Here is a 72,089-nt window from a genome sequence, read left to right on the forward strand (position 1 = left end):
GCAGCAATAATTCTAATGCCCTATCAGCATGGACACGCTAACATGTGAATCCATGCCTTTGTGCCCATTTGCTTAGCACCTTGCATCGCTAATGAGATGTGAGGTAGGCATTCCTGACTGAAACTCAGCGGGCATAATCGCTAACATGGCTACTCACTATTACCTAGTAAATCGCTAACATGTCTTGCGACATTAAAAGTAGCGCTAACCGGGTATTTCGCTGGTTCCTTACGCCTGATAATGACACGACTTAGCAATATTTTGAATGGGAGGTGGATCATAATGCTAGATCCACCTCTCCCTATTGACAAGGTTTCCTCTGATTGTTTGCCATATCGCTGGTATTCCTGCGATATGTTATGCTTAACGCCACATTTGCCGGGATTTCTATCGCCTCGGTGATGCGCGTTGTAAATATGGCGCTGATCGGGCGATAGAACCCGGCGTTTGGCAGCGTTAGGATTTTGCACGCTGTAGGCGGCCAATGATAATTATCGCTGCTGCTTGTAGATATGCCCCTCTGTTCCCCCAGCCATTCAGACAATACCGCAGTATTGTCAGAGAGGTGAGAGCCGGGGCCCCTGGCTGAGTTCAAAGTTCAGCGGTAATCTGAGCTGCGCGTTTCATCTACTTAGACCAGGCATTCTTCCCTACCTGGGGCTGCAGGTTTCCCATCTTATGGTGCAAACTGATTATTGCATGTGCCATCAGAGCCAAACCTACTCGAGTAAATCAATAAATGTAGTACAACCTTCACGTCTACGTTTGATGAACGCTTGTCGGCTGTTGACACATGATGAACACTATGGGGTGGGTGGACAATGATTAAGAGCCAACGCTCTAGAGGGACCATTGAACCTACTCTTTTTCCAAGGTTGGAACTATTGAATCCTCGAGGCTTGTCTCTTTCATTCCCTTCAGACACTCACCAATACATACGTGTGACCGAAGGAAGCAGAAAAAGTGAACGAAACGTGCATTCCTGACCGCTTGTGGCCAGTCTTTGTTCCCGATAACAACATGCCGAATGGTCCCCAGCTCAGCAGGTAGAGGCACTCCAGAAAAACACACGTAAAGAAAGAACAAGCCCGGGAGTGGTGCACGCGCACGCTTGTGCCCGCCGCTGCACACAAAAAACAGATGGCACACTGCGCACCGCTGCGTGTAACAGCAAGCCCTAGGCCATGGGCAGCTACAACTGCCTTCGCACTCAAAGACCAGTAGAAAGAAAGCAAAAAAATCAAGTATTGGCATAGCCAATAGGTCTCGCCTTTGGGACCTTATATGTTTTTAGCTAGAGCTATTAGCTTTGCCAATGTCTTTAAACTACAGTGTAGAGCAGTGTGGATGCTGAGCAGCATGTTGAAAAATTCTAATAAAAAAGCATTGTAAGAATTTTTGTTATTTTATATATAACTAAGAAGATGTTATGTAGAGCTGAACAACCCTATTAACAAGTACTACAGTGCATTTACATTTTCGAAGGGTATTTGTACATGCGGTTTACTTCGTTAGAAAAATGGTGATAAACATGGAAGTACCCAAATACTTCCAGCTATTAATCTCTATTTTTATCTATTTCTATGTTAGTAGACAGGATCCACATGACCCTTTAATAGTAACTTGACACAATTAATAGACAGTAATGTTAAAACCAGAATATAATTGTACCCATGAAACAGAAGAAAGACTAAAAACAAATCTCTCTTCTTACCGGCTCAGGAACTAGTCAAACTCCATCTTAAAATGTAAAAAAAAGATTTCTGCACAAAATTATCCCCCACGGTAGGAGAGAAACACAAAGATCCAGCGTGTAGAGCAGACACTAGGTGTGGTGGGAGCACAGTGCTGAGATGTCAGGCAGAGTGTGGCTGTAGCTGCAAACACAGATGAGGAGGAGGGGGACAGGAAATGGGAGGTCGCGTGCGTTTGACTGGTTCCTGTGCAGTCTTGTCTCACCCTGTACCGCAGACCCTGTTACTGGTATTTATTTATTTTTATTTATTTTTGCTATTTTTAAAGCGCGCAAATACCCATACGGGTGTCTCGGCGCTAGTGATCAGAAACTCCTTACTCTTTGAGGGTAGTTAGGCAGAGGAGAAAAGCCATGTCTTGAGGCTCTTTCGGAATTTGATGAGGGTGGGGGCAGTTTTGATATGCAGAGGGAGGGTATTCCATAGTTTGGCCGTAGCTGTAGTAAAGCACCTGTCTCCCCAAGTGGCCTTTTTTGTCCGAGGGACAGAGAGCATGCAAGTAGTAGAAGATCGAAGTGTTCTACTATGCTCCGGAGGATGAAGAGCTATTTTTAGGAACTTAGGCCCTGGGTAATTAAGGGTCTTGTAAGCTATACAAAGAGCCTTGAATTTTATTCGGTTCCTGATTGGGAGCCAGTGGAGCTCTTTGATGCGGTGGGATACCGATGTGAATTTGGGGATTGAAAGTAAAATTCTTGCAGCCGCGTTTTGAACGGTCTGGAATTTGTTAAGGACTCCTTCCTGCGCATTAAGAAGCAGAGAGTTACAATAGTCCGTTTTTGAGAATACAAGGGTACTAATGAGGGTTTTGCCAGCTGACTGAGGTAGATATGGAAGAAGTTTCTTGATTTTTTTGAGTACAAAGAATGCAGATGATGTCACGGCATTGGCGTGGTGGTGAAAGGTCAGTTTGTTATCGAAGATAACTCCCAAATTGCGCACCTTCATCACCGGTTTGGGGGGGGATCCCAGCTCCGGAGGCCACCATTGTGGGGACCATGCTGGTTTCAAGCTCCCGAATGTCATCACCTCCGTTTTATCGGTGTTAAGCTTGAGGCAGTTTGATGACATCCAGGAGCTTATTGCCTTCATACCATCCTGGAAGTTGGCTGCTACGCTAGCTCCGTTATCATGCACCGATAGCACTAGTTCCGTGTCATCGGCGTATGTGGTCAGTGCAATGCCATAGGATTTTATCACCCTCGCCAAGTCCGATACATAGATATTTAAAAGCGTCGGACTTAGCGAGGAGCCTTGTGGGACTCCACAGGGGAGAGAGAAGGTCTGGGAGGTGTAGTAACCCATTTTGACAATCTGTGGCCGGTTGGCGAGAAATGAAGCGATCAGGTCTTTGGCTGTTCCTCCTATTCCCAGGGCTGCGACACGGTCGATCAAAATGATATGATCGACCGTGTCAAATGCAGCGGAGAGATCCAGGAGTATCAAGACAGCTGATCCTCCTTTGTCCATAGTTGTTCTAATTTCGTCCGCGGCTTTTAGTAATGCCGTCTCAGTCCCGTGTCCCTGCCTAAAACCGAACTGAGTGTCGTCTAGCAAGTAGTTGTCGTTTATGTATTTTGACAACTGCAAGTTCATGGCTTTTTCAAAAATCTTTGCTGGAAATGGGAGACAAGCGATAGGTCTATAGCTTGCTGGAAGAAGAGGGTCTAGCGTGGGTTTTTTCAGCAAAGGTTTTATGATCGCTTCTTTCCAGACTGACGGATATGTTCCCGTAGTGAACATGGCATTACATATAGTGGATAGTGAAGGGGAGATTGCTTCCGGTATGCGGTTGAGAATGGAGGGGGGACAAGGGTCCAAGGGGGAGCCGGATTTGGTGCTGGCTACTAGACGTTGAATATGATCTTTGTCTACAGGGTTAAAGGATAAAAAAGTTGGTGAATTGCTAGTAGAGGGGGAAGTCACAGATTGTGGAGAGGTAGGTCGCGAAAAAGTCTGGAAGATGGAACTGACTTTTTCCTCAAAGAAACTGGCCAAGGCGTCGGTCAGTGATTGAGAAGTCTCTAAGGGCGGCGTCGGGGGGTTGGATAAGGTGGTGACTACCCTGAATAATTCTCCTGATGAATTTTTTGCCTGATTGATCTGAGGGATAAAGTAGTGACTTTTCTCGGTGGTTATCGCTCTTTTGTAGATAGCGAGGGCATTTTTGTAGTTGGATTTGTCTGCCGGCCTGTAGTTGCGACGCCATTGTCTTTCCAGGTTCCTGCAATGTTGTTTCTGCATGCGTAGGGCCTCCGTGAACCATGGGGCTGAGGGTGTAGTTCTATTTCGGCGTGTGGATTTGGGAGGGGCTAGTATGTTACAGGCCAAGTCCAGGTTGGTCAGGTAGTTTAGAGATGCTTTGGTGGGGTCTTGCTCAGTAGGGATATATGTGTCCTGTATCATCTCTGCTAATTGTGATATATCAATGTTTTTCCAGTCTCTGTATGTTGATCGAGCTGGTACATCAGTGTTTGATTTAGTGGCTGTTGTTTGTATTGTGAAGCAAATAGCTGAATGGTCTGACCAGATCAAAGGGATTATCTGGGTAATATTTACAAGAGGACTATTTGTAAATATGCCGTCTAATGTGTGACCGACCTGATGAGTCGGAGAGTTAATGAGCTGTATTAGTCCCACAGTTTCAAGATCTGAGATAAGTTGCATGGTATCTAGGTTATTTGAAATCTCAAGGTGAAAGTTAAAGTCACCTAGTAACGTAAACTGGGGGGTGCCAGCGACTGCTTCCAGTAAGGTACCTATGTTAGATAAAAACTTCGCTCTTGAACCAGGAGGGCGGTAAATCAGCATTCCCTTAAAGGATGCTTTTGCTGATAAGCCTAAAGTGAATGTAAGTGACTCGTATTCTGAACATATATGTGGTTTGGTCGCGAGTTTGAAGTGGCTTTTATAAATGATGGCAATGCCGCCACCTCTTTTTATTGGTCTATCGAGTCTACAAACGTTAAAATTGTTGGGAGTGGCTTCTGCAAAGTCGGGTCCTGAGGCCTCGTCGCCCCAAGTTTCGGTAATAAACAATAGGTCGAGTTTATACGCATCGATCAAGTCGGCTATTTCCGTTTTGTGTTTAGGGAGGGATCTGGCGTTTATTAATGCCGCTTGTATGGAAGGTATGTTATTTATTGAGGATTTACTGGAACGTTTGATGCAAGATGGACATGACACTGGGCCTAAAATATGGTTGGAGTGTCTTAAAATAGGGAGTGGGTGCGGTAGATCCGCTAGATGTCTTAGTTGTCGTAATTCGCCGGCGGAATAGGTTATTCTTACCGTATGTGAATGAAGCCGTGGGTCTGGAGTAGCAGGGGGGGTGGCCGTTGGCCCGTCCTCGGCGCGGACGAGCGCAGACGAGCTTGCCTTATGCGCGCCTTCGGCGCGTAAACGGCGCTCCCGCTGCGCTCGTCCGCTGCGCTTGCGTGGAAAGCACATTTGTAGGAGTGGGGTAGTGGGCGTGGCCTGAGGGTGGGCGTGGCCTGTCGGCCGAGAAATCTTTCCTCCAAACAGCGCTTAGATCCGCTGATTGTTGGTAGCTTGCCTAGCGAAAGTGACAGAGATTAGCTCTGTGTTAGTGCCCAGATTAAAATAAAGCTTTGAAACAATGTGAAATAATGTTTTAAAAATCGAGCGTGGACACCTCATATATAGAGTTACTGGTTTTTGAATTTATTTTTAGATAGCGCTTACTACCCCTAACGAGGCATCATGGATAATCACCAGTTGGCTTCTACCCTACTTCTCAGGTGTTATCATTAGGGGCTCAACTTTCATAGGTGCTGCATGTGTGGAGGCAACACTGCCTGGGGTGCTTGAAGCACACGATGGTGCTGCTGGAGGGGGTCGGTTTCACTAGCATGCACTAAGTGTGCTCCGAGCACCACATAGTCAGCTAGCTGCACTGTTATTTTTTTTTAGCCGTGCATGCATAAAGTACACTTGCTGTAAGCACCAGAATGACCCGCTGACCGCACAAGATACTCCGCTGCAGCTCAGAGACCAGGACGCTCCCTGCTCTGCAGGCCACTACATTTGGTCCATTGGCTCCCTGGGCAGGGCTCTGCTCGATGTGCCTCGCTGATCAGCGTGTCTTATGTTCTTGCCCTTCGCCACAGAGCCTGCTGGTGTTCCATGAGGGCACACGTCAAGCTGTTTCCTAAAGCAATAATAAAAAGCGGCTCTGGAAGACGGCAGCATATCTGGAGCGCAGCACAGTGACTTCAGCCGTTGTTCCATGTGGGTGTGGGGACAGAGGTTCACAGAGGTGGTGGGGACTGAGTTCCTTTGTACACGTGGATGCCGTCAATTACCCCAACTGGGGTGCGCTCCGTGTGCCATACGTCCATCTAGGCGATAACCTTCTGAGGCAATGAGTTATTGAAAAATAAATAAAACAATGCCGTGAAAAATGAGTGGTGAGTGCTTGCTAACAATAAAAAGGAAGAGCGGCCGCCTCTGCTAACGCAGCACCCGAGCTTCAATTAAAGTAAACAAGCCCACGCCTCGCGCAGCAGGAGGGGGAGGGGAGAAAAGAGGGGGTCTGCGCAGGTTTCCATTGTGGGAGCGAGCATCAAGGCACGATAATTGCTAACATATGGCTTCACTGCTCACTCCTGCAAGGGAATCGCCAAACATGCATGTATTGCCATTGGAAGCAATGCAATGCATTCACGTTTTTGTCTGCAAAAGTGTGGCGATGACTAAAGGTCTTTTTTCCTAAGTAGTGCATGCACGCTGCGTATGCAAGACCTAACCACACACACGAGCGTGTGAAAAGTACACATTGATTCCAAGAGGTTGTTTTCCTAGAGCACCGCATGCACGCTGCGCTAGGCTCGACCTAAAAAGGAGAGACACACATTGTACGCAGACGTGTTGTCTGCTGAGTGACACAGTCAACCTTTAGCCAACCTATTTCACTGTGTGGGAGAGAAAGAAGTGTAAATAAATTAGTATTCTGGTATTTCCTTGGAAGATAAAATTATGAATTATGGCTCATCAATATTTTGAAACTGATCTGAAAAATATGTTGTTTTCTTTCTTGGGGAAGCAGAGCATAGTATATCAATGGGATCACTTTCCATTAGCGTGTTAACGTTAGAATAGCCAGGTAATAATGCAGGGGGCTATGATGGATCCGTTGTCTTTGATCTCATAAAATCCCACATAATTTGCCTTTCATTGTCACATTATTTAGAGAACACTCAGCTTAATTTGCCCTCTACTGCCTCTTAATTCCAGGGGCCCTGTCCATACAGGGGGGGGGGTGCTCTGGGCGTCATGCACTGGAATATTTTCACCATCAGGTATGGTTCGGTTTCCTGAAGCTGGGTACCACTAGGAAGAAAGATTAGGGCCCGGGTGCACTGGGGTCCCTGGAGCTGGGTACCACTAGGGAGACAACTGAGGGGTACCTGCACCCCTAGTGTTCTGGCTGTTGGCTTGTGACGAGTGCAGACACACACTGGTCTCCTTGCACGATTTCACACTTCCACCAATAAACGGACACCCCAGCACCGAGACACTCTCTTGCACCTTTGCAGAAATAAGTGAATCAGTGAAGTTGTGGGTTGGGCTACAGTTCACCCTTCAACTGTAGGGACCCAGTAAGAGACCATCTCCTAGAATAATCTGTAGAGTCACGCGATGACTGTTTCCTTCCACTTCTCAATATTGAATACAAGAAGCAGAGATTTTTTTAAAGCAGCGCCTCTCTTTTTAAAGCAGGGCTTTTAGTGTGACTTGCAAGGCGCGGGCGAATCTAGAAAAAGTCAAAAACAATAATCAGTACCACACGTTTTGGAGCTGTCCGAAGTACATCAAAAACTCTGTGAATCCAGTCAACGTCTGGCTCGTTGGTCTAGGGGTATGATTCTCGCTTAGGGTGCGAGAGGTCCCGGGTTCAAATCCCGGACGAGCCCACTTTTATTTTGAAAACATTTACAGAATATTTATACGCCAATCAATTTAAAAGTCGACAATGAAATCGTGTAATAAAAGAATATAAGTGGCAAATAATTAAAAGAAAAATTCGCGGGGAAAAAGTGGGCTCGTCCGGGATTTGAACCCGGGACCTCTCGCACCCAAAGCGAGAATCATACCCCTAGACCAACGAGCCAGCTGGTATTCCAGTGCTTACAGCTGAATTCTAGTTTTGTGACTGGTCCATTTCTCTGCATTAGTGGGGTTGTGGGCGGGCTGCAGTTAATTTCTGGCTGGTGAGGATTAGGATGTAAACACTGCTGTTGCAGCCCTGGCCCAGCCCCTCTGAGACCTGCCAATCTCATCCGTTCCATAGTTCCACGTCGGGTTTTGTCGGATGCACTGGATATTTTGCTATTTATTTTCACTTCCGGTTGGCTTGCAAACCTCCCAAGCACAATCAACACATCGAGTTTTACACCGCTCTGGGCGAAAAATGGCCAACAACATCCTCATTATTCCCTTGTTGGGATGGTCGAGCGGGGCATAGATGCAGGAGGGTCGTCACTGACAGTGCTCCTGTCACGAGCACTGTGCAGCGCGGCAGAGGGGGCCGGTGTGCACTGCTGTAATGGGGGGTACTGTGCAGCACTGTAATGGGGGCTCTGTGCAGCGCTGTAATGGGGGGCACTGTGCAGCGCTGTAATGGGGGGCACTGTGCAGCACTGTAATGAGGGTACTGTGCAGCACTGTAATGGGGGCTCTGTGCAGCGCTGTAATGGGGGGCACTGTGCAGCGCTGTAATGAGGGTACTGTGCAGCACTGTAATGGGGGCTCTGTGCAGCGCTGTAATGGGGGGCACTGTGCAGCGCTGTAATGAGGGTACTGTGCAGCACTGTAATGGGGGCTCTGTGCAGCGCTGTAATGGGGGGCACTGTGCAGCGCTGTAATGGGGGGTACTGTGCAGCACTGTAATGGGGGCTCTGTGCAGCGCTGTAATGGGGGGCACTGTGCAGCGCTGTAATGGGGGGCACTGTGCAGCACTGTAATGAGGGTACTGTGCAGCACTGTAATGGGGGCTCTGTGCAGCGCTGTAATGGGGGGCACTGTGCAGCGCTGTAATGGGGGGCACTGTGCAGCACTGTAATGAGGGTACTGTGCAGCACTGTAATGGGGGCTCTGTGCAGCGCTGTAATGGGGGGCACTGTGCAGCGCTGTAATGAGGGTACTGTGCAGCACTGTAATGGGGGCTCTGTGCAGCGCTGTAATGGGGGGCACTGTGCAGCGCTGTAATGGGGGGTACTGTGCAGCACTGTAATGGGGGCTCTGTGCAGCGCTGTAATGGGGGGCACTGTGCAGCGCTGTAATGGGGGGCACTGTGCAGCACTGTAATGAGGGTACTGTGCAGCACTGTAATGGGGGCTCTGTGCAGCGCTGTAATGGGGGGCACTGTGCAGCGCTGTAATGGGGGGCACTGTGCAGCACTGTAATGAGGGTACTGTGCAGCACTGTAATGGGGGCTCTGTGCAGCGCTGTAATGGGGGGCACTGTGCAGCGCTGTAATGAGGGTACTGTGCAGCACTGTAATGGGGGCTCTGTGCAGCGCTGTAATGGGGGGCACTGTGCAGCGCTGTAATGAGGGTACTGTGCAGCACTGTAATGGGGGCTCTGTGCAGCGCTGTAATGGGGGGCACTGTGCAGCGCTGTAATGAGGGTACTGTGCAGCACTGTAATGGGGGCTCTGTGCAGTGCGACAGAGGGGGCCGGTGTGCACTGCTGTAAGGGGGGTACTGTGCAGCTCTGAAATGAGGGTAATTCGCGCCAGGATACTCTTGAGTAATTGTGCGCGCAATAAATATCCTTATAACATATAACATAACATACTGTGCAGCACTGTAATGGGGGCTCTGTGCAGTGCGACAGAGGGGGCCGGTGTGCGTCATTCTCGGAGAAGCTCGTTCTTCGCAGCGCTGGAACGAGTACAGGCATGACTCAAAGTCTGCATTCCTGCAGTGCTGCAGAGGAGGCCACAGTGTGCAGTGCAGAAGAGGAGGCCACAGTGTGCAGTGCTGCAGAGGAAGCCACAGTGTGTAGTGCTGCAGAGGAGGCCACAGTGTGTAGTGCTGCAGAGGAGGCCACAGTGTGTAGTGCAGCAGAGGGTGACCAGGTGTCCCGGATTTGCCAGGACGGTCCCGGTTTTTCGCCAGCTGTCCCAGCAGATTTCAGGAAATTTAGCTCATGTCCCTGTTTTTAAAGAGGGTCGACTGAAAACGGCAGGAGGCGCTTTTTTATGTTTTAAAAAGCAGGGATAGTTAGCAGTTGTTTCAAGAAAGCAATTTAATTAACAGGCAAGCTACTGGGTTTAAAAATTGCATGTTATATTTGTTGTTACTGCGTGTTCTGTTTTTCTCTGCTGAGGAGCGCTCTCATCGCTTGAAGTAAAGTTGTAGTCCTTCTTTTTTTGTGAAATATCCCGGTTTTTTACTTTAAAATTCTGATCACCCTACTCCACACTAAAATGTAATAATACGTTCTGCTCCACGTGGAGAGGGGCAGAGGTTTTACGAAGACGTCCCAAGGAAAGGACACCTGTTCCATTCCCCTCACGAGAACCTTCATAAGGTTTCTAAGCGCTAGAAGTGTGCAGCAGATGAAAGGATTTGGGTAAGACGGCGTTTTATAACCAGATGTGACGTCTTGGTGCCCTCTCAAAAAGAACACAGGCCGGAACTCTGGATGTTTGTAGATTTACTTGTAAAATGTCACTTTTTAATTACCCCTTATGCTTTGTTTTAAATGCGAAAGTAAAAAATGAACAAGAACAAGGATTGAAAAAATCATACAGAAAGTCTTTACTTTGTCTCACAACCAAAGAAGTCGTATAGATTGTCAGGAAGGTTCCATGGTGTAATGGTTAGCACTCTGGACTCTGAATCCAGCGATCCGAGTTCAAATCTCGGTGGGACCTGTACATTTTAGCCACTTTACAAACTTGCAATAATATATTTAATTATTAATATTATGGTGAATTAACATTTTTCTGTACAGAGGACTTACCCTCCTGCTGGCAATATTTCTGAACAGATAACATGTCCTATTTAAATCCGTGCACAGAGCACTAATCGCTGTCTCTAGTTCAAGTTCAAGTTCAGTAACTTGTATAGCGCACTACTCACCCAGAGGGTCTCAAGGCGCTTAGGGGAGGGAGGGTGCATTATTTGTCAAATAGCCAGGTTGTAAGCTGCTTTCTGAAGGAGAGGTGGTTCTGTGTAAGGCGGAGAAGAGTGGGGAGAGAGTTCCAGGTTATGGCCGCTAAGAAGGAGAAGGATCTTCCTACCATGGTGACTTTGTTGATGCGTGGAATTGCGGCGAGGGCTTGATTGGATGAACGTAGGTGGCGGGTGGGCGTGTAGAAGGACAGTCGTTTGTTGAGGCATTCGGGTCCTAGGTCGTAGAGGGCCTTGTGTGCGTGGGTGAGGAGACGGAACGTTATTCTCTTGTTGACGGGAAGCCAGTGGAGATCTTTCAGGTTACCGGAAATGTGAGCTTGACGGGGGATGTCCAGTATGAGTCTGGCTGAGGCGTTTTGGATGCGTTGGAGTTTTTTCTGTAGTTTGGCTGTGGTTCCGGCGTAAAGGGTGTTTCCATAATCTAGTCGGCTAGTGACTAGTGCGTTGGTGACTGTCTTTCTTGTTTCGGTGGGGATCCAGCGGAAGATTTTTTTGAGCATGCGTAGGATGTTGAAGCATGATGAGGAAACGGCATTGACTTGTTTGGTCATCGAGAGGGAGGAGTCTAGGATGACGCCCAGGTTCCGTGCGTGATCTGTAGGTATGGGTGCTGTGCCCAGTGCTGGTGGCCACCATGAGTCGTCCCATGCAGAGGGGGACGATCCTAAGATGAGGACTTCCATTTTGTCCGAGTTTAGTTTTAAACGGCTGTTCTTCATCCATTCGGATACTTCTTTCATTCCTTCGTGTAGGTTGGTTTTGGCGGTGTTGGGGTCTTTGGTGAGGGAGAGGATTAGTTGGGTGTCGTCAGCGTAGGAGATGATGTTGAGGTTTTGTTGTCGCGCGATGGTTGCGAGGGGACTCATGTACACGTTGAAGAGGGTGGGACTGAGTGATGATCCTTGTGGTACGCCGCAGATGACTTCCGTTGCCTCTGATTTGAAAGGGGGGAGTCGGACTCTCTGGGTTCTTCCTGCGAGGAACAAGATGATCCAGTCTAATGCTTTTCCTTGAATTCCGACGTTGCTGAGGCGTTGTATGAGGGTGTTATGACAGACTGTGTCGAAGGCGGCGGAGAGGTCAAGTAGGATGAGGGCAGCTGTTTCTCCGTTGTCCAGTAGCGTTCGGATGTCGTCTGTAGCTGCGATGAGGGTGGTTTTGGTGCTGTGTTTGGCTCGAAAGCCGGACTGTGAGGGGTCGAGTGAATTGTTGGATTCAAGGAAGGCGGCGAGCTGACTATTCACGGCTTTCTCGATGACTTTGGCAGGGAACGGGAGGAGTGAGATGGGGCGGTAGTTCTTTAGTTCAGAAGGGTCCGCTGTGGGTTTCTCCAGAAGGGCGCTGAGTTCGGCATGTTTCCAGCTTTCTGGGAAGGTGGCGGAGTTGAAGGAGCAGTTGATGACATCGCGGAGATGGGGTGCGATGATGGAGTTTGCTTTGTTGAAGATGTGGTGGCGGCATGGGTCAGTTGGTGAGCCTGAGTGGATGGAGTTCATCAGACGGATGGTGTCTTCAGTAGTGATTGGGTTCCAGGCGCAAAGATTGTGAGAGAGCTGTTTTGTTTCGAAGGTGGTTGGAGTGGGTTGTTCTTCGGAAAAGTTTTCAAAGCTGTTGTGAATGTCGGCGATTTTGTTGTGGAAGAAAGAGGATAAAGAGTCGCAGAGGTCTTGGGAGGGAGTGATGTCGTTGGTGCCGGCGGTGGGGTTGGTAAATTCTTTGACGATGTTGAATAGTTCCTTGCTGTTGTGGGCGTTGTTGTCGAGTCGATCCTTGAATGCTGATTTCTTGGTGGATCGGATCAATTGGTGGTGTTTGCGGATGGGGTCCTTGAAGGTGTTCAGGTTGTCAGAGGTTGGGTTTTTTCTCCAGGTTTTCTCGAGGGTACGACATAACTCCTTGGATTTCTTAAGGTCATCGTTGAACCAGGGTGCCTTTTTGCTACCTTGTTTGGTCTGGTGGTTTTTCAAGGGTGCTAATGCGTCAGGGCTGTGGGTGATCCATTGTGTGAGTTTGATGGCAGCTTGGTTTGGGTCCGATGATATTGCGGGGGGGTGTAGGTTTAGCGATATGAGGAGTTGGTCGGTGGTGATTTTGTTCCAGTTTCTTCGAGGAATAGGTTGTGGGGGGTTGTGGGTTGTGGTCTTTTTGTAGCTGAAGTGAACGTAGTTGTGGTCTGTCCAATGGAGAGCTGTGGTGTGATCGAAAGAGATGTGTTTGCTGGAGGTGAATATAGGGTCAAGCGTGTGTCCGGCAAGGTGGGTGGGGGTGTCAACAAGTTGTTTGAGTCCGAGATTGGCCAGGCTGTCCAGAAGGGTGGTGGTGTTGCTGTCGTTTTTCTTTTCCAGGTGGAAGTTGAGGTCTCCCAGTAGAATGTAGTTCTCGGAGGTGAGGGCATATGGGCTGATGAAGTCAGTGATGTCTTCGATGAATTGTGTGCGGATTCCTGGTGGTCTGTAGATGAGGGTGCCTCTAAGTGTGGTCCTGGGGTCGGTGTGGATCTGGAAGTGAAGGTGTTCGGCGGTCGCGAGGTTATCATCGGAGCTGGTCGTGATTCGGATGGTGTTCTTATGGACGATGGCGATGCCTCCTCCTGTTTGGTTGGTGCGGTCTTTTCGGATGATCTTGTAAGTGTCCGGGATGGCTATGGCGATGTCGGGTGCTGATGAGGCGTTCATCCAAGTTTCTGTAAGGAAGGCGACATCCGGCGATGTGGTGTCGAGTAGGTCCCAGAGTTCAGTGGCGTGTTTGTGGTCCGAGCGGGTGTTCAGCAGGATGCACTTCAGGTGGTTAGATTCGGAGCTGTTTTTTGAGGAGGGGGAATTGGTGTGGTTCCTGATGCAGGTGAACTTGCAGGATTGGCAGGTGAAGGGTCCATGGGTGTGTCCTGGGGTAGCTTTGCAACATTGTGGTGTGCGTCCGGGGTTAAGGGCAGAGAGGGTAGCGGCGTCGTAAGTTATGCGGGTGGAGTGGGGTTTGCATGGACCAGGGGGTCTGGGGCTGGGCACGGTCCAGGCACGGACGGGCGCAGACGGGCTTACCATTGGCGCACCTTCGGCACGCATGGGGCGCGATCGCTGCGCTTGAACGCTGCGCGTAAGAGCATCTGTCATATGTAGATAGTAGGGGGGGAGGTGCGCGAGAGGCTCAGCTGGGAGGCGGGGCGGGCTGTAGATGACGGGCTTCCAGGCACAATAACAAAATGGCAACGAAAACGAAAGTACACACAGGCACAAAGACAAATGGGATATTGACACAATGTGTGCAAAAGCGCAACAGTGAAACGATTTGCTAATCAGGTAAAGCAATAACACATAAATAGCGTTTCAACAGCGTACAATTTAAGTACAGAGCTAAAGTCGGCAAAAACGTGCAGAAAATCACTTTTAAACTATGCAATGCTGATCGCGCTACAGCGATTATGAGGACAGGAGCCACACAAATTGAAAAGCAGCAGGTCAGGGTAGGATCGCAGCACAACGATACCAATCAAAGCAGGGAGCGTGGGGGAGCGACCGCTACCAACAGCGTCGGGACTGTCACAGCGCTTCCGAGTACGGGAGCGGGCTATGGAGTCAGTGGGAGGGAGGCTCAGCTGGGAGGCGGGGCGGGCTGTAGAGGACGGGCTTCCAGGCACAACAACAACAAAATGGCAGCGAAAACAAAAGTACACACAGGCACAAAGACAAATGGGATATTGACACAATGTGTTCAAAAGCGCAACAGTTAAACGATTTGCTAATCAGGTAAAGCAATAACACATAAATAGCATTTCAACAGCATAAAATTTAAGTACAGAGCTAAAGTCGGCAAAAACGCGCAGAAAATCACTTTTAAACTATGCAATGCTGATCGCGCTACAGCGATTATGAGGACAGGGGCCAGCCGAATTGAAAAGCAGCAGGTCAGGGTAGGATCGCAGCACAACGATACCAATCAGAGCAGGGAGTGTGGGGGAGCGACCGCTACCAACAGCATCAACATGCAGGGGTTGTCACTTCATACATCAGACCAAATGGATAGTTTACACACAAATAACATACATGGAATAGTATTGTGATAAATGAGGAGATTATATCGGAACAGCATCTGCATGTTTCCATCAGGGAGATTTTGAGAAGTGAATTCACTATGTGTTCTCTACCCACGTCTGGACTGCAAATTCACCAACATTATATAAAATACATTTAGTAGAAAAGGGCAAGATACACTTGCCGGAGGCACTGTAGGGTGAGCAGAATGTTAAAGGCAAAAACTGGGACATTTCACAAAAAAAGAAGAAGGATTACAATTTTACTTCAAGCGATGAGAGCGCTCCTCAGCAGAGAAATACAGAACAGGCAGTAAGAACATACATAAAATGCAATTTTTAAACCCAGTAGTTTGCCTATTAATTAAATTGATTCCTAGAAACAACTGCTAACTATCCCTGCTTTGTAAAACATAAAAAACACCTCGCACCGTTTTCAGTCGACCCTCTTTAAAAACAGGGACATGAGCTACATTTCTTGAAATTTGCTGGGACAGCTGGTGAAAAAACTGGGATCGCCTTGGCAAAACGGGGACGCCTGGTCACCCTATCATAGCGACATCATGGTGACACCATGGTTACGTTATGGAACGTCATGGTAAAAAAAATTCTAAATTGATACTTGTATAGCGCACTACTCACCCGCAAGGGTCTCAAGGCGCTTGTACGAATACCGCTGTGGAACCCATCCTGGCTTTTCCCTGTGAGGCGTCCACTCCTGGGCACCCCAAGGTGGAGGCCAGGCATCCTTAGCGTTGTGGGGGCCGTTGTGGAGATTAAGCAAGCTATTGCCCAGAGTTGCAGAGTGGGACTCCATGATTGGAATAGGCACCGAGGCGAGAATTATCAGGTCCGTGGAATTTTGAGACCAAGACCCGCCGAGGCGGGGAATTGCTAGACCTCTGCAGCAGGGTCTGCCGCTCAAATCATTGAGCCACACTTCTCCATGGTGACGTCATGGTGCATCCTGGCTGCACTTATCAGCTGTCAGGCATATGTCCATGTGCACTGGAGCCTTGAATGCATTGGCTTCACCCTATGTCAATATTAAATAAATGAAAACATTAAATATCGATTATGAATTTCAATGTATAAATATTGCAGTTGAACTTTATATGTGGTGTGTGCTGTTGTTTGTAATGCATGTATATTTAGTATACATCTCTTACTGCTTACTACCCTTGGTACATGTTGATATATCTAGTGAACCACACCAAAAAACCACTCTTGCAACCTCGGCATCATACTGGACAGCAAGTTCACTATGATACGCCAGTTCAACTCTATCACATCAGCCTACTTCAACACCATCCGCAAGCTCCAAAAAATCTTCAGATGACTCCCCACCAGCACCAGGAAAACAGTGACCCAGGCCCCCATCACCAGCCAACGTGACTACGGCAATGCTCTTTATGGAGCACAAACTCGGAACTCGTGCAAAGACTCCAGACTATACAAAACGCAGCAGCCAGACGGATCTTCAACCTAACCAAGAGAACATATATCACCCAACACCTCAGAGACCTCCACTGGCTCCCCATCCACAAGAGATGCCAATTCAAGCTCCTGACTCACGAATACAAGGCCCTCCACAACATTGGACCACACTACATGAACCACCGCCTGACCTCCCACCAACCCACCAGGATCCTGCGCTCTGCACACCTCGCCCTCGTACAGACTCCTCGCATCCGCCACAGTCGCACTGGAGGGCACTCGTTCTCTCACCTCGCCACCAAAACATGGAACACCCCCCCTCTCCACCTATGCACCGCACCTTGGCTCAGCCACTCCAGGAGAGAACTCAAGACCTGGGTCTTCAACTGAAACCCACAACACAGCGCCTGGATACCCCGCTGGGGTGATAAGCAGCGCTTTACAAAAACGACTTGATTGATTGAGTCATTGACAGGCTGCAGTTCTACAGAGGACACTCTATGACCTCATGTGTACATGGACATGTGTGCGCGTGAGCAGTGAGTGCTTCATCCAGCGGATTCTGTTGCTTATCCACCGAGACTGACATGTTTGATTGCATTGTTTGATTCTTGGCAAATCACAGTCTCTCCATCTATATATCAATTCCTAGATCTGAAAAAATAAAGACCTGAATCACACCTTGCGTGGAGCGGTGTCCTCGTGGGCAGAAACCCCGGGACTGACTCATAGTTGATCCGGTGAAGACCGTCCCCTCCTGTCTCCACTTCTGTTCCTTCACAGATATGATATTCCTTGAGGTTAAAGCAGCAATGTCTGTGTGGAACTGAGCCCAGAATCACACTACACATGATGGGAAGGCCTGGCCATGTCACTCCCAGTTCCAATTCTAAACAGTAGGTGCGTGGAGTAGGGATAGATATACAATCTGGAACTCATACTCCCAGTCCAGTCATTTTGTGACCCTCCACAACTGGATTTGTAATCAGGGCCATAGAGTTCTTAGAATCATGCTGCTCTGAATTGCTTGCTGCACAAATGACCTTTAATAATACTTACCATCAGCATCCATTCTAGACACCAAGGATTGCACAGTTAAGGCATCTTCATCCACACTTTACATTCCTGAACAGGTCTGAGGTACACTGCTGACTGCTGGGAGAAGCACCTTTTGGGTGTTTGATGCCCTCTACCCATGCCCACACATTGCCCTCTACGTGGCCTGGATATATGCCCAGACGTGGGTCCCGTGCTCACTGTGCCACTACACTGAAAAAGCAGTGACCACCCCTATCTGACCTACCGGTGCCAAAAACAGAAAATGCTTCCAAACTGAAGCCTTCTCCATGCGTGTCCTGGGGAGGCTGTGGGATCAGTCATGGACTTCAGTCCTTGGAAGCTTCCACACACGTGCTGTAAACCCACTCTCGAAGCCTCAATTACAAGAAACTGACGCATCAGCATCGATACGTCAGTTGCCATGGCGCCTGCGTCAAAAGCCCTTGCGACACCATAGATGCACGGTATTTAATACACAGGGCTCCATGTCGCATGGATTAACAGATGTGTCAGACATTCTGACACATCTATTGGCGCAAAACTGACCCAACTCCAGCAATAAATCGCGAGTCGCATTGCAAAATCCCTGGGTCACTCCTTGCGCCTGGTCTGATCAGGTTTAGTGATTTTGGCACAGTGAAGTCGCAGAGTGAGTAGTGAAATGTAAATTTGACTGTGCCACTTCTATGTGGCTTTTTGTGCCTACATTCCATACATTATACCTGGCGCAGGTATTATGTGAGGGAGGGCACTCCAAACTGACACACTGGACCCAATGCATCAGTTTATAGATACGGAGTGGTGTGGCGCACACTGATTGCACCGCAGCTGCATAAAAAAAATGGATGCAGCGGCAGTGCATGGGGCTTGTAAATGAAGCCCTCAGAGTTTCAAAACTGGAATTGGGAGCAAATTTATGCACCCAAATACTGTACTGCTCTAGCTGCAGCTTCCACTTTTTTCCTGTTTTTGCAGTTAGCATAAACTTGGCCCACTGCCATTAGAGCGTTTACGTGAGGAACAGATTGGATTTTCACTTTTTTGGGGGCAAACAGTGCTGGTGAAGTTATGTTATCACCATTCATATGTTGGGTAATTACCAACAGAGTACAGAAATAAAACAAATAACATTTTTAATTTGCATCTGTTAACACTTTATTAAAGCCTTTCTTGTACACACTGCTTTCCCGTCTGTGTGTCTCCTTGTAAGTTATCCAGTGTGAAGGGCGCTGGAGTCAGGTCACTGTGTGTGTTACTGTAGTGCAGTCACAGGAGAAAGGTGTCGCACAAGCACAGGAATGATAAAACACCTGTGTAAACCACCATGAGAATGAAAACGGGAAGAGGTTAGCTCATCTCACAGAAACAAATGGCTTCCGTGCTCGGGACCAAGAATAATATGTAAATGTAAATGTGCTGGACTTGTAAAGCGCACAGCTGCCCGTAAGCGTCCCGGCGCTTGCTTAGGGAACCCGTCCTGGTATTCCCCTGTGAGAAACCACGGCAGGGTGTCCACAAGGTGAAAGCCAGGCATCCCACCGCGAGGGGCCGTAGTGGAGATTAAGCAAGCTATTGCCCAGAGTCACAGAGTGTGACCCCGTGAGTTGAGTAGGCACCAGAGCGAGAATTGTCGAGTCCGTGGAATTTTGAGCCCGAGACCTGCCGAGGCGGGGAATCGAACCCTGGTCCACGGTCGATCTCAGCTTCCGGGTCTGCCGCCTCTAACCACTGAGCCACGCTTCTCCAAAAACCAAGTAAATAATAAAAGGATCTCAGGTCCCACCGAGATTTGAACTCGGATCGCTGGATTCAGAGTCCAGAGTGCTAACCATTACACCATGGAACCGTCTGGACGCTCCGCCCCTCCCTGTGAAATCATCCAAGGACTGCCCGTGCTGGTCACTGGGAGGCTTTCTATTGGTCGGCAGTGAATGGTAAACTACTCACTAAAGAAGTGTATTCCCAATGTAATCCTTAAAACAGAACACACAAAACTTTTATTTAAGCGGACTCAAGTAACATGACACTTTTAGAGCTTTAAACTGTCGTCCTCCTAGGACAGTTAAGTTACTCTTTTAACAAGTTAGTAAGTTGATGTAATGCGGAGAAACGGCGCCCACTGCACACACTGCACACACTGCACACATGAGCGTCCCCCACAGATGAGAGAGAACAGGAGCTTCCTAAATCTTAATCTGCTACAAATCGACACGGCTCGAGATTAATGTCAAACAAAACACAACACAACTGGTTATTAATTTCATAAAACACACATCGCGTCACGGGAACACGACACAGCGCCTTATAATTGTCTGAAACTGAAGCGCCTCTGCCCGGAGCAGGAAATAATTGCACATTTTCTATGGTGGGAGCAGAGGAAACTGGTGCTTTCGTTTTTATTCCCCGAGATATTTATACAATGTGTACTTTGTTTTGTGCAACAAAAGACAAACAACGAATAAGCCTTGGTAGTATTAATCTGTGGCTTTGTTCCTCCAGGTGATTAATACTACAGCAGCTGTGCAGCAAGGGCTGGGGCGGAAACAAGAGCGTGGGGTCGGTGTAAACCTTAGGGGGCGTTAATTAGACTGACGGAAGCGGAAGAGAAGCGAGAGAGACTTTAGGGGCATTTAGATTTGGAAGGAATAAAAAGAAGCAAAAAATGTCACAGGACTGAAAATGAACATCTTCCCATACCGGGAGTCGAACCCGGGCCGCCTGGGTGAAAACCAGGAATCCTAACCGCTAGACCATATGGGAGATTGCAATTGTATTCGTAGCTCAGTGTATCTGAGACGTGTGTGTTCTGTCAGACTCCATTGTGTACACTTCAAGTCACACTGCCACCCTCAGGGTCTGACCATCAATGGAGTCACAGACACCCCACTCCTGACAAACTGGAAGGAATGAGGGGTCATGATTCGTGCCACAACCTGCTCTGTCTCATCATTCACAACCCTGGAACTTCTCCAGACACCGAGCCCATGACCAGGGGAAAGCAGCAGCCCCCGCACTGCCTCTTAATGCCCCCCACTGGAGCCAGACAAAGCCACGCCCCTCTCCCCAGGACCCCCCTTCACTCCTGTGTCTCCTGGCCAGGCTGAGGGCCCCACAGACCCCTCTCCAGTTACCGTCCAGCTGCTTACTTGAGCCCCCCCCCCCTGCACCTGTCACAGGCACTAGTCTGCCCTCCAGGGGGTGTGGGGGATCCAAGTACACCCCTCCCCCCTACGAACACAACCTAGCACAGTCCTGAGACAAGCTCTCAGGCGCCCTGGCACCAAACACTGCACACACTGTCACTGCATGCACTGCCAGTGCTAACTCTGGTGCGCACTACCTGTCCTTGCACACACTGTCACTAGGCACTGCACACACTGTCACCGCATGCACTGCCAGTGCTAACTCAGGTGCACACTACCTGTCCTTGCACACACTGTCATTAGACACTGCACACACTGCCACTGAACTCACGGTCGCTGCCTACGACCTGCCGTTTTAAACACGCCACACCGCTGCACTCTGCTTGCCCCCCCTCACCCTCCTCCCTCCAGTGCTCACTGTCGCTGCACGCACATTCCCTCGTTCCATCGCACGCACAGTAGTTCGCAAGGATTTCGGCTGCCACTGATGTAGAGCTTAAAAATATTAAAACAATATGCTACATCAGTTCACTACATAAATATATATTATTTTCCCCAAAAGTAATTTTTGGTAAAGATTTCCGACCACGAAGGGACTCGAACCCTCAATCTTCTGATTCGAAGTCAGACGCCTTATCCATTAGGCCACGCGGTCCCTTACGTTCTTGCATGATATGCCTTCGGTGAAAGTCAGTGCTGGAGTGAGAGATCAGGGAGAAGGAAGATGCTGCGCAGAGCCGGGAGTAGGAGGAAGGATGCTGCACATGGGCCTTGAAGAAAAGAGAGGGAAGGGAGGCGCGACTCGATGCAGGTTGTTCAGAGCATGGGAACGGCGTCCTCTGTGGAGTCATACAACACACGCCTGTTGTTTATAAACTAGTGAGCAGCATCGGTAGTGTCACCCCTCTTTTGGTGTCCTTTGATCGCCAGTTAACGGCGGAGGTCTCTAAATTGTGCATTCTACCAACTCGCCCACAGGTACCAAGAGGCCTGCTTGAAGAAATCCTCCATCAGTCTGATTCTTGCCTGTTTCCCTCCTGTAAGCGCCACTTTGTTCATTTATTATAAGTGTTCTGCCCTGTACGCAGGCTCCTAGATTCACTTCCACTTCGAAACATCCACTTCGCACAGACTCCCTGATTCAAGCTCTTGACTGCATACACGATACACCCCCACCCTAGCATTAGGTCAAAGTACAGGGAAGGGCGGCCCCTCCACTAGGGCAGAGGAGCGTCGCCCCACTGCTTTCTCGAAGTGACGGTAATATCTTTTGGTCATTACCATTTTATGTTTCTTACCGCATTGCAAGCAGGCGGGTGGGCGGAGCTTTCTGGGCAGGGCAGGACTGGTATTAGGGTGACCAACTGGCAAGGGTGCAAATTCAGGACAGCGGGTGTAGAAATTCATGACAAAGGGTCAAAATTCAGGACAAAAATTCAGGACAAAAGGTCAAAATTCAGGACAAAACTTCAGGACAAAAGGTAGGTCTTACAGACACGTCAGAGGAGGTCGCGCAATAGTATATAAGTAAGTAAATAGACAACCACTTAAGTACAAGTTAAAATAAGTTTATATTAGGTTGAGACAATCGTGCACTTCACGGTTTTTCAGTATGGCCGCTGCTTGCTGTATGGCCGCTGCTTGCTACCTTAGACGATTCAAAGCTGGCATCTCGCTCCAGCTGGTACATTAGTCACCAGACGATGGTGAACCACACCTTAATATAAGTGAAACCGCTTTTATTGTTGATTCAAAACTATTGGATAAACAAGGAACTTGGCAGTGCCAGCCCCAAGTAACAAAACCACTCACCCCCCTTTCCAGCCTCCCAGGGAAACACCTGATGCCCGGTTGGCCAGTCCGACCTTGCTACCACCCTCCAATGATGTCCCTCATCTTCACATAGACCATCTCTCATGTGTATTTAATTTCTTTTATAGTGTTACTCATCCCAAGTATGTAGGGCAGGGTGTCAGAGTGTGTGTTACATCACACACACATTATGTAGAGACAATGACTCATATAAACGTGAAAGTCAATGTATAGGAAATGTTACTTAAGATAATGGGTGCTACAAGGTGTAATCATTCTTTTATATATCATTCAGTCTTTCATCATTCATTCCGTCCTTCCATCTATGTGCCCATCTATATCCAAACATATTCAACCATTTGCAAACTTAGCCACCATGTATCCTTCCATCCATCATTTCACTCATTCATCCCTCCATCCACCCTTTCACTCATCCATCCATTATTCATCCACCCACCCTTTCACCCCATTAATCCGTACATTCATCCATCCACTCTTCCACCCATCTATCTATTCACTCATCTATCCAGCCATTTACCCTTTTACCCTTTCACCCATCCAGTCATCCTTTCACTTACTCATTCATCCACCCAGTCACTTATTCTTCCACCCAGTCACTTATTCTTCCAGCCATTCACCCTTTTACTCATTCATCCTCCCTTTCTCTCTCCATCCCCTTTCACTTATCCATCTATCCTTCCACCCACCCACCCACCCATCTACTCATCCATTCATTGACCCTATTACTTATCCATCCGTTCTCTCATCGATCCACCCTTTCACTTCTTCACTCATCTATCCATCATTTTGTCCATCTATACCCTTTCACTCACTCATCAATCCTTACATCCACCCTTTAACATATCCATCCATCCACCCTTTCACTTATCAATTCATCAATCCATCCTTTCACTCATCCATTCACTCACCCATTATCTATCCTTTCACTCATCCATCCATCCATCCGCCCATCCACTCATCCATTCATGAATCCATCCATTGACCTTGTTATTCATCCCTCCTTTCACTCATCCATCCATCCGTTCTCTCATCCATCCACCCTTTTACTTCTTCACTCATCTATCCATCCTTTTGTCCATCTACACCCATTCACTCACTCATCAATCCTTACATCCACCCTTTAACTTATCCATCCATTCACCCTTTCACTTATACATTCATCAATCCATTCCATCCTTTCACTCATCCATTCACCCATTCACTCACCAATTATCTACCCTTTCACTCATCCATCCATCCATCCTTTCACACACCTATCCACCCTTCCACACATACATACATCTATTTACCCTTTCTCTCATCCATACTTCCACTCACTCATCCATCCTTTCTTTCATTATCTATCCATTCACCTTTTCATTAATCCTTTCACTAATCCATCCAGCTATTCATACATTCCTTCACTTATTTACTCTCCCAATTTTTCACATTATGATCTGAGCCTTTGTCTGCAGAGTTGCAGGCAGAAGAGGCCCATCAATAAGTTCTCCCCTGCTGTAGTTCCTAAAGCAAGGGGTGGGGTGGGGGAGTGTTCACAATGCCCCTGCAAATAGGCAATCTGAAAACTAGAAGTCATGAGTCATGCATGATGCACAGTGCCAGGACGTGAGGTGACTGTGACATGGTGTTGTTTCCAGGGCATTAAGTGGCGTAACAAAACTGGGGGTCTCTTCAAAGGGGGTATTCAATGTAATTAAGGGTGTGATATAAAACATCTAGGCCAGAAATCTGTGCGTAGCATATGTTTCGCGTGACTGGTATCATGTTGTTTCTGTCATTGCATCCAGTTATATAATACAGCAAGTATCATTACACCAACAACAAGCCAGGGCTGTTGGCTTTGTCAATGGTTGTTATTTGCTTAAAATAAAAAAGCAGTAACCATGGATTTGTTGAATATAATATTGAAAATACTTCATTTCTAAATTGATGAGATAGTGAAAGAACATAGCCTGTTCTTTTTAACTTGTTTTACAGGCTTCTTTAAATAAAATGTTACATTGCAGCATGGGCGTTTTACCTTTTATCTATCAGATTGCCCTGCTGTACACTGAGGCAGGAGGAGGCCACCACATGCTGTCACACCCCCAGACTGCCCCATTGACTTTCTATATGCGGCAATTAGCCGGCATACAGAATCACAATGGGCGGTGGGGCTGGTCTGGTGCTCGAGGAGGAGTGCGAGGCGCCAGCTTTAAGGGGCTAAGGCTTCTCACAGGGGAGCATTTCTGCTCCCTGTGAGGCCAAAATTACGGACAAAAGGCGTCCGTAAAAGGGATCCTCATGGACAACGGACGTGAGGTCCCAATTACGGACAGTCCGTGAAATTTACGGACGGTTGGTCACCCTAACTGGTTTCCCCACTCCTGAGTGCACATACACTCTTGGGCTGCCAAAACTAGTCATGCACGCTGCACTTCTCCATGACGGCTGCATTGCAGCCTACATTGAGAACATGCCACCCCCTACAGCCCCTAGCTGGGCGGTGTCTTGACCAATCACAATGCTCCACTGGAGTGTTGTGATTGGCTTAGTGGAGGGAAGGGAGGCTGCCTGCTTTCTGTTCTTTTCAGAGGCAGGAGAGGAGGAGCAGTGAAGAGGCAGGACCCGGGCCGGCAGAAAGGAAGGTTTCCATTTTTAAAAATGTCTTATTGACCCCTCATGACCCCATCCCTGCGTGACCCCGCACCTGCCCCCCACCCGTGAGCCATGTTGACCGCAACTGTCGCTTAGGATACCTGCTTTTGACCCAGGTGGTTCAGTTTGACTCCTGGTATGGTATGATCCATTTTTAATTTGCGCATATGACATTTATACTCTACAACAAGGAGCTTGCAGCAGCCCCATTGCTGAACATTCGTTAACTTCATTGTCTTTCTTAGTTGCTTTCACCTGGAGCATGGACCAAGTACTGATTGCTTCAAGTTGATTGCTGTCTTCCCGCTGATCATGCTGTGATCCTTGCTTTAAATGGGAATATAGAAGTGCAGGTACGCACACTTCAGAGTACCTGCTTGCTCCTGCGAAGTGCCGGCAGTCACTCATAAAATATGTACACATCTTATATATGGCCTATTTCACAAGAAGAGGGCACCCACTCCCCCCCCCCCCTCTCTAATAGAGGTATCATCACAAAGAACGCTCCTATTTCATTTCCTGTCCAGCCTATAGTCCTGAAAATTTACAATTTCTGTGTTCTTTTCACTTTTGGTTTTTAGGAGGCTGGCTTGAGTGCTCATGGTTGGCAAACACTCTGGTTTAACTAGTCTGACTGCCGATCTGTTAAATGTAAGTTTCCCTTTAATAGTTGTAGGGACACTTTTATATCCATCTTTTATTCACATCTTCTAGGTTTGTTTACTAACATGCTGCACGGTTGAGTTTTTAAATGACACTGTGTCGTAAATCCACTTGGATTTTACTCCTTTTTTTAGAGCCTATACTTTTGTTGCCTTAGAGCTCTGTGCACTTTACAGCTGCTTACCAGAAGTAAAGTGCCTTTGCTCCCCTTTTATACATAGTTAAATTGGTTTATGTCTAAGAGGGACTTTTAACTTATCTATAAGTGCCCAGTACATGGTGTAGGAAGTGCCACCAGGGCATGGAAGTTAAAATACCACTTGTGTGTTCATCACCTATTTTGCCATCCACTGCAGTGGCAGTGCAAACATGTCTTGAGGCCAACCATGTGTAGCCTGACTGCCAGGGCTTGAAGTGGGCCGAGTCTCACCAGTGCTGAGCACCAGCTGGCTTCTAAAGGAGGCCTCAAAACATGCTCTATGGGGCTCTGTTTTTTGCTGTCTGTTTTTTTTTTGGACTGCAGGGACAGCGGGCACATCAATGTGCACATGCTCACATTGTACACTTCTCACTAGTGGAGCAGTTACGGCATGATGTCATGCCAGGTGAGCGTTGTGGGGGATGGGATATCCTTTAAAGAGAGTCCTTTTCTCTCTGGATTTCCCTTTTATTTTTGAAACTCAGGAGCAGCAACATTGTCATGGTGTCACCAGGGCTTTAAGTGGAAGCTTTTTCAATATTATACGCAAGCCATAGTTGCTGCTTATTTATCTAATGCAACTAACAACCATTGACATAGCTAATAGTCCTGATTTGTTGTAGGTATGATGTTACTTGTTGTATCATACATCTGGATGCAATAACAGAAAAAGCAAAATACAAGTCGGGCAGCACACTATGGTAAGCACATATTTTTAACTCACAAGTTTTAAGCCACGCCCTTAATTACATTGGCCACGCCCCTTGGAGGGACCCCCCAGTTTTTTCATCCCACTTAAAGCCCTGCTGACTGCTGAAGTGCAACACACCATGCTACCAGTCAAATGACCCTTTTTGAGAAGAAATAACATCCCTTTTAAATATTCATAATTCAGCCCTTTGTAAACCTTGTAGCACACATGGTAGGTTGCATGGTATATAAAAGTGGGACATGTAGAAAATTGTTATTACAATGTCCGTACATTGATGAAGACTAAACTTTTTTTCACTGTTGCAGGCCTGACTGTTCTATGTAGGAAACAAGAGTGCAGAATACAATATTGATACAGTATCTCAGGGAAATGTACCAGCTAGAAAAATAATGAATCGACTATTTTTTATAACTATTAAAAAACCAATTCAATGGTGAAGTTGCATTTTTAAGAAATATTAAGGGAAATTAACTTTTAGAAAGTTTCCCTTTACCTGACTGAATGGCCAGAAGACTAATTAGCATAAGCCTCTGCCTGCTAACAGCCAGTGATTAGTCTACAATATGTGTGATGTGCCTCCACATTAGGGCGGCAAACAGCAGTACTCTATGCTTGCTGCAGTGAGGTCCTTCCATTCAGCGAAACAGAGCCACTGGAAGTATGCAAATATGCAGGTGCAGCTTTTTTCCCGCATACTTCTGGATTTGCCACATTTGCCACATAATCCATCACCTGCTGCATAATTTGCAGATTTTAACAAAAATTAGGCTCAAGCTCAAATGGTTAAAAGGTTACTAAAAACGAGGCAACATGTGTTTGCACACATTTGAAGGTCTTTTGCAAAGGTTAAATGGTTATCTTTCAGTTGCTTATTTCAGTATTTGGTTGTGAAACTGGTAATAATGAGGTGAAATATTCGCCCAGGGAGTATCACTATATGTAAAAATCACAAAATAATGAAGCACGAATGTTAGGCATTTTGCCACGTAATTTACATTTTCTTGCTGCGTACTTTAGTCAAAGCTGTTGCATATTTTGGTGCTTCCAAGCCTCATAATTCCAGTTGCCCTTACTATAATAGGTGCAACAGGAAGAGCGGCACAAAGGCCTAGGGGCCTCATTTATGAGAAATGACGCATCGCTGCGTGAAAGCAGCAATGCGTCACTTCTCGGTGCGCACTCCTTGCGACATGATTGATGCGTCATATTTATAATATGACCCATCATGTCGCAAGGAGTTACAGATACGTCAGTATTTCTGACGTATCTGTAGGCGCAAAAGTGACACATTGCTGGAGTGTGTCACAAAAGTGACCCAACTCCAGCAATGTGTACCTTCACATGGGCAAGTCCCATGTTATTAGTGTCTGCGTCCATATTACGCCTGCCATGAAGCAGGCGTAAGATTTTGATGCATTAGTGGCTAAGAAATGGCGCAGTGAAATCTTACAGATTTCACTGCGTCACTTCCATGACCCTTTCTTGCGTCAAAACGCCCCCCTTGCATACATTATACCTGGCGCAGGTATAATGTGGAGCAGGGGTTTACAAAGTGACGCATCTACTTAGATGTGTCACTTTGTAAATATGGGGCAACAAGGCGCTTTTTTGCGTCACTGGTGCGTCACAAAAAGAGACGCACCGGCGGCGTAAAAGTGACGCTCCGCCTCATAAATAAGTCCCTAGATGTTTAAAGGACTCGTTGCGCCAAAATTATGTTTTTCATTCGCTATCCAAAGATGACCATCACATTGTGCCCAGCTAAATCGGATACATTAAAATATTGTATAAGGCAGGGTTGGTAGCCTTTTCGTGCGTTTCTCTTCCACTGCATGTTTGATATTCGTAAGTAAATACATCTTACAATTTCCTGTTTTTGTTCTCCTTCATGCATTCTTTCTGTCTTTGCAGCAGGTTTCATTGCTGTGAAAATGACACCTGTGTTGCATTGTCTTTCGCTAAATAATGCCACATTTACAGTTCCTGCAGTGACTATAGGAGTCTAACAGGGAACAAAGCAGTGTAGTTGTTGGTGTCACTCGTTTCTTGATTATTTTATGCATCAGATTAAAATTAACACCAGTGATCTGTGTAAATGCAATTATAATGGATGTGAAACTTCATGAAAAAGTTACAATTCCTGCAGCTGAAAAGTCCCGACCACTTAGGGACTCGAACTGCCATCCCTCAAGTTTGAAGTCGAACGTCTTATCTATTAGGTCACGCAATCACCATGTGACGCTATTTCAGTGAACAGCTTCCCCTGGCTTAGGGCATCCCTGGCTGCTAGTGATCGTCCAGGGAGGAGACAGAGAGAGAACTAGGCAGGTGTTTTATCAGAAAGAAACAGCGCCTTCAAATCAGAAGTGCTATTCTACAGGCGCTATATGTGACTGCTCCGCACCAGTGCTTACTATCCCGCGCCGCCTAGAGGATTGACAGATGACGTTTTGGAAAAACGTCCTCAATATCCGAAGGGTTGAGTCGATTCAAAATGAGGCTCCTGTTCGCACGTGAACAAGATCACAAGTGCAGGTTGGAGTCTTTCACCCGCTTGTGTTTACTGGTTTTGTCCCTCTGTGATTTCAATTCTGAGCATGCATATTTTGCCATCTTTTCTGAGCCAGTCTTGTTCTTGTTTTCAGCCTCAGTGGTTTAAGTTCTCGTCGCCACTGTATATATTCCTCCACCTCACTGACCCTCTGTGTTGTGTCTTTGCTGCTTTGTTTCTTCCCCACTAATGCTCCATGTTACAGCAGCAGTCTGTGTGTTTTATCCTCGTACAGAGCGGTAATTATCAACCTGATCCCACAGCAGCAGCATTCAGGTAAGAGTTGTGTTTGTATCTTTATGTCTTGCTCTTTATCTAGAAAATCAAGGTCTACAGCAACACAGTACCGAACAGGACAGTGACTGTTGCCTCCTCGAATTAACTGAGCCCGGCAGCGTGACTCACGCCTCCCATATGGTCTAGCGGTTAGGATTCCTGGTTTTCACCCAGGCGGCCCGGGTTCGACTCCCGGTATGGGAAGATACATTTTACCTACCATCCTATGTTTTTAAAAATACAAATGGTTTATACATTTTTGAGTTCGTTTTATTACCACTCCATTCAGTCTGTGTGTTTATACCTTCGGCATATTACCCAGAAACCACCGCGTATCCCCCACACTCACTTCCTGCACATCTAAGTGTTTTTTTATGATTCTCCAACTATCTAAAGAATGCACAGCTCAGTCCATAACATTCCTAAAAAGCGGCTTTTTTTAATAGGTTTCTGTGTTTATACATGTGGGGTTCTCTTTGCCCTGTTTGAAAGAACATTACTCTATTTGAAGTCTGGCAATGAATGGCTCAGGTGGCAAGTGCAGACTCCATCATTTTGTGCAAAGAGCACAGAATCGCATCATTCCAGGGGCCCTGCGTGGCCCCCTCTTATCACGTGCAAACCAGAGTCAGTTTCTGAGTTTCTTCTTTGTTCTTGGAGGCGACTAAGGGCTAGAAAGTCAGGAGAGCTGAGTGCGTGGAGGCCTTTCAGGAGCTGATGCATTTTCACACTAGTGTCTCATTAAGATCAGTTTGCTGCCCCTCTGCTCAGACTCAGATATTCTATGGTTTTCTAGGCTCAATACGCTGCAATGGCAGCACCTCAGAGACGCACCCTGATTGGACCAGGTGCAAGACGTGCTGTGGGTGGTACCTGTGAGGCCTCTAGGGGGCAGATTTACAAGAACTGACGCATTTGCGCAGAAATGCATTAGTTTAATTGCGTCACGCAAAAAAAACCTTGTGCCAACATGAATGCGTGGCATTTACAATGTGACGCACTATGGCGCAAGGATTGACAGATGCATCACGCATCTGTTGGCGTAAAGGTAACGCATTGCTGGAGTCGTGTTGCAAGCGCGACGCGACTCCAGCAATTCTCAGGAGTGCCTTTTCCTATCGTGCTGCATCACTCCTTACGCCTGCTAAGGTTTTGACGCAGCGGCGTCGTGGAAGTGACGCAGTGAAATCTTGCAGATTGCACTGCGTCACTTTCACAAGGCTTTCTTGTGTGGGAATGCCCAGCCTGCATACATTATACCTGACGCAGGTTTAATGTGATGCAGGGCTTCTCAACATGACGCATCTCCCTAGATGCGTCATGTTGTAAATGTGTCGTAACGTGGTGCATTGTTAACGACGCAGCTGCATCACAAAAGTGACCCAGTGGCGTTGCAAAAGTGTCGCAAGGGGCTTGTAAATCTGCCACTAGGTGTCCTCTGTGCAGCGCCGCAGTGTCTTCCCTACACCAGGGCAGTGAGAGCCGCCCGTGCAGGCAGCGCTTTGGTGAGAGCCGCTCCGCACACTGCTTTAGTGAGGGAAACTTTGTGGTGCTCTAGTGATGGACACTGTGGGATGCTTTAGTGAGGGACACTGTGGGGTGCTTTAGTGAGGGACGCTGTGCAGTGCTTTACTGAGGGACACCGTGCAGTGCCCTAGTAGTAGAGACTGAGCAGTGCTTTAGTATGTGGTGCTATGCCGTGCTTTCCAAAAAGTTACAATTTTGCAGCAAGTTTATGTATTAAGAGCGGTTTTGTGTGCATTTGTTAGACTCACCGCCCCTCAGCAGAATCATGCATAGGTTTAATAACGAAAACATTTAAATGCGCGGCAGGATTGTAGATTTCATAAAATGTCCTTTCTATAATTACTGAAAAAAAAGAACCTCGACCACGAAGGGACTCGAACCCTCAATCTTCTGATTCGAAGTCAGACGCCTTATCCATTAGGCCACGCGGTCACATGTACATGTGATCAACAATTCACTATTAGTTGCAGCATCCCTGTCCGCTGCTGATCGGCACCGGATCCAGGGGTGGGCACGGGGATGTTGAATACCTGTTCATCAGCTGTCGTTTTAATCCTCCTTCATTGCTAGTTTGTGCTTTGAAAAATGCTCTGAACATTAATGGTGTGCGTGTGTTAATAGGGCCCTCGCTGCACGCGACGCTTTTTTACCCGGACGCTGTGACATGAAACACATTCAACATTGTGTTTCCTCCCAAGCCAAGATCATAACTCAGACGGATGAGATATAAGATAAGGAGGTGGGGGGTATGTTTACAGGTGTTGTTGTTTACAGTTAAAAACATGACCGTATTATGTCTAATTTGTGTGATAACCTGGAAGGTATGAATTGAGGGACAGAATAATCGACGATAAGCGGAATTGTATTCTTCTAGGATGTAAACAAGAATATTGTAATTATTGTGATACACATATATATATGGAAATGTAAGGTTGTTACATGATTACCACCAAAAAAACCATTACAAAAATAAAATAAAACATTTCAACATTGTGTTGAGTCCCATGCGGTTTCATATTGATTATATGTGACATTTTCATAATTTCAGTGTGATTATGAGTGACATTCAACGGCTATGCGTGACACTTTCTACCAAGTCATAATTAAGTAATGGAGATGAGGGGACATATAAATATCAGAAGCAGCAGATGTAAACATATGAAAAATAAAATGATAGTAAACCAGTTTTATTGTAATTGTATTTTTCTTTTTACATCCTGAAGGCTGCCAGCGAGACGTGTCATAGGGCACGGCGGGGCCATGCAATGCATGACAACAGTGGGGCTGAGGGGTAATGATCGCTCCTAATTGCGCATAACAAACCGTCATGTACACTTAGCATTTTTCTACCAGCTGTGTTTCCAGTGAGTGGAAAAAAAAAATGGGCTCCCAGGCACTGTCTGAGCGGCAAACCATCGTTTATATACAATGGGGTAACCCAGTATCCCTCAGAACCTGGGCAATCACGTATTTGTATATAAATGGTTCTGTTGGGTTTCGAAAATATTTCTTTAGACAGTACAATTACTCAAAAACTTAAACATACAATGACAAAATTAATTGTAATCCAAACACAAACCATATAGGGTATTTAAGAGCTTTTATAAATTGCTTCATTCATAAAAAAGACCCACATTTACATTTGCAAGGCTGTCAAAGAATATATACATTGTGACAATATGTGATAGGAGGTGACATTTAGTGCTCAGTGCTTTGGTGACTGTGTAATATATACAAAAGTGAACGGAAAAATGGGTGTGGTGGCCAGAGAACAAAGTTATTTCAGACTACTCTGCGGACTAAATTAATAAGTCTCTTCGCAGGGTATCTTGACTGGTCCACGATTCAGATTGTCGATGTTTCAACCCAGGGTCTGCACTGTTGGGGTGTCAGTGCGGGTCTTCATCAGGACTTGTACAGTGCCTGGTTCGTCCTATTTCATAGCATTTATTGCTGACATCATCTTTGGACTTATGGGATTCGTAGTCCTCCAACCACCATATGGCCCATGTTGGGCTCTGCCTCCTGCAAGATAAAATCAAACCCTTAGTCGGGCCTCCAAATCTGTGTCTGTTGAAGGTTAAAAGCACAAGACCTGTCATTCTGCAGTAGGTGGTGATGTGTAAAAGTAATGCCGGCTCCCAAACACGTAGAAGTTGTGCACCAAAGGCGCTTGAGTCGAGTACCCTACAGAATATGAGTAGTGCATCCAGGGTGCGCACAGCAGGGGGCCACACTGAGCGCTGCGCTGGGTGCGCAACTTTTTCTTTTTTCTTTAAAAATAGTCTCTATCAGTACTTTCTAATATTCTCTGGGATCGTTTCCCTGGGTCTTATAAAAAATGTTGGGGACCGTGAGGGGAGCCACTATGTCCCCACGGTCCTGCTGGCTTCCCACGTTCTTCGGGATCCCGAATTGCTTTTCCGCAAAGGGAGATGCTAACTTGCATGTGGAAATGCAATCTGCTTTGGATTTTGAAAGTGAGAACAGATTTCACTACTGTGTCCTGCCCTCTCAAAGCAAACAGCAGTGTCTGAGGGTAGGCACCCCGGGACACTGCAGGAGCTGGCTCTGGGGGGTGGAGGTCCCCAGGGCCCCCAAGGGCTCCAGGCGGAGGGCCACGCAGCCTCCCTCCCCCAATACACAAAGCCCCGGGGTGGTGGTTTCCGGGGGGGCTTGAGGGGGGTCATTGAGGCCCTTCCACTTCTAATTTTGCAGGGTGGGCTTTGGAGCCCACTCCAACCATTTATTTTATAGCTCTGGGGGGTGGCTCTCACTATTGCATAGCAAACAGCAATGTTGAGAAAATCTTCTGGTAAGATAACAAATGATTTTGAAGTCCATTTTCGGTGTTTTTGTTGTAGGTTGCAGCCGTTAAAGCGGCGACAATTGCAACGCTGTGTTTGTAAATATGCCCTTAAGTTTTGTAATGTCGACAATCTTGTCTCCCATTTAAATGGGCATGAAGTATTTTTGAAGTGCATTGTGAATCGTGAAGCAACACTGTCTAATTGTGATTGACAAAGAATTGAAAGAGTTGTGTAATTCTTTTGCTCATAATGTGCATAGGGGCAGATTTACAAGTTCATTGCGTTACTGTTGCATCATTTTTAAGATGGGATAAGTCAAGGGAAAGTGGCTCAAGGGGCTTGTAAATCTGCTACACACTGTTCTGTCTTACTTTGCTTTCCTTTCTGTCATGTAGAGGATCCTGGGTAAATATAACGGTTTCTGTACAGCCAGTACCTTTCAACCCTACCCCCAAACTGCTTACTGCCTGTTACCATAGTAACAATTCATGGACCACTTAAGTGAGCACAGATGTTAGGAGTTCACCACACAGCGGGCCCGATGTACAGAATTAACTTAAGACAAAGTCCTAAACTTACTTCTTTGGTATTCACAGAATGCACTTACTACTTTTGGTATTCACACAATGGATTTACGATTACTAACTTTACGTCCGCACTCGGGCAGGAAATTCTGGCTTGGAGGTGGAGCTAGCGGCCAGGAGGCGGTGCTTCTGGCCTGGAGGTGGATCTTGCGGCTTGGAGGCGGAGCTTCCGGCTCAGAGGTGGGGATTTAGCCATGGCTGAAATCTCCACCTCTGGGCCGGAAGCTCCGCCTCTGGGCCGGAAGCTCTGCCTCCGAGCTGCAAGCTTCGCCTCCGAGCCGGAATTGCGGACATGAAGTTAGTAGTCGTAAATCCATTCTGTGAATACCAAAAGTAGTAAGTGCATTCTTTGAATACCAAAAGTAGTAAGTGCAAAATAGTAAGTGCATTCTGTGAATAACAAAAGTAGTAAGTGCATTCTGTAAATACCAAAAGTGGTAAGTTTAGGATTTTGTCTTAAGTTAGTTCTGTGAATCGGGCCCTATGTTGCTAATCGAAACAGTTACTGTGCTGGAGTTTTAAAAGTTTTCCATAGGAACCGTTAGTCGAAGAAGAAGTCAGTGAAAATATAATAAAAATAATAGCGGGGTTCGCTGGGGCCCCCACAGTCCCGGGGCTTCACTTATATTGGGAGGGGGGTGCAGTAGGCTGTGTAAATTATATCGGGAAAACAACAATGTAGCTTATTGCGGCTTTTCTTTAATATAATGTTGAATAATGTTTTTTTATTAGGCAGTGTTCACTTTTGTTATGGACAGAGACACTTTCTTACATGAAATGTATTAATATGTAGGACGGCATGTTATGTATGTGTGCCTGGAACAAATTTAATGTTTAATTGGCTAAGGTGTTCCAACAACAAGCTTAATGTTCATTGGGTGCGAACTATTGAAAGTAGATGTGTTTTCTGTAATTCACCTCTGCTCCGGAGAGTAGCAAGGACATCTAATTGGCTTATATGTTGTAAGGAGGACTTTCCTGAGCTTTATGTTTGTTGCGAACTATTGAAAGTAGAAGTGTTGCCAGGCGTTCACTTCCGCTCTGCGGAGTAGGAGGGACATCTGATTTGCTGACGTGCTCCAAGGAGGACTTTCCCAAGCTTAATGTTGATTGGCTGTAAAATGTTGAAAGTAGTAGTGTTGTCAGCGATTTCTTCCCTCTTCGCGGAATAATAGGGACATTTCATTGGGTAACGTGTTCCAAGCGGGACCTTACAAAGCTTAATGTTCATTGGCAATAAAGCATTAAAAGTAGAAGTTTTGGCAGTCATTCCTTCCTCCTCTGCGGAACAACATGGACATTTTATTGGCTAAAGTGTTTCAAGCACTATTGTGAGTGATTTTGTGACGCACTTCCAAAGGAGTATCGGAAAAGAAAGTAGTAGAGGGGAGATTAGAAACACTATTAACTCTGTACAGTGGTCACAAGGTGGTGGACAGGGATTATGAAGGTAAAAATTGTTCTTATATGTTTTAAGGGCCATTTATATAATTGCCGTGTGCTGTACAAATCACGGCGGAAAAATGACAGTGTCTTGCAGTGTTTTTTTATCAAGTTTACAGGTGGGATACTTCTCAGGAGCACTATTTACTTACAATATGGTGTTCACTTTTCTGATGGGGAGGTGTGGTTGCTCAGAAAAAAATCAGTCTAGGTTTGAAACAGTTTTTATTTAGCAAATACAAATAAACTTTCTTCAGAAACTGGTGCTGTATATATGAAAGGGGTGACAATTAAAAATGCAATTTCAGAAAATATCAGTTAAGCGTGGCCATACCCTCCTTTTTTCTGCTATAGTTTGTCAAAGTGTTGCCCCATATTCTTGATAATGTAAGAGGGCATCAGTTACTTTTTGATAAAGTAGAATAGAAGTGCTACAACAAACACTCCTGCACTACATTATCTGAGGTCAGGAGAAAAAGTAAAAAACAGTTGAATACAAGTGACTTCATATTACATAGAAATGTATGCATTCATATTTTTCAAATTTGTATTCTGTAGAATTCAGGAACGTTCTGTCGTAGTGCTTAGAAGTCGAAACACTGTTCTGCTAACAAGTCACATACTCAGTTAAGAATATATAGGATGGTACTCTTATAATAAACAGAACTGGTCCCATATATTCTTGAGGGAGAAGGTGAATAGGAACCGCAAATGAGAAAAATAGAAATTAGAAAATAACATTCAGAAATGTAGGGTTTATCAAATATTTAAAGTAACAAAGTATGTATGAAAGCTATATTTTTATTTTGCAATTTTGTAAAATATGCTCCCTGAAAAATATATCTGATCAAGTATGTTGTTATGTTTCCTAATCTGTATTACAGATGGAGCCGAAAAATCTCCTATTCCTCTACTGTAACAATAGGACAATCTAATACAATATAATGATTGATACCATTGTTACAGTAAAAAGAAAAGGAAAATAAAGTTATCTATATAACAGAACATCCATAACGAAATACTTTTAATTATTTTCTCCGGGAGGTCAAAAAGGTTGAACTTCGAGGCGACAGGTCATAAAATCCTTTGAGATCATGAATATATATTCACAGTATATGATCAAACGGGGGGAACAGACTAAAAACCAGAAGCTGGTGATGTTGCTTATATATCTTTACTCTTTGTGACGACGGGTTATGAACTCCACTGAAATTAGCATAACTGTTAATATTATAATATATATATTAACATTATAATCCCTAGGGGAAAACACACTAACAACTGGAAGGTGGTGACGTTGATTATAAATGTTTAGGGTTTGCGCCAACAGGTCACCAACACCTCTGAAGCAAAGTATAGTGTCAATATTATAATATAGAAAGTCACAATATTTAAGCTGAAAGGAGCCAGAAAAGAGCAATGTTTGTTGTAATCTATCTGTTTCTCTAAACAAGCTGCTGACATTACAGATACAAAGGGAAAAACATGCAATAACACTTTTTTCTAGATATGAATGTTTAAATATTGACAAATAGCCACAAATTATAACTATCTACTATTCTATAATGAAACAACTTACAACTCCGGAATGTGTTTGTTGATGCAAAACAAGAATCCAATGCTAGAAAAGGGAACCTGTATCACAGATTGGCAACGCAGAAATAACTCGTGAAAACAAAACTAATCGCACAATAGGTGTGGTATATATATACATATATATATATATATACACATATATATATATATATACACATATATATATATATATATATATATATATATATATATATATATATATATATATATATATATATATATATATATATATATATATGCAAAGAAAGCACTCCTTCCACTTCCACTGGAACAGTGGCGAAGAAAAGAGAAACGAACCACTTCTTTCTCAGGCAAGATGTTTATTTACAGCCTAGCAGCAGTCAAACAGATGACGCGTTTCGGGCTTCGGCGCCCTTGTTCACATAAAGGCTGTAAATGATTTTCGCCAATTTAAAGTGAGATGCCCTTCCCACTAAAGGTCACATGTTCTATAAGTTAATGGAAAACATGGTAAAAAGACTACATGATACGAATGCAATCAGTAGCATATAAATAATCTTTTTAGCGCCAACAATTTCATATTTGCATTGTACATCTCCACATTTCCTATTGCAACGGAAAATTGTAACCTTGTAAGAAGATGTTAACACAAATAAAACATATTGAAATTACAGTCAATTTTTTGAAAAAAGACCGGCTTTTGGCTTTCTAAAAAATATTTTTTTCCTGGATAAATCCAGATACCGTCATAAAAAGTATCAAAATTTCATTATAGCTGCATAAATGCATGTAATCACTAACAGATCTGTGACTATAGTTTGGAAGTAATGTGCAATAATTATATAAAGTGCATAGAAGAACTAATTATAACAAAAAATTCTACAAATATGTATTATGTGAGTTGATTGAGTGTCAATGAAGAACAGGGGGTGACATAAAGAAATTTATCGTGTAGCCCAACTCCGGTTGAGATATAACATTGAGTGAGACAGAATAAAATTTATAGAGGGATGAAATCCGCCTATTTCTAAGGAGTTCCCTTATCCAAGGTAAACTCAGAGCTTAATTTGAATTTAACAAATTATGCAAATACAACACTGCAATCTGTCCTACCTATATTGCAATATCTCTACCGAAGTATAAATAAGTGAAAAACCCACTACTAATCACCCTGATAAAAGGTTTGTCCCGGATCACAAAACATTTTTATCTTGACCACGGAATTTACCAATACCAACACACATATTTACAATATCTAGAATCAGATCAGAAAGCACAATTAGATGAAACTGTACGATGTCATAAACTACACTGCTCCGGGTTGCACTCAGAATACCTATTTACAAACACGTATACATATCTTCGGTGTTGTTCAGACCGTTTGGGCATTTGCTATCAAAGTTCAAAATAAACTTAGTCTCCAATTTTCTGAGCAAAGCCTCTCTATTCCCTCCTCTGCGAAGTTTTGGTACAGACGATACCACATAGTATGATAGACAAGATAAATTATTACCATGAACTTGTTTGAAGTGGCGCGCCACTGGGTAATTGGGATCACTGTGCAGAATAGCACGAAGATGTTGAAGGATTCTCTCATGTACCTGTAATTTGGTGCTTCCGATGTAATTTAGCCCACAGGTACAAGAGAGAACGTATACTGCAAATTCTGTTTTACAGTTATAGTTTCCCATTATCTTGTGTGGTGTGGGACTGAATGGTGTACGGTATTCTGTTGTGTTCACCCCGAACTTGCACGCCCGACAAGAAGAGCATTTATAAAAACCATCTTTGGGTTTTAGCCAATTAGATTTGGTTCTTATCTCAGGGCTGGTAGGATCTAACACAGCTCCCATGTTTCTTGCTCTACTGAATGTTATGGTGGGGCTGGATGGCAAACTCATTCTAAGAACGGGGTCAGTGAGTACTATTCCCCAGTTTTTATTGATGATGGATCTGATTTTTCGTTCGTTCTCACTAAAGGCTGTGATTAATCTAGGACATTGGGCCCTGTCAATTGCCCCAGAATTGACCGGAGGATCAGATGAAATATTCGGGACAAGATTCTCTACTATGGCAGCTGGAAGTAAGCTCGCTCTAGATCTGGAAGATGTTTTGTTCAGAGCTGATGTTAGGATCTTTTCTGAATAGCCTCTAGCTCGCATGCGACGCATGGATTCCGCAGCACAGATGTTGAATTCAGTATCTGTGCTGCATATCCGTTTTAAGCGTAACAATTCCCCATAGGGGATGCTTGCAATCAAGTGCCTAGGGTGGGCACTGGAGGCATGGAGTGTGACATTGCCAGCGGTGGATTTTCTGAATAGGGTACTCTCTATTCTCCCATTAGCTACATACAGTTTGACGTCCAGGAATTCTAGGCTGGAATTGTCTATGTGGTGGGTAAAGTGGAGATTCAGATTGTTGATGTTGATTGTTTCAATGAATTCCAGTGCCTTTTCTTTACTACCTCGCCACACGATGAAAATGTCATCGATAAACCTGTAGTAGTGTGCGATGTTTTCTTCAAAAATGGAAGAATAGTCCCTTTTGAGCACCTGCTCCTCCCACCAGCCAACGTGCAAGCACGCATAGCTGGGGGAGAAGCAAGCGCCCATAGCCACACCCCTTAGTTGCTTAAACAACTCCTTTCCGAAGAGAAAGAAGTTGTTATTGAGACACCAGCTCATCATGCTGACTAGGGCCTTGTTGTGCTGATAAAATTTGCACGGTCTTTGGTCTAAAAAGAATTTTACAGCTGCTATTCCCGCCTGGTGATCTATACTGGTGTACAATGATTCAATGTCTAATGGGATCAAATACATCCCATCTGACCATTGAATGTCTTTGATCTTACTAAGAAAATCACCTGTATCCTTGATGTAACTAGGCAGTTTTTTTACATGATTCTGAAGAAAAAAGTCAACATATTGGCCCACTTGTTCCGCTGCACTTCCTATGGCGGAAATGATAGGCCTGCCAGGAATGGGAGAAATACCTTTATGCACTTTGGGTATTAAATATAATACAGGTACAATAGGGCTCTCATTATGCAAAAACTTGAACTCATCATTAGAAATGAGGCCATCACTGCGTAATCCCATTAACAATTTCTTGAGGGAGTCTGTGGCCGCCTTATATTTTTTGGTGTTGGATGGCTCATAGCATTCACTGTTGTCCAGTTGGCGTTTTGCCTCTTTGATGTACTCTTCTCGGGGCCAGATTACTAGGTTGCCCCCTTTATCTGATTTCTTAATGATGATTTCATTGTTTTTGCTTAGTTTTTTCATTAGCCTGGCATAGTCTTTTTTCTTTTGTTCAACATGTTTTCTCTGTTTACCCCTTTTAGACTGTACTTGTTTATTCAATTTTTTGATGTCCTCAACCACGCAGTCGTGGAACGTGTCCAATGCATCCCTGGGCTTCATGGGAATATATTTGGATTTCTTCTTAAAGGGGCTGATCCCAGCACCCTTTTGTAACAGACTGATGTTGTTTAATCTAGTTTGGGTTGGAATGTCACAATCAATCTCATCATTTGCTGCCTCACCGGTATTTAAATCATGCAGGTCTAGATAGATCGGGATATCCGCTGCCCTGATGCCTAAACTCTCCTCATGATTATTTGTTTCATGTTGTGGATCTGCGTCTTTATCCTTTGCATTTTTCAAAGAGAAGTGTTTCTTCAATTTAAGCTTTCTTACAAATCTAAAGACGTCGATCCTCGTTGAGCTGTAGTTAAAAGTTTGGCCAGGGCAGAAATTGAGACCTAAGGATAGCAGCATCTTTTCAGGTTCAGACAAAGGCACATTGGACAGATTGATTATGGTTTTATCCAAGTCTACTTTCTCCGTGTCCAATTGCTCTTCTTTTTGTTTTTTCCTTTTTTGTTTGTTGACTTTTCTTCTTTCTTTTCTTCGTCTGTTTTTTCTTGTACTCTTTGCTGTTGTTTGTTGTCCTTCCTTGGTCTCAATGACCTCAATTTCTCTGCCACTAAAAAATCCAATTCTTCTCCTGCATCCAGTACAATGGCTGGCGTGGGCCTCTCTCCGCTTTCTATGCTGGATTCACTAGAGAGGGAAATTGAGTCAAGACTAGCACTGTCCGCGGTCGCTCCTCCTAGCACCGCTGTTGTCTGCACATTGGTCTCCACATTGCTTATATCCTTCCGTTCTCCAAACTTCTTACGATTTTCGTTGTTATATTTTCGTGCAAATGTGAATATTTGTCCGTTGTTATAATCTGCCTCATCCCTGGCAAATTTGTGCGCTTTACGCTGTTTTATTTTTTCCTCATGTTTGCGCAACCTTTCCTCAATGGCAGTTCTGGCATTTTTGATGTAGTCCACTTTGGCGGATTTCTTGAGCTCATCTTCGATTTTTTCTATTTTTTTTACTATTTCCACTCGATCTATTGCAGCATACTTAATTAGAATGCGTACTGAGGTCATGGAAGCTTCCAGATTGTTTTGTGCCCACTCTTTTAACATTGCTGGGTTGGGGTTGTCGTAACTTGGGGCTAAAAGGATACGTAGACCCCTCGGTACCCGTCCCACCTCTGCATATTTTGTTAATGAGCAATGTTCCCACCACTTGGTGATTTCCAGACGCATATATTTCTCCAAGTCCTTTAATAGTACTTTTTCACTTTCCTCTGCCCCTGTCGATGTGCTTGCAGTGGGTACAGTGCTAACATTTGCTCCTGGTCGTTTACAGAACAATTCCTCCGCTGCCGCTTCACACTGGCGAACAGCCTCCTCTGTCATTCTGTCTGCTAGGTCTCTATCGCTGATGCAACCCGAATCGATTCTCGAGTTGCCTTCTACGCGCCTGCTATCTCCCCACCTCTGCCAAAATGCCGACGTCACTCACCGGACACTGTTCTCGCTTCGTCTCGAACCACTTCAGTTCTGCTCCTCGGTCAGTGTCCTTTTCTTTCTTGTGACGCGTGGCGGCAAGAGGGGGCTGCAGCCAATGTTTCGCAACGAACATCCAGCTTGTCCGACTTCAGAGCAGCAGCCACGTCCGGGTGAGAGGGTTCGTCCAACGGAAGAAAGTCGGACTTCCGTGAATTTTCAAATGCAAAGAAAGCACTCCTTCCACTTCCACTGGAACAGCGGCGAAGAAAAGAGAAACGAACCACTTCTTTCTCAGGCAAGATGTTTATTTACAGCCTAGCAGCAGTCAAACAGATGACGCGTTTCGGGCTTCGGCGCCCTTGTTCACATAAAGGCTGTAAATGATTTTCGCCAATTTAAAGTGAGATGCCCTTCCCACTAAAGGTCACATGTTCTATAAGTTAATGGAAAACATGGTAAAAAGACTACATGATACGAATGCAATCAGTAGCATATAAATAATCTTTTTAGCGCCAACAATTTCATATTTGCATTGTACATCTCCACATTTCCTATTGCAACGGAAAATTGTAACCTTGTAAGAAGATGTTAACACAAATAAAACATATTGAAATTACAGTCAATTTTTTGAAAAAAGACCGGCTTTTGGCTTTCTAAAAAATATTTTTTTCCTGGATAAATCCAGATACCGTCATAAAAAGTATCAAAATTTCATTTATATATATATATATATATATATATTACCTACTGGCGGTCGCCAGTAGGTAGTTATAGTTAGGACCTAGTTTACATAGGAAATCCTCAACATTCTATTTGGATTAACTTTGGCCCCAGTGGATGAATCTTTGCGAATTTCTCAAAGAAGATGGCTCGGTCTGCTGCGCACCTTCCCTGAAAGTTTGGGTGGGGTTCGTCAAGTGGGGGCTGAGATAAAAGGGGGGTCCCAAAACGTGTTTTCTCCATGTTATTTTCCATAGGACGTTTAGACACGGCTACAGCTCGAACAGCTGAATGGATTTATAAGAAATTTGGCAAGAAGGTAGAGTCCGGCTCGCAGATTACGATTTTGTTTGAATGGTGTAAATCCGTTCAGTAGTTGCTGAGAAAATTAAAGTTGAACTCAATTATATATCTAAAAGCGCGCTCAGGTGCGCGCACTAATGCGGCTGCGCGCGAGCGGAATTTTTGTTTTGCTGTGTGACGTCTGTGAACGTTTGATTCGGAGGAAATCAGGAAGTGTTGACCGCCATTTTGTTAGTGCGAGTGAATATATTGTACATTTCAAAGCGTTGGAACATGGAAAGGGGACAAGGTAGAGATTGTCTGGCCGCGTAGGTTTTCTCAGGGGGTGCAGTAAGGCCCTTGAACGCGAAAATAATTTTTTATTTTTTAAAATAAAAGTTGCGGGGTGCACGCACTCGGTCGCGAACACCTATTTACAAGAGTGTAAAAATGGAGATAAATCAGAAGTTTGAGTGTTTAGATATAACGTGGCTCTGAAAAGAGCCCTTGTGTTAATTGAGTTTTTTCTGCATTTATAAGTAAGTACTGATGCAGAGTCTCATGTTACAGAGGAAGATTCTGTTTCCCTCATCCGTGAAATGAACACCATCTCTCCTATAGATGCCTTGCATGTTGTAACGCAAGTTGTTGTGGTAAATAGAACCCATGCTATAATCTCTGAGGAAAGCAGAAACACATTTATTTACATGTTTCCTTGCTTTTTCAATTTGTGCAAAATGTTGATTGGACCAATTCCATTTCCGTCTTTGGCATATATTGGAATATACCAAGGCAGTTCGAGGAAAAAGTGTCATCAATTGTCGAAAGGTGTCTTTTAGAAGCATTTCCAGACCTACCCCAGTCAATGTGCCTAGATCGTTCCCACCACAGTGCACAATTATACGGTCAGGTTCTGGGAGATGCATAAAAGTTTTCACCAATGGTATCAATTGGTGACATCTCAATCCTCTCTGGCCAATCCACGTTATCTGCACATTTGGTAAAGCAAGGTTGGAAATTCGTCTGTTTGCTGCATATTTTCCACTCCAGTGAATATAGCTGTGTCCTAAAAGCCAAACCTTCATTTTCAAGGCAGATGCACTCGTACTCCGATGGGTTCTGGAAGTGGAATGGCAGTTAGAAGCTGAAAGTCGGGATAAAAAAATGGATGAGGCTTGGTGTGGTTGAAAAAATCATAATGATTGGTTGATTGTAATACCTCAAGATTGAAGACAACGTTGCATGTTAATGTTTATGTAAAACAAAAAGTACTATTGGGTGTCAAAAAAATGACATGTAACAGAGCAGTGGATAGGCAGGTGTTTTTGGAGGGAAATCAGCATTCTTGGTTTGATGTAGAGCGTTGAGATATGAACTATTGACCTGTGCCTTCAGCCAGGTGCAGAATGAGGTGTTACCATGGAAACGGCCAGAGAAGGCAGTGGGTGATGGGTGACTTTTATGTGACATTGAAAATATTTATCAAAAGGAGGGAGGGTGATCAATTGATCAAACGGGCACTGTTTACCACTAAGGGAAGTGGAAGGTCTAGTATCAGCTGGTGCCCTCAACAAGTATAGATCAACAATGTAGGGTGCTGGACTGTTCCTTAAAGAAAGGAGTGTGTGTATCTGGCGTCGCCGGAGGTGCAGATGTGGCACCTTTGGGCATCCATTTTGTTGGATATATTTGCCTCACACACCCATAAGGGTGTCATGCTTCATCATTGGCATTGCTCCTCGTTGGGGAGGCGGTGCAATCCCCGACGGGCTCACCTCTGAGAGTGGCTCTTTGGCGGAGATCTTTTAATCCAAGTGCCTTATGGTGAAGTGCGGGTGTGCGGGTGATGCTGTATGTAGCCTGGGAAGTGATTTAAAATGTAGTAGAGGGTACCGGAAACTACTTTATTCTGGGGGTCCCCTACTGCAATTAAAAATGTGAATCTAATACACTAGGTGCCAACAGGTTAGGTGTAGTGGCCCTAGATTAGATTAGGAAAGGAATTGGTCAACATGTTTCTCGCCTGGGTAATTGCCCGCGATTCATCAGGACCTATGATAGATAAAAACAAGGTCTACAGACAATAAACAACATGCTAGTGTCATGTGTCTAATACCAAATGTATGGATGTTTGTTACCTCTGTGGCTTTTTCCTATGCCTGAAGAAGAACTAAGAATACAGGGTTAATAGCACCAAGTAATCGCCAGAGAATATGCATGGTCCGGGACCAAAATTACACACAGTGTCATGCTAGTGATAGTGGTTTTCTACTAGCTCCAAGATAACGTGATCGTGTTGTGACACCGTGCAGTGTTACCATCACACCAACACTATTTAAGTGAAAGGATGGTTTTTAAAAACAGCATAAACTCAGCAGCAGTCTTTCAGGAGAAATACTCTCCTTCTCATGTGGTAAAGGTACAGTATGTGGTGTAATTGTTATCACTAAATATGCATAGTGACGCTAAAAACGCAAACCCGACTCACCTATTGGTCAGGGATTAAATGCCACAACAAGGCTCGGCGGTTTGTACATCAGGGTGGAACCTTGAGGTGTGGCTGGGGGAGGAGATGTGTATACGGTCAGACTGTGGCTTTTATTACGGTTACCAAAGCCCTCTGCAGGATCAAGGACGCATCCTCCGATACTGCCTACAGAGAATTGCTTCTAGTCAAAAAATCCCAATGTGTCTATCGGGCGTTTTCCTCACCTCTCACTTCCCGTGTCCTCGCTGCTTCACCTACCCATCGCCGCCGAGCTCGGATAGATGCCGGAGCTTGGCGGCGGTTGCCATTTCATAGCGTAAGCATCACGACTCGGCGTCTAGCTCCGCCCCCACGTAAGGTCAGGTGATTTCACTGGTTACTGTGGCGGCCATTACGGGATAGGGCTTTGTAGACTTGTTTAAGCAGGGATCAGGCCGAGCTAGGTAGGGAGAGCTAGGGTGTAATGTGTATAGCCCACTCGGATTAGCCTAAAGGGGTGGTGTAACATATGGTATGTAAAGCACCAAAATAACCCCTTATGAAAAATGGCATGTTCAGTGCAATGTAGTGATTGCAAATATATGTATCAGTTGGTGAGTGAGCGGACCGGGAATGGTTTCATATAAAAGTAAAAATAAAAATAACAATAACAGGTCTCAGCTACTTATATTCAGTACAGTGTGGGTGCAGTTGTATGGGAAAATTCTAGTACTCAATTTATGGCAATTTTATAATGAGTGCCACGGCATGTCCTCGTTCAGGCCCCGACTATCAGAAGATAATCGGTGGACCCATCTTTGTTTTTTACGAAACAAGGCTTGTTTTGGGCAATTGGGGCTAGATTCTAGTACAAGGCATTTAAGTGAGTCTGCGGTGTGGTTAGACTCCACATAATGTTTGCACATCTTGGTATGTGTCTTTCTACAGCGAAAGTTACTGTGGTGTTCAGTAATGCGGGTTTTAATCGGACGTGTCGTCATTCCAATGTATTGTAATCCGCATGGGCAGGTCAGCATGTAGATAGAATGTGAGGTATTACAATTAGTATGTCCCCTGAGTTCCCAGTTGAAGGTGTCAGTGAGTTGTATTGTCTTATGTACGGCTGTGTAAGCACATGCCACACAGGAGCCGCATGGATAATGACCCTTCACAGGAGGTAAATGCCAAAGTGTCTGCTGAACCACCTTCTTGGTTAATTTGGGTCTCGTGCTGATCAAGATGTCTTTCACATTCTGGGATTTTTTAAATGCAAACCTTGGTTGTTCAAAAGTTAGGTTGCCTGTGTTCAGAATGTCCCATTGGCGTTTGATCACACTTTTGATTTTGGTTGACACAGGGGTGAATGTTGTGACACAGGTTATGGGTTGGTTCTCTACCGGTACCACCTCCCGTTGTTCGAGTAGAGCATCTCGGTGGTTATTTCTAGCTCATTTTTGTGCTTTAGAGACATCTCTCTTAGGGTATCCTCTGTCCAGTAAATTCCTGGATAGGATTGCTGATTCTTTCTTGTAGTCAGTTAAATCACTGCAATTTCGCCGGACGCGGAGATTGTCCAAAGGGGAGGTTGGCACGTAAAGCTTTGGGGTGGTGGCTGGTGTAATGGAGCAGGCTATTGCGGTCGGTGGGCTTTCTGTACATCGTGGTACTGAGTGATCCCTCTTTCAATTTTATTGTCAGATCAAGGAAGGCAATTTCCGTGGGTTATACAGACATCGTAAAGCGTAGGTAGGGGTTAAGAGTGTTGACCCACTCGAAAAAGGCCTCATGCGAGGTAGGTGGTCCAGTCCACAGGATCAGGATGTCATCTATAAATTGCTTCCACATCTTGATGTTATTGAGGAAGGGATTGGACTGATGTTGTATGTGTCTGTCTTCAAATTCAGCCATGTATAGACATGCCACTGACGGGGCAAAAGTACTGCCCATCAATGTACCTTGGGTTTGGTGGTAGTAATTCCCCTTGAATTCGAAGTAATTCTCCGTTAGAGCTAGAGTGGCACACTCCATGATAAAGGCAAGTGGGGTAGTTGAGCTCCAGGTTTCAAGTCCAAGTCTTTCCTCTATTACTCCTAGTGTGGCCCTCTGAGGAATATTTGTATAGAGGGTCTCCACGTCGAGGGTAATTAAGAGATTGATCTGCCCGGTATCCTGGACAGTATCCAGTATGCGCAGGACATCAGAGGTATCTTGGATGAACGAGGGAATGCGCCTTACTAGAGGCTGCAGGAAATGATCACAAAATTGTCGAAGTGGTTCCAGGACGGTATCAATCCCCGAGACGATAGGTCGCCCAGGTACCGGTCTTGCCTCTTTATGGATCTTGGGAAGGATGTAAAAGTAGGGGACCCTGGGATCTTTTTTCATCAGGAAGTCCGCCTCTTTCTTACTGATCCACTGTTCACATTCTGCACTGTCTACCAGGCCTGTTATTATGGTCTGTAGGCGTGCTGTCGGGTCACAAGGGATTGGTGTGTAATAGCGTGTGTCGCTCAGTTGCCTTGTGCATTCCAGGTCATAGTCGACAGTGTTCATGAGGACTGTAGCGCCACCCTTATCCGCATGTTTTATGGTAATCAGGGGATCTTCAGCGAGTGACTTAAGTGTACACATCTCATTTTTAGAGATGTTGTAATGGTTTCCCTGCTGATCTAATGTCTTGATGTCTTTGAGCACAGCCTGCTGAAAGGGACAACCAACTGAAATGTTAATTTGATTTTAAAATTTTGCGGGAACAAATATGATTGGTTGAAGAGACATATATGAGTGTGTATTGACAGGATATCTGTGCCATTGAATTTTGGTTGCAGTGATAGAAGCATTATTCAGAGTTCCGCAAACGAATATCTGTTTTGTGACTGTCACTGTTCTACATCGTACAAAGCATTGGTAAAGGTAAGTTTGTAACTGTTTGTTTTGTCATGTACCGTAAAATGTGGTTTAGTCACTATAATTGGTTCATTTCCCTCACAGTCTCTGAGTAACCTCATTTTTGACTGTGATAATGTCTTGTATTTTTAAAACTATTTTTCCATTTTGTTTCATCACTGTTTAACGACATTATTTGTGTGCAATTATTAGTTTAAAATTTTGAATAATAAATTTCAATAAGCTGAATGTTCTTCAATTATGTTCTTATGTAATCCTTTACTGTTAGTTTTTTTCAATTCACTGTCAGTCAGAGACAAAACTGGAACGAAATTTTGGGGGGCAAATTAAAAAAATGTTGTTAGGCATACATGAATGTTTAATTAGTAGGCTTTTAGAAGGGGTAAAACAACTGAAAGGCCTAATTAACATTCAAATGGATGTTTACAGAGATGTGAAACGTTCAGGTGCGGCTGTGTGTGTATCTGGAATATATATGTTACCTTGAGCTGCCACACCAGACGGGAGAGGGTTGGGGGCCTGAAGGTCTGTGAATTTAATGGAGGTTGCGCGCCTTTTCTTCACATTCTTTCAAGTGTAAATTATAGTTTTGTATATAATTTTGGTGAATAGCAAAAAATGGAGTATAAAATATGTTTAATGTAGACAGTAATTATTTGTGTGATTTTGAAGGGCTTACATATAATGAGAGAAGTTGGTTTTGAGATGAAAAAATGGTATTAGCAGAGACACAGATAATGCAGATAGAGAGAGAAATGGTACATTACATGTGATACCGTCGTCAAAAAGTGCTAATGCTTAAGGTATTCCTAAACATTCTGTCAGACGACAAAATTACAGTGTGGTTTGTGGCTGCGGGCTGCACTAGTGGGGGTGGGGTGAGAGGGGGAGGTGGCCGAGTAAAATAAAATGAAAAGTTGTGACCATGAGGTTGTACACAGGTTCGTGTAGTACACTTTGAAACTGTCGTCAAAAAGTGCTAATGCTTAAGGTATTCTTAAACTTTCTGTCAGATGACAGAATTACAGTGTGGTTTGTGGCCGCGGGCTGTACTGGTGGCGGTGGGGTGAGAGGGGGAGGGGGCGGAGTAAAATAAAATGAAAACTTGTGACCATGAGGTTGTAGACAGGTTCGTGCAGTACATGCCTTTATATATTGAGATAGCAGACGGAGTATACATAGATCTCTCTCCCTCCTGTAGTCTGACTCCATCTTTATCTCCCTCCTGCTTTCCGTCTCCGTTGCCCTGTGTTATCTTAGTGTGTGTGTGTCTGTCTGTGTCTGCCTTCAGTTCGGGCTGAGGAAGTTTACTGTGCAGGCACACACAGATAGTCGCATCAAAGTACTTGGCAGGTTTTCAAAAAACTATTTATATAATTGAGATGCTTTTTTGAAGCGCTAGTGAATGTCTACTTTCACAATTACCGCTCGGTTGGTTCCATAGAGCAGATGGTATGTCGTATTTGACTTCTTAGTGCCTCTGCATCTGCACTCTGTTCTCTGGTGGCTGGCGGAGAAGTGTTTGTTATAGTGGAGATGAAAGGGTGATAAGGAGTGAAATACGACATAGCGTCTGGTCTGTAGAAGCAGGGGAGCAGTGTTTATCAGTGTGAGTGAAGCGCAACTGCGGCGGAGCTTGGTAACAGTAATAAATTATTTTCTTACCAAAGGTACGACTGTTTGCATGGTCCGTGACCCGCTAAGACAGGCTTGACGGGCCGCCATAGGCCCGCGGGTTGCAGTATGAGTAACTCAGGTCGACAAAAGAAAACATGAACTTAGTACAGCTGAGGTTACGTGGAAGACATGAATACTCTTTCAGTATACAATCATTTCAGTTGAGAATATGGATTAAAAGAGAGAACGTGTATATTTGAAATGTTTATTCAGTAATGCACTGATTTCAAGGCAAGTTTCTTATCTAATACGAGTACAGATATTGTAAGAAACAAAGTAATCGGCATAGTCACTAGTTCATAGAATACAAACAGTGCAAGCATAGTATGATGTAAAATGAATACGGTTTAGCAAAATTTATTCTACACCGTTCTGAGGAAGTATATTACATTTTATTAAATCTAAGAAGGTGTCTTGCCTTTAAGTTTAGCAACGATACATGAAAATGCTAGTGGTTAGACATCAGCTCATTAACAATCATCTCTCTGCATGCGAAGCACTATCAACTTTGTGTTATGCTATTGTGTAAGGGAAAAGAAATGCGCCAAAAGCGACAATTTGGCTGGAGGTGCATGTATGTTATCTGTTGGAACGTTCGAAAATCAGTGTTGAGAACAACTACTGTATTGACGTATCTTTTGAAGGTTTCAGTACTCCATCTGAAATACAGCACGAAAAGTAATGCAAATATTAGTGCAAGAATATATTTTTCTCGTATGAATTAAAAATATTTCAGTACATGGAAAATTAAAGCAGCAGAGGTGTGTGATGCGCCAATAAGCAGCTGAAAGGGGAAATGGCGTTTAAACTTATAAAAAACTCATGCTAACTTTACACATTAATCAGGGCACATGTAGCATATATTACCCTGCTTTACTCCGAGTACGTTTGAAATAAGATAAGATAAGATATGCAACTGCATTGTTGAAATTAGAGTTCAATAAAAAGTTACGTTCGAAATCGAGTAGCTGAGGAAAAAAAATTTAGTCCACATAAAACACGAAAATCTGACCAGGAGGAAATTGTAATGTCCACTGTTAGTAAAGCCAATAGGTCTGTTGATATAAAAAAAAAAAGTGCAAGAAAACGTGAAAAAGATAGGGAGGGAAAACAAAATGTAGACATCAATGGCTTGCATAAGAGTCATCCAACAACTGTGTAGGCGAAATAAGCAGCAACCGCTTCTAAAAGGAAGTCACTGTTATCATCCGAAAACATGTCAGCCATCCAATTGAAAAGAGGAAAAGAGCATACATGGTCTTGAATTACCGGAGCCTCTAGTACCATCAGAGGGCAACTCGGTGTCTTTTCTATGTAGCTGTGTGCCAAGAAATCTTGCGCCGCTGCGAATATATTCCAATGACCCAGAACTCCATGTATCGCTACAAAGGCCATAATCCCGCCGTCGGAACAAAGCTGTTCATGATCAATTAACGGATTCATGAGATGATTGTAATTCACTTCAGGAGACACTAAGTTGCAGAGACATAAGTCCAGGGCCCACATGAAATCACAGCTCAGGCAATGAAACACAGGCTGTACACAGGTGAAATAGGAAAATCGAAATGATAATGCATATGACGCACTCAAAGTCGCAAGTGGCAGGATGCCATGGTACTCAAGCATCCTCTGGCGAAATAGTTCTAAGTGCTCCGGCTCGTTTGCGAAGACAGGATGGACATCCATTTTGTAATAAACAAAATAGGAACACAAAAGCAGCTGCACTGGTAGAAGAACAGGAAGTCCAGAAAAATAGGTCGCCGACTATGGAGTGAAGAGTAGCAGAATGACTTCAAATAATTTCTGGCAAAGAAGTCACTAAACCATTGCTTAGTAGTTATAAAAAAAAAATAGGCCTGCCTTGAAGTGGAGGATGCGTTAAAGATTATGGGAGTCACCTCAGCTAATTGTAAAGGAAGGTCACTATTTTATAAGGAATGGACTTCTCTGTGAATATTAGCTAAGTGAAAGAGATATGTTTGTGAACAGATGGTAGGGTAACTTGTTTTTGTGACAATAAGGCTGTTGTTCATGTCTTGTGATTCAAGGCCGGAATTCGCGGCCAGATGGAAACATCAAGGTTCCCATGCGGGGGTGGATAAACTACATTCTTACAGGGAAGGATATGCAGAGTGACTATTACCGCGTAAGCTTTGCCGTTTAAAAACTCATAATAATTCTCATTACATGAAAAAAAAACAACGTTTAAGAATAAGGAAAAAGTCGGCATTATAGCATGCACTGGTGTATCTTTGAAAAGACATGCAACATTACAGCGCTTCTAGTTAAATAAGTCATGTAATTGAAAGTGCCTGGATGTGAACGACTAATTACATGTTTCAGTACACTTATCTCTATACAGATATAGGGGCAGATTAACATGCTCCGTGCGGCACTTTTGCTTCACTTGTCCCATGTTAAAAGTGACGCTAAAGTGGCGTAAGGGGATTGTAAATCTGCCCGACATTTTTTTGCCGTCTCCAAGGCATTTGTAAGTGAAAGGGAGCGACTTAGTTTTATGACTGTTGGAGGTACTGAACCGCTGGTATCTATTTATGTGAAAAAATTTATAGAATTTGAACACGCGAAAGGTAGACTAATTAATTTGTGCATTAGCCATGTTGCAGTTGCGGCTTCGGATACTAAAAAGGGAAAAGTGTCTAGGCGTTGAATGTGGAACATTGAAAAAAACGTGTGTCATGGAAAGCAAACGTGGTTTGAAAATGAAATGTAAAGGTTTAAAGAGAGAGGAGAAAATTAAGATAGTTTCAGGGCTTTAAGTTGGCCGGGTCTGTTCGGGTTTCAGCACAGGCAGTTTCTTAAAGGTAGGCTTGCTGTCTATCGGGCTGCACTTTTGAGGCCTGGCGTAGGCAGACTTTTTAGTTAAACTTGTGCAGCTATTAATCTGTGTCAAAGGTATTAGTACTTAGTTGCTGTAGGTATGATGTTACGTGTTGTGCCATACCTACATGTAAACATTTGGAGGGCCAAATTTACAGTGTGGTTTGTGGCCGAGAGCTGCAATGGTGGGTGAGAGTTCAGAGGGGAAGTGTTGGGGCTAAAGGGAAACAAAGAGTTGTGAGTTAAGATTATGCAGAAGTTCCTGTAACAGATACGTTCTTGCACTAAGTTAGTGGAGTCAGTATACATATATCTGTGCTGCTGTTTTCGTTTTCTTAACATACTGTTTTTGTGCTGCTTACTTCATATATTTTAGTGTGTCTGGCTCGCCCTCTGTATCTCTGTTTACTGTGCAGTTTTTCTCCATGTTGCCTATCCTCTGATTTTTACCGTTCCTGTCTCTCATACATTTTCTCTCTATGCAGTTGTTGTTCTCCCTCACATGGGGCTTTATTTATGAAGGCCTTGCGCCGGTGGTGCATCACTTTTAACATGGGAAAAAGTGACGTATCTGTGGCGCAAGGCTTTCATAAATGAGACCCTTTGTGTCCTATTCTTTTTGTTTCTCTTGCTCTCTCTGTCTTGGTTGTGTTTTTTATATATTTATTCATTTCTGTCATTGTTTTATTTTCTGGCCTGAAAGCACTCTTACCTTCACTGTCCCTTGTGATATCTCTCTCTTTCTCGTGCTCGTTTTGTATGTTTCTCTGTGTCCTGTTCTCAGTCTTCCTCCTACATTGTCTGTATGGTGGTGTATATCTCTTTCCCTCTTATTCACTCTTCTTCTCTCCATCTTTCTCTCTCTTATGCTTTGTTTGTCCATCTCTGTGTTCCTTCTGCTCTCTCTCACCATATTGTAGTGTTTGCCTGCTGTCCTCTCTGTCCCTGTAACTCCTGTCTTTTGTCTTCTTTGTGCTCTGTCTGTTATTTCTACTCTGTGACTCCGTCTGCATGGTCATCTTTTTCTTTATTGTACCTTCCCATTCTTTCTTGACTTTTCAGCGGTGCTGTTATTTTTCTGTCTATCCATTTGTGCTTTGAATGCTAGTCTGTCTCTGTATGTTCCTCTTCTTGCTACTGTCTCTCTCTTTCCTGTAGTCTGTTTCTCTCCTGTCCTGTATCTATTTTCTACTATATATTTAATATTTTATTTAATATTTAGTTATGTCATGTGTTCAATAAACAATTATTGAACTTAGTTAGGCATTAGGATATCTAATGGTAGAGAATCTTAGGTAATTTATCTGTTAGGCTTGTTGTTTGCTACAATGGCTCTATATTGTGTAATAAATATGTCTGTAATATGTTAATTAAATTTCATTATTTCTCTTTTTTATAGTGTTTGGTGCTGAACAGCAACAACCTGCCTTCGACGTCACAGAATTTCAGGAATTATATTCTTTTTTTCAGGTGAGTTGGTATTTTTGAAAGGCATTTTTTTTGGGTGCACATTAAAATAATAAGCAAGATTTTTTAAAATATTTGCAAAGTTTTGGTTTGGAGCATGATTTTTTCTTCTATTTTTGCCATGTCTGTATCTGCTTGTACTAGATATGCATTTTGAGATATTTTTCCACTGACAGTTGATATTAACATTTTTATGGGCCTGGTGCATGTCTTCTTTTCGATGGAGTTCTGGTTTATCTATCATTTTAATATAATTCATTGCGGTTTCCATGGAATAATTCTTGCTAAGTGTTCATTATTTTTCAAACTCATGCTGTATTATCTTTGGCAGTCTTTTTTCTTCATTTACAGAGGTGTATTATGATATGGCTCTTGGTGTGATGGGCATCTTTTGTGCATATCTGTAACTGTACTCTATGTATGCACTGTTTTAATTATATTTGCAGAGCTTTATTATGATGTGGTTCCTCATGGTTAGCATGAAATTTTGTACATGCTATGAAATTCACATGCTGAGTATGCTGTTGAAACATAAAAGCAACTGTCTCTGTGGGAAGTAGTAATCTGTTAAGTGAATGTTATGGTTTGTACAATGTGAGCCTCCCCTTCAGACTGTATATAGTTTGAATAGCACTTTGTAGTGGTGAACTCAGAAAATGGATCCCTACAAATTAATTATAAAGTTTATCTATAGTTGTGATATCTAGAAAATCTAAAAACAAATTTTACAATAAGATGTCTTTTTACAGCAGTAATTATTTAATGAAAAAAAGGAACAGTGTTAATGTCTAGGCTTATAGTGTCAATTTGTTTTCAAAACAAGAGGAAGGTGCTATCTTAATATATGTAGTTAATGAGTTAGAAAGTATAAAAATATATGTAGTTAAAAAATTAAGTAAAGGTACTTTTAAGTTATATATTTATGAAAAAGATATAATTTAGTCTTTATATTTTTTTAAAAGGATACAGAAGAACGAAAACAAAATAGAGAAGCAGAATTATTCTGAACAAAAGGAAATACATTTTGAAATTGTAAATGATCTGCTGGAGGACTTACTAGAAGGAGTGTTTGAGGAGGAAACATTTTTTGAAAATGAGGACTTTATGGATATATCATTGGACAGTGCTTATTTAGAGATGGTGGAAGGGGAAGAGGAGAGTTTGGAGGATGAGGGTCATGAATTGGAAGAAGTACCCGATGACATTATGCTTCAAGTTCTTTTAGATTATGAACTTTTAAATAAATAAAATTATTTTGGATAGTAAAGCATTCTTGAAGACAGTTTTCTTGTCCTATTCGTCGTTGATCTGCTTTATGAGAGTGACAATACATGTTCTCATGAAGTGTATAAGAGATTATAGTAAAAAAAATTAAAGCACTACGATGACCGACAGTTCTTGAAAAACAGTGTACTGTTTGTATGCTTTAAAAAATAGAATCAGAAAATACGTCTATAATGTTAACACAGCTATGGACTGTCATAAATTTAGAACCAACATTCACTACAGGATTTCCTACTCTGTTCAGAGACTGTTTCTTTGTCTTTATTCTACTTAGAAAATGAATCTGTGGTTTTAATTTGTATGTTATATGCTAGTAGCCAACTATAATATCTGTTATGTTTGTGTTTTACAGATTGTCATTTTCATCAGAAACATAAATTAGTATGCCGACCAGAGGTGAAAAAAAGAAAGCTGTATAAACGGACATACCATTTGAAGAGGAAAGAATTACAAGAATTATCAAAACAACAAAGGACGGTTAAAAAGAAGAGTGCTCCTGGTAAGAAAAGAACATATAGAGGATGTTGTTCAGCGCGCGTTTGAGACAAAAAGAAAATTATTTATTTTAGTAATTAATAGAATAAATACACTAAATAAGGCAATCAGAGTTTTAAAAGCTAAAAGTAAATGGAAGAGACACATAAATAGAAGTAATTTTTGTAAAGTGTTTTCTGGGAAGTGGATGCATACTTCAACTTCTGAGCCATTTTTTAATGAAGAGAGTTACTTTCAAAGTAACGATTTGTTGCATGCAGTTGACACCAGTGGTCGGGCATATGAGGTGAAGGATGGTTGTGCAATTGAGAAAGAGAAAATTGTGGTTAGAAATGCAGAAGAGGTGATAGCTGGAGAAGTTTTAGAGGGACGTCCTAATGTTCCTGTTTACAGTTGGAATTGTAGTAGCATTTGCAGTGTACGACAGGATTCAATTGTTTTCTTTCGCAATTTCTTACGTAAGTACACTAAGGAAAGTCTATAAAAAAATTGTAATGTTGCAAGAATTAGATCATTGCAGAGTGCGAGAAAAAATAGGTCTGCAAGGCCATTCTCATGCTTGTCTTTCTAAAAAAGTATGCCAGAGTGTGTTTCATCACTTCAGGATGTTAGCAGTACATCATACGAAAATGAGAAAATTAGTGAGAAAGTTGTATTATGCAAAAAGTCCAGCACTTAAACTTAAACAGTTAAATAGTGCTCTTTTGCATGGATGTGAATTAGATGTTAAGAAGATTTGTGCAGAAATTGAGGTAAGTTATTTTGGTCCAGAGGAAGACAATGCAGAAACTGATATAATTATAGAAGGAAATGTGTTAGAAAATGTTGGAAATTTTAATATTGAAAATTTTGAAAAGGAAATAACAAAGTTTAAAGTCATTGCAGGTGAAAAACCAAATTTTCCTTGTGTGTGTTGTCGACGCATTCATCACAAAAGTCAAACTAGGTTAGTTGATTTATATTTAAAAAGTGAAGATGAAAGTAATAGTCAATGGAAAGATTTTGCAACTTATTTGTAGGTAGAAAACTATTTTGATTTGGGTTTTGAGCAACGTATTTGTAAGTATTGTTATAATAAATTAAATGAAAATAGAATGCCTGCTAGAGCTGTACATAATAATCTTGAGTTGATAAATATTCCATCGGAACTGATGGATTTAAATACTTATGAGACTATTCTGATTCAATGTGTACATCCTATTCAGGCTATTGTTCGTATGGAGCCTAAGACTGGCAAATTGAACCCTTCAGATTTACAAAGAGGATTAAAGGGTAGAGTTGTATATTTGCCACTTGATTTAAAAACAATATGGAAACAATTGGTGTTGAAAATGTAGAAGAGGAACTTCTAGTTATTCTAGTTAATGGTGTACCTACAAAGAGTAAGACAATCTGGCAAGATTTAGTGGATGTTAGAAAAGTAAAAAAGGAAACGTTGTATTTAGTCAAAAACAATAAATACTAAAAAGATGTATACGTAGAAGAAGAAGAAGTAAGTGAAGAAGAGGACAATGATTTGTCTATTGGACAAATTGAAAAAGTTGACTTATCCAGAAGTGAAAAAAATTTATGAGCATTACAGTGTTCATCCACTGCATTCCAAAGAAGCAATAGGGAATGCTATTGAATTATTTCAGATGAAAAAAGCAAAAGGAAATCCTATTAGTGTATGGGAAGAAAATTTGGAAGGTCGTTGTTTCCCACAGTTATTCCCTACAGGTGAAGGTACACGATATGAGGATCGACCTATGCAGATTCCTGCATCTGAGTACCGGACAACAAGATTATATGCAGAAGATCCGAGGTTTCGCCAATGCATTCCATATTTGTTTCATCTTCTGTTTGAGAGTGACTTATCTGGTCTTTCTTATGCAGTAAACCATATCTTAAAAAGTGGAGTGCATCTGCAAAATGTTTCAGCAAAGGAATTTATGGATAAAGTGCAACAGAAAGATAGTGTTTTGGATTCACACCGAATTAATTTAATGGCTTGTCAGTGTGGTACTAATGAGTATTGGTACCGTCGTCATGGAGATTTGAAGTGCATGCTTAAAAACTTAGGAGCACCTACATGTTTTTTAACTCTAAGCTGTGCTGAGTATGCTTGGGAAGATTTACTTGAATTTCTTCGGGAGGCGAATGCAAACATAGAAAATATAAAGTACAAGACACCTGGAGAACTGTGTTCGTTGGATCCGGTTAATGTTTGCAGATATTTTAATCATAGATTTGAAGCTATGATGTCTTTTATTACAAACAAGAAAAATCCACCTCTTGGTGAAGTACTGGATTTCTTTTGGAGAAAAGAATATCAAGCAAGAGGTGCTCCTCATATTCATATGCTTTTATGGATCAAGGATGCTCCTAAATTTGGAACAGACTCGGATGAGACTGTACTGTCTTTTATTGAACAATATGCCACTTGTGACAAACCTAATAGTACAACTGATAAGGACTTAAGAGGAAAAGTGTTACGCTTTCAAAGTGATCGTTGTGGAAAATATTGTCAGCGAAAATTCAAATTAAGAGTAAATTCTACACCAAATGTCGTTTTGGATTTGCACGACCGGTACTTTCAAAAGGAAGAGTCAACAATTTGATGTCATCTTTGCGACATAACATCACAAGAAGGTCACCTAAAAATACGTACAATTTAAGAAGAGGTGAAGAATCCAAATATATAAATGACTATAACCCAGTCATTTTGTCCATGTGGAATGCTAACATGGACATACAATATGTTGCAGACAACTCTATTGCTGTGGCTCGATATGTAACGTCTTACATCACGAAATCTGAAAAGACGGAACTGAAGGAGATGTGGGAAGACATTTCTCATGAAAAGAGCCTAAGCAAGGAATTGTATACGTACAGTTTGAAGATGTTGTCTCATCGAGAAATTGGAGCATATGAATGTTGTGATCGGTTATGATCAGCAAGTCTTTATGCAAAATCAAGAACTATCCTCTGGGTGAGTTTGGGTCTTGCAGAAACACGAAACCGTGTTCTGAAACCTGTGCAAGAAATTGAATATTTAGCACAGAAAGAACCAAACAGTACAGACATTCTGAAAACAAATATGTTGGATACATACTATCCAAATAGAAGTACTCTGCTTGAAAATATTTGTCTGTACGAAATACTTCAAAACTACAGTTTTAAAAGGAATATTACAGAGAATATTGATAAAGGTGTACACTCTGTAATTGGACATGAAGGATGTCTGGTGAAACAAAGAAAAGGACACTTGATTAATCATCGAAAACTGAGTTGCGATACACCTGACAAAAGAGAATTTTACTATTTAGCTCTTTTGCAACTCTTTAAACCATGGCATACAGAAGAGGAACTACTTGGTGACTTTGATAGTTATGAAGATTCATTTAACGCATCTAAAAGTAGTATCGAATGTCCTGTTTTCAGTAATTATCTCCAAATGTTGAATGACGAAATAGAGCAAGAAGCAACAATTGCAGCGGAGATTGCTAGATACAGTTCACAAGGTAGTCAAAGTTCGACTTCATTAAGTCAAGATCCACTGGGACAACCAATTATCCAAAATAAAGCAGCCACTGCCATGGATGAGGTGGAAAGAGCAATGCAGCTAGGTCAAGAGGAAGTAATAAACTTAGAAGAATTGAAGAAGCAATTTAATCTTGAGCAAAGACAGATATATGATGAAGTGACAGAGCACATTAAGCATGGCTTTCGTCATGAGAAAAAAGAATGCTCATGTATGTCATTTGAACCTATTCGACTTTATGTAAGTGGAGAAGCTGGAACTGGTAAAAGTTTCCTAATTAAAGCAATTACTACATATTTAAAGCAAAGAACTCATTCAACACTGTCTTGTGTTGTTACTGCTCCAACTGGATTGGCAGCACATAATATTAAAGGTATTACTTTACATCGTTTACTGATGCTGCCAGTTGAACATGAAAATAAATTACAATATCACAAGCTATCTGGAGAAGCTTGTTTTGCGGTTTCTAGAGTCCTTAAAAAAATGAAACTTCTCATTATTGATGAGGTAAGCATGGTATCCAATTTAATGCTTGCTTTTGTGCATTTAAGAATGCAACAGATTCTTAAGACAGAGTATGATGTGTTATTTGGAGGTAAACATGTCATAGTTTTTGGAGATCTACTGCAGCTAACTCCTGTGAAAGGACAACCTGTATTTGAAACTGTTACACATGAAGAGACCAGAAAGTGCCTGGGCAGTATTGGAATTGTTAATATATGGTCACATTTCAAATATACTGAACTGATTCAAAATATGCGACAGAAAAAGGATACTAAATATGGACATATTCTTCAAGATATAAGGATTGGAAAACTAACTGAGGATGCGAAAGAAACTCTACGAACACGATTACTTTCCAAGCTGTTTCCTAACGAAGATAATGTACCTGAGAAAATATATAGTAAAGAGGTAGCAGATAAGTCAGTCATATGTTTGATACCAACTCTCAAAGAATGTTCTGTTTTCAATGAAAAAATGTTGAAGTTAGAAAATCAAGAAATTAAGAAACTGGAAGCTAAAGATAGAATAGAGCATGAAGGTAGTACTATTGTTTTGTCTGAAAAGTTGAAGTTAAAATTGGATTCTCTTCAGAAATCTATATCTAAAACTGCTGGCTTAGAAAAAAATCTGTATGTATGCTTAAATTGTCGGATTATTTTACGAAGAAATTTACATGTAGAAAGAGGTTTGGTAAATGGAGCAATGGGTAATGTTGTTAGTTTTGTCAATTACTCAAATAGAGATGAGATTGAATTTTTAAGAATCAAATTTGATGGAATTGAGGAAGTTCAACAATTCAGTCGCTGTTCAACTCGTTTTTTGCTTGTGAAAGACTTATATGTCCGTCGGAAGCAATTTCCAATTTGTTTGGCATACGCAGTGACTATTCACAAATCTCTAGGTTTAAGTGTAGATTGTGCTTTGGTAAATATTGGAAGCACTGTATTCAAAGAGGGTATGGCATATGTTGCTCTATCTCGAGTTAGAACTTATGTGGACTTTATCTAATTGATTTTGATGAGACAAAGATTAGTGCAGATCTAAATTGTATGAAGGAGTATAATAGGTTAAGAAGAGAATATGCTCCAAGTTTACCTCAATATCCTTCATTTGAAAAGTGTATGGTTGGTCAGAAAAGGAGAAATGTGGAAAAATGTACCGAAGTAGTAGAGAAACGAAGAAAAAAAGATGTAGCTGTCAATGGTAGCAGTAAGAAAAAGGTTAGTGTTGAACAGATTGTTGGATTTAAGTTACTAAGGAATGTTTTAGACATATGTGCAGGTCTAAATCAATTTTCTCAGAATATTCAGCAAGATTGTCAGGAATTTATTATGTATATGCTTACAGTTTTGGAAGATGAAGGTGTAGATATTGATAGTCTTTTTGGCCTTTCTTATAAATGGGAACATAAGTGTGATAATTGTTCATTTTCAAGTACTACTGATATACACACTGAAAGATTTATATATTTAACATTACCAGACTGTAAAGAAGTGTCCTTTAATAAAGTAGTTAAAGATGCGCATCAGAACATGGTCTGCTGTCAATGTAACTCTGAAATGTTATCAACATTATTTATCCACAGAAATGGACAATATGTAATTTTAATGTTTCAACGATGCAGAGCTGATGGGAGTAAATTGTCAACTTTAATTAAAAATTTTGTGGCTTCTCAAGTATCTATTTCTAGAAGAACATTTATAACTGTAGCCATTATTTTTCATGAAGGGCCTTCAACTTCATCAGGACATTACACAGCTTATTTGAAGTCTCCAACAGGCTGGACACTCTGCAATGATAGTCAATTGACTTTTCAGAAACGTTTGCCTTTTCACTTAACTAATTCTTATCTGCTATTTTTGCAACCCAAATTTCAGTAAAATTACTTGGTGTAGGAAGATTAACACTGTAAAGATATGAAACTCTGTTGTTTAGAAATATCATGTGACTGAGGGTGTGCAAATCTATAAATGAAATTTATATTTGACATAGTGATAGTATCAGGTACAAGTTTACTTAATGTTGATGGAAATGGATAACAGTAAGATTAAGTAATTTGAGAAAATAACTACTTAACTCATACTATTTGGCCACGCGGAAACATATGAGGCAATAAAATGTACACTTGAGATAAATGTTTTCAGAACATATTTCAATGGAAGTTTGTTGAGAGTTATTTAAAAAATAACGAGTTAACTCATACTATTTGGCCACGTGGAAAGGTATGAGAGAAGAAAATGTGTACTTAAGATAAATGTTTTTAGAATATATTTGGACGGAAATTTGTTGAGAGGTATTTAAAAAATAATGAGTTAACTCATACTATTTGGCCACGCGGAAAGGTATGAGAGAAGAAAATGTGTACTTAAGATAAATGTTTTTAGAATATATTTGGACGGAAGTTTGTTGAGAGGTATTTAAAAAATAGCGAGTTAACTCATACTATTTGGCCATGCGGAAAGGTATGAGAGAAGAAAATGTGTACTTAAGATAAATGTTTTAAGAACATACTTGCACGGAGCTTAGTTGAGACGTATTTAAAAATAAGTGCTATAGTTTAATTAGTTTGTAACTGAGGAAGATGTACTGTGCTTACTCAAGAAATTGCGAATTAGAGAAAAACATTTAAGACATGTTTTTTTCAGGTATTTATATTATATAGAGAGATCTTGTACGGGTTTTTTAAACACAATCGTTTGGATTGTGTTTTTTTTCCCCGCTGTTACATGATGATTACTATTGAAATCACTGTTTATAGTGAAAATCAATATATTCTGAGGACAGCAAAAATAAACCATGTAATATGTTGTTTAAGTTATTTTGTTACATTGGATTTAGAAATATGTATTGTAACACATTTTTTTTATTGTCTTCCACAGATATTACATTTAAAAGGTAAGTACAACTAATAACATCTGAGAGTTTACTTTGCCTCTCTCTTATCCTTATTCTTTTCATCACCTTCCTTTGTCAGGTCTGTTCAGTCACGCTTATTCCGTTTCATTCATCCACATTTTGCGTTGTTTAATTTTCTCTCCTGTTTCTCTAACATCTTTTCTGTCACTATTTTATTCAGTCTATCTATCTCTTCAGTTTGATTCTTCCATTGTCTCATGGTGACTCACCTTTATTGACCTTATATCAGCTTTGTTTCTTGAATCTTAATTCGTTTGTCTTACTGTACCTTAAATTTTATTCCCTTAGTCTGCTTTCATTAATTATGCTCAATTCTTAAACTTAAATCTAAAGGGCTCATTTATAAAAGCCTTGCGCCACCGACGCGCCACTATTTTCCCATGTTAAAAGTGACGCATGGGCGGTGCAAGGCCTTCATAAATAAGGCCCATAGTTTACTTCCCTTACCCTACTTCATTTCTATTTATTTGTCTCTTACAGTCCTTGTGTATTTCTACTCCGTTCATCTTCTGTTTTTTAGTCTGTTTCTCTTACTGTTTTTCCTTTATTTTATCTATCTCCTTAAGATATTCCTGTACTCTTACTGTGTTTCTTTAAGAGAGTGTTTATTTCGTATACTATCACTAATCATACTCTTATTTTCTCTCTCACTTTACTTTTGTTTAGACACTCATTCCTTCAGTGCTATTATCTCTTTCAATTAATTACCTTACTCATTGATTTATATACTACACATTCTCTCTGTGTCTCTTACTCTCCCTCAGTCTTTTTTTCTTTCACTTTCTGTTTCTTTCACTCCTACTTTTTTTTGTTTTATGAAATGTACATTATAACCTTATTTTTACTTTTCTTCCACAGATACTATGTTTTTTAAAGAAATTTAGTTTTACTTTGTTACTATTTCTTAGGTAAGTATAAAAAATAAAGAAACTTTTCCACCACTGTGTTATTTCTTTGTGTATCCTGGTCATACCAGTGTCATGTTTTATGTGAGCACTTCCACAAAAGATTGGGTGCACTGTCATAAGGAGCGCCTTAAAAGTGATTTTATGAAATCAGCGACATTTCACTAAGTGAGTTCAACAACGCTGATATATGAAAACATTGGAGGTAAATGATGTTAAATGTTAAATGGTGTTGTTTCCAGGGCTTTAAGAGGTGTTAAAAAAATTGGGGGGTCTCCTCAAAGAGTGTTGGTTGTAATTCAGAGGGCAGTTTAAAACACATAGGCTAGAAATCTGCGCTTAGATTAGTGTTGCGCCCGACTGGTGTTTTATTGTTTCTGTCATTCTATGCAGATATTTAATATAGCAAGTATTTTCTTACGAAAAAGAAAACATGACTTTTGGCTTTGTGAATGATTGCTAATTTCTTAAAATAAAAAAGCAGCAACCATGGCATTGTTGAATATAGTATTGTAAATACTTATGTTCTAGAATAATGAGAGAGTAAAAGAAGGTTAACCTGATCTTTTAAACTTATTTCACAGGCTTCTTTAAAGGAAGTGTTCTATATCATTGTAGTGTGGGCGTTTCACTTTTTTATACCTAACACAATCCCTTCTGTACACTGTAGCAGGAGGAGCGCTACATACTTGAACATCCTTCAGTACCCCATTTTCATTCAGTAAGTGGCAATGAGCCCGATACAGAACTTCAATGGGCGGGAGGGGCTGCTCCTGTGCTCCTGGAGGAGTGCGAGGCCGCTCCAGCAGTGGGAGTGAGGCCTCTCAGAGGGGAGCAGCGCAGCTCCTTCTGATGCCCACAATTGCAGATAACAGGGTATGGATGTCCGTGGAATTTATGGACGGTTAGTCACTCTGGAGTATGCGTGGCGCCTCATTACGGCGCACAGGGGAGCCGCGGTGCATAGTTTGAGAATCAGACACTTAGGAGATAAACCTTCATATTAGCAAGGCTCGTAAGTGATAAAAATCGCCGCTGCTCGGCGTTCTAAATATCGACGCTATCAGCGGAATTTTCTGCGGTGTTAGTGCTTTAATATCAATGGGAACACATATGTGATAGTAAATCCTGTAACAGCCGGCGGTACTTAACATTACTGCGTGAAAACAAACGTTGTTTTTACGCAGCAATGTGTGCCTTGTAATTAGGGGACGGGGTGGATTTCGTTTTATTTTCCACACCCTCATGTTAACGCTGCCGAATGCTTGATTACAGCAGGCTTTAACAGTCCTACGATAAACAAGTTTATTCCACCTCTTTTTCTCGCTACGCCTCTTGTCGTGATAGGGTGTTTTCCCCTCCAACCACATTTTGCATGTGCTTTGATCTACGCCCACTTTGCATGTCATTAACTTACTGTGCGCAACATATGCAAAATGGTCTTACGGCAGGCAATGTAATGCCGTTTTCACGAAGGTGCTGGAGAATATTTTCAAGGATAGGTAAAACATTAACGCCGCTTTTTTCTGCAGAAAAGTGCAGATATAGCGGCGATAAAGGCCTTGATAATAAGCTCTATGAATTGCAATCGAACCTAATGTTAGATGTAAAGACAACTAACGTAGGTTTTGGTTGCAATTCATAGAACATACTATGAAGGCTATTATTGTCATTTTATCGGCAGTGTCCTGTCAATGAAACCAATGATAATGTATTACGTCTCCTTCATAATATGCCCCAAGTATCGTCGCTTTTTTCCATAATTGTCCTGAAAAAAAGCGTTGATACTTCAGCTTGTGAATAGAGCTCTTTTTGGTACAATGAGTTAGTTCTGAAAAGAACTTTTTTTTTTTTTTGGTAACCAGTGTTATATTGTTTTTGACTTTTAAAACTGGAACCAAAATTTTTAAGTTTAACACTGTGAAACTGGATCAAAATGAAATGAGAAAAATCATCTTCTGTCGGAGCATTGATGATCATTAATTCTTCTCTCAATCAGAGTGAGGCTCTGCTCTCCGTACACAATAATTTCTCCACACAAGTTGCATTTCATATGCACCTTTGACAAATATGGTCTCAAGCCCATCTCTGCACTGGATGGAGATACAGGTCGTCCACCAGAAGATGTGCTGGCCACAGCTGATGGTAGTTGTGTTGCCAGAGCTCTTGTCGATGCCTGTGCAAATTTCTCAGGATGCACTTGCCTCACATGCCTCATCATCGTATGTATTGAAAACGAATACTTTTTGGAAGGATTTCCTCTTGAAAGATCTGCGTCACAAATTGTGCAAGTGACTTTGGGCGCATTCACTTTTTTTGATCCTTAGGAAAAGAAAAAAATTGCCAGATGAAAGATTCCTTCTTTCTTGTTAAAGGTAGCCGATAATTTTCTTCAGATTCTGACGATGAATTCTGAGCAGCAGCCATTTCACCAAAGTCTTTGGAAAGATGTAAAACGTTCTTCTCTCTTGAGAGTAAAGAAGATAGTGAGGGAAGTGGGTGGCATCCGTGAAAATTCCAGAACAGAAACTACTAACAACCAATTGGAAGTGTTCTTTTCGAGTCACATGACTTGACATGCGCGCATTAGGACGTGTACGCGATGACATTTCCCTGGTTACGTACGTCATTTGGAAGTATCGGTCTAATTCACTGAAGTTTCAAAACGTAAAAAGTAGGAAAGCTAAACATCTCAGAAGATGCAAGTTCAAAATTGTAAAAGTATAAAACTTTTTATGTTTTTGCCCTGGGGTGTGCGCACCGGGTCGCGCACGAAAGTTGAAAAAGGCGTTGTGTTCAATTTAGTCAAAAGTTTCAAAACGTTAAAAAGAAGGCATGGTACAGTCTCCTTGACCTATTATAACTTCTCTGGGGGGTCTATGAAGAAATTTGATGGGTCGAAACTGCAATGTTTTCCGGAAATATATAGCGCGGTGCGCGCACCCGGTCGCGCACGAAAGTTTACAAAGGCGATCTGTTTTAAAAACTGACAAATTTCAAAACGTTCAAAAAAAGGCAAGGTACACACTCCCTAATCCACTAGAGCTTTAAAAGGAGTCCCTAAATAAGTCTGCAAATTAACAAAACTGTTTTTTTCCCGATAAAAACATTTACTGAAATTCATTGATAAAACTATAAGTTGTAATCACGATATCATTAATAATTAGCATTTTAAAAACCTATGAAATTCACTGAAAAAACCATTGGTTTTAAACCCGTTATAGTTAGGAAGTAGCATTCAAAAAACCTATGAAATTCACTAAAAAAACCATAGGTTTTAAACACGTTATAGTTAGGAAGTAAAATTTAAAAAAACTATGAAATTCACTGAAAAAACCATAGGTTTGACACATGTTATAGTTAGCTGGACATTTCATTCATATAAAACCAATGAAATTCCCCCGTTATAGTTACTTCAGCTAACTATAACTCGTGCGCCCGCAATGCACTGCTGATGACTTCACATATTATATTACCCCAAAACCCAAACCTAGCCCTGAACCCTAAAAACACCCTTGTACCCCAAAACTAAAACCTAGCCCTGAACCCTAAAAATACTCCTGTATGCCAAAACTCAAACCTAGTCCTGAACCCTTAAAATACCCCTGTACCCCAAAACCCAAACCTAGCCCTGAATCCTTAAAATACCCCTGTACCCCAACACCCAAAACTACCCCTGAACCCTAAAAATACCCTTATACCCCCAAACCTAAACCTAGCCCTGAACCCTAAAAATACCCCTGTACCTCATAACCCAAAACTATATCTGAACCCTTAAAATACCCAAACACCCCAAAATATATTCCTCAGTACCCCAAAACATATACCTCTATACCCATACTTACCTTATCCAAACATTTAAAAAAACATGCTTTTACCATTCATGCGTTTACAACGAATTTTGTTGTAAATGTATGCGTGGTAAAAGCATATAAAATGTAATGCCATGCGTTATAATGGCATTGCGGAGTCATGGTACTTTCATAATGAAAGTAGGCGGAGTGATGGTCTGCGGAAAGAAAGTTGCGGAATAATGGGTTTTTACCCTCCCCCGGTAAGTACATTGGTGGCACGGCGGCCCACATCTCCAGCAACATACTCATATTTTTTCATCACCGATTTGAAAAATGCACATGTCTCTCTCATTGATGGCCAGCACCTACATACACTTTTAGACACACCTCCCGCCACAAGTTCTAGAATTGCGAACTTTAGAGCTGGGGAGCTACGTTCGAATCTCGGCATCAGGTCAACATCCTGTGATTCCAGGCAAATTGCTTTGTCTCCCCGTGCCTACCACAAATTAATGTGTTCTTCTGTAATGAAAATTGTGCTCATGCCATGTTGTCGAGTTCGCGCTATATAATATCGAAGGACAAATAAAGTAGGGAAACTCGAGTTCACACACTACTGAATGCGCACTCTTAAGTGCATCAGCAGCGCACTGTGAATCGGAGTGTTTCACAGGCCTGCAACAGATAAGAAATGCTATCAAAACGAAATCCTACAAAACAATATACTACTGGCCGGCAGCAATTCATACCCGGACAACGTCGGGACGGGCTGCTAGTATATATATATATATATATTTAAAAAATATTTGTAAAAAAATAAAAATGTAAAATATATATTTATTTATATACATATGCATTATTAAGTATATATATATATATACATGTATATATATATATGTACATATATATATATATGTATATACATATACACATATATATATATATATATGTGGTCAGTACATTTACTAAGTTTATAACTTCACCACACATGCCTTTGCGTTGTAAAGTTATATGCGGGGTAAAAGATTGAGGAGTGATAGTACTGGGGAGTAATGGCTCATGCGTTGTAATAAATGCGGAGTCATGGTATGCGGGATTATAGTTTGCGGAATAACATCACATATTCAGGTAAATCACTATCCCATCTATTTAGTGAGACACTTTAAATTACTTACGCACACAGTCAATCACAGTAGTAGCAAATCCTCCATCCAGACACTTCTACATCCACTTAGTCTTCAAAACGGAAGTGATCTTTTTTGGTAAAGGCCCCCCTCCTCCCTCAGAGCTATGGTGGCCAACGGAGATGGGCCAAGCGCCCTCACCTAGCCTCACGGCAAAAAATCTTGGAGTGAGGTGGGATGTCCTTTACCTCGCATATTCAACAGGTAGTCGGTTGTTGTTTGAGTAAGCTGAGGAATCTCCGTAAGATTCTGAGACTTCTCCCTGAGATTTGTCGGAAAACAGTAATCCATGCCACAGTAACATCTAGGCTGGATTACGCAAACGGACTCTATCTGGGCTTACCTAAATACCCGATTCAAAAACTTCAGTTGGTCCAAAATGCGGCTGCGAGACTGTTATTGCGGATTCCTTTTAAGCATTCAGTCTCTCCATATCTGCGATCACTGCACTGGCTACCAGTTGCCAACAGAATCAAATTTAAGGCACTTACGTTGGCCTTCAGATCCCTGTTTGGCACCTGTCCTAAGTATTTGAAAACCCGGCTCCCGAGATACGTCCAGGCCTGTGCGCTTCGTTCCAATTGCCGTGTTCAACTTGTCGTCCCACGAGCAAAAAGGGCTCGATTGGGGGGTCGAACTTTTTCGGCAAATGTTACAACGCTATGGAATACCCTGCCCCCAGCAATTCAGCAAGCCCCCTCTGAACCTTGCTTCAAACGGTTGCTAAAGACTTGGCTCTTTACCCAACCACGCTAAGCTCCCTCGCTTCAACCATCCAGGTCGGCTGTGTTCTTCCTAGCGCCGGGACACCTCCTCGTGGGGTAGCTGTTCGCCCTTTACAAAATGCTGTATTATTATTTTATTAATGCTGATTCCTATATATATAATAGTTATATAAATAACAAACCAAACCACATTCACTGGATGATGTCAACAGTGATGTCATTTGAGATGTCATGAATGATGTAATATATGACATCATCAGCAGTGGATTGTGGCGCGCTAGTTATACTTAGTACAACTAACTATAACAGACGAATTTCAAATATTTTGTATGAGTAAAATGTCCAGCTAACTATAACACCCCCGAAACCTATGGTTGTTTCAGTGAATTTCTAAGGTTTTTTAAATGCTAATTTCTAACTATAATGTGCCTGAAACCTATGGTTTTTTCAGTGAAAAATATATATATATATATATATATATATATATATATATATATATATATATATATATATATATATATATATATATATATATATATATATACATGTAAAACAGTTTTAGGAGCAGGATGTAAGGGATATAGGGGTCATGGGTGGGAAAGTGTATTAATGCTAAGGCATCAGCTATGACACCTGAGTATTAAATATGTAATATATTTAAACATCATTTAATATTGTTTACATTATTTATGCACACCATTAAAACAAAAAAATATGGGCTTATGATTGGGGTTAGAATATGCTTTATGAATATGTATATTTAATTTGGGGATGTGGGAAACAACTCTTTAAATATAATATGAGGCAATTTATTTTGAAATATTATTTAAAAAAATCCCAGGATTGGTATTAGCAATGTGTATACAATACGGCTGCTATTTATAAATGTAATTAAAGTATGTTGAATAAACAAATTATGGAGAGGCTTTAGAGCTACCATTAATTTATTACAATGTTTGACTAAAAAAATATATGTAGAGAAAATCAATTCTAAATTAGTGTTAGGGTAAGACACGGTTAGTATTAATTAGATTTGAAGTATGTTAATGATAATTACATTATGATTAAGGAAATTGGTGGCATGGGTGAAGACAAGGTAATTTGTATGCAATTGAAAGAGGGGCGAAGTAAAGGTATGGGGGTGTAAAGGTGGCCGAAGTAAAGGTACAGGGAAGTAAAGGTTGCAAATTAAAGGAAATGGCCCTAAGATAGCAAGTAAATGTACGAGGAAGAAAAGATGACAATGGAATGGTACAGGGAAGTAAAGTGGCCAGAGTACGGACATACAGCCAAGAGTCTTTATTTCGCAGTCTCTGCTGATGCCTGGCCCTATTTCTTGAAGTCCTGCAATTCTGAAAGTTAAACCAACCTACAAGTATTGTTAGGGGGGGTAAAGGTAGGGATCTAACGATCCTTTGCCTGTATACATATTGTTTGTCAACGGGTAAACGTGCCTACAAGGGATTCTTTTCTTTACTTAATCTAATGGTATTAAGCAAACATCGGTCGTAAACTCTATACAGTAGCTTACATCAAGTTATTTCAGAAGCTTAATTTACTTATTTCAAAATAAACAAATAAGCCGAAAATTATTTCAAACATTGTATGCTTTTTAAAACACAAATTCATGGGGTGCGTGGCTTGGATGGCAGGAGGAATGGCCGCCTGAACCGAGTGCTCCGCGGAACGGGAGAGCGCGATCTCAGCCATCCCTACTTCCAGAACGGAAACTCACCCCAGAACTAAGGCGCCGGCGTTGTGGACCATGCTGAATCCTCCGGTGGGCTGAAAACTGCCTGCAACAATCAGTAGCGGTCTTTTTTGGACTTTGTCGGCTGGGCGATTTCCGACCCGGGCTTTCCACAAAATGGCGGCACCCGGTCGCGGCTGCACCGCCTGACCCAGCGAGCTTTACCATCGCTCCTACTGTCAGAAGACGACCACACAGGCTGGGAAAGCGCCACAAAACAATGGGAATCACCCCCTGAGTGTCTCTTGCGATGGAGGGTGGCAGGTAAACAACTCGACAGCTGCAGATCGACTCGACGTGCCTGACCCCAAAATGGCGGCGGCGATCCCGCAAAAATTCACTGCCTGGTCACACGGTGAGCGTTTATGCCTTTCTTAAGCCTATCCAAAGCCCATCTAAAGCCAACTTCACCAT

General features: G+C 42.6%; 8 non-coding genes across 8 annotated transcripts; 3 read left to right on the forward strand and 5 right to left on the reverse strand.

Annotated features, from left to right (window-relative positions):
- Positions 1-7,618: 7,618 nt before the first annotated feature.
- Positions 7,619-7,690, forward strand: TRNAP-AGG (transfer RNA proline (anticodon AGG)). Its single transcript has one exon. It is a non-coding gene; the product is annotated as a tRNA-Pro (tRNA).
- Positions 7,691-7,815: 125 nt separating this feature from the next.
- Positions 7,816-7,887, reverse strand: TRNAP-UGG (transfer RNA proline (anticodon UGG)). Its single transcript has one exon. It is a non-coding gene; the product is annotated as a tRNA-Pro (tRNA).
- A 2,700-nt stretch (positions 7,888-10,587) lies between these two features.
- TRNAQ-CUG (transfer RNA glutamine (anticodon CUG)) lies at positions 10,588-10,659 on the forward strand. The gene has a single exon. It is a non-coding gene; the product is annotated as a tRNA-Gln (tRNA).
- Positions 10,660-19,218: 8,559 nt separating this feature from the next.
- TRNAQ-CUG (transfer RNA glutamine (anticodon CUG)) lies at positions 19,219-19,290 on the reverse strand. Its single transcript has one exon. It is a non-coding gene; the product is annotated as a tRNA-Gln (tRNA).
- Positions 19,291-20,132: 842 nt separating this feature from the next.
- TRNAE-UUC (transfer RNA glutamic acid (anticodon UUC)) lies at positions 20,133-20,204 on the reverse strand. The gene has a single exon. It is a non-coding gene; the product is annotated as a tRNA-Glu (tRNA).
- A 965-nt stretch (positions 20,205-21,169) lies between these two features.
- On the reverse strand, positions 21,170-21,242 carry TRNAR-UCG (transfer RNA arginine (anticodon UCG)). The gene has a single exon. It is a non-coding gene; the product is annotated as a tRNA-Arg (tRNA).
- Positions 21,243-29,590: 8,348 nt separating this feature from the next.
- On the forward strand, positions 29,591-29,662 carry TRNAE-UUC (transfer RNA glutamic acid (anticodon UUC)). The gene has a single exon. It is a non-coding gene; the product is annotated as a tRNA-Glu (tRNA).
- A 1,682-nt stretch (positions 29,663-31,344) lies between these two features.
- Positions 31,345-31,417, reverse strand: TRNAR-UCG (transfer RNA arginine (anticodon UCG)). The gene has a single exon. It is a non-coding gene; the product is annotated as a tRNA-Arg (tRNA).
- Between the last annotated feature and the right edge of the window lie 40,672 nt (positions 31,418-72,089).

The sequence above is a fragment of the Lissotriton vulgaris genome, chromosome 1_1 (assembly GCF_964263255.1).
Source record: "Lissotriton vulgaris chromosome 1_1, aLisVul1.2, whole genome shotgun sequence".
Lineage (NCBI taxonomy): Eukaryota > Metazoa > Chordata > Amphibia > Caudata > Salamandridae > Lissotriton > Lissotriton vulgaris.